This window comes from Rhinoderma darwinii, chromosome 3 (assembly GCF_050947455.1).
Source record: "Rhinoderma darwinii isolate aRhiDar2 chromosome 3, aRhiDar2.hap1, whole genome shotgun sequence".
Classification (NCBI taxonomy): domain Eukaryota; kingdom Metazoa; phylum Chordata; class Amphibia; order Anura; family Rhinodermatidae; genus Rhinoderma; species Rhinoderma darwinii.
The window spans coordinates 1,220,176-1,292,264 of record NC_134689.1 but is presented as its reverse complement, the minus strand read 5'-3'; the positions used below and the strand labels follow the sequence as shown (position 1 = coordinate 1,292,264).

The 72,089-nt window shown below is 45.1% G+C and overlaps 1 protein-coding gene across 2 annotated transcripts; it reads right to left on the bottom strand.

Annotated features, from left to right (window-relative positions):
* Nucleotides 1-27,213: 27,213 nt before the first annotated feature.
* ETNK1 (ethanolamine kinase 1) lies at nucleotides 27,214-64,748 on the bottom strand. 2 transcript variants are annotated; one of them, XM_075855643.1, is made up of 8 exons: nucleotides 64,660-64,748; nucleotides 50,323-50,582; nucleotides 36,448-36,588; nucleotides 35,338-35,480; nucleotides 31,483-31,566; nucleotides 31,253-31,413; nucleotides 30,913-30,986; nucleotides 27,214-29,255 (listed from the first exon to the last, which is right to left on the bottom strand). In XM_075855643.1, the coding sequence occupies exons 2-8, from the start codon at nucleotides 50,526-50,528 to the stop codon at nucleotides 29,183-29,185; spliced, it is 882 nt and encodes a 293-aa protein (XP_075711758.1). In that variant the 5' UTR covers nucleotides 50,529-50,582; nucleotides 64,660-64,748; the 3' UTR covers nucleotides 27,214-29,182. The 2 variants fall into 2 exon arrangements, with proteins under 2 accessions (XP_075711758.1, XP_075711757.1); XM_075855642.1 differs by lacking the exon at nucleotides 64,660-64,748 and adding an exon at nucleotides 56,743-57,141.
* Between the last annotated feature and the right edge of the window lie 7,341 nt (nucleotides 64,749-72,089).

The following is a 72,089-nucleotide window of genomic DNA, read 5'->3' as shown; positions in this document are numbered from 1 at the left end:
ATTCTTGTATATAGGAGCAGTATTATAGTAGTTATATTCTTGTATATAGTGGGCAGTATTATAGTAGTTATATTCTTGTATATAGTGGGCAGTATTATAGTAGTTATATTCTTGTATATAGGGAGCAGTATTATAGCAGTTATATTCTTGTATATAGTGACAGTATTATAGTAGTTATATTCTTGTATATAGGAGCAGTATTATAGTAGTTATATTCTTATATATAGGGCAGTATTATAGTAGTTATATTCTTGTATATAGAGGGCAGTATTATAGTAGTTATATTCTTGTATATAGGGGCAGTATTATAGTAGTTATATTCTTGTATATAGGAGCAGTATTATAGTAGTTATATTCTTGTATATAGGAGCAGTATTATAGTAGATATATTCTTGTATATAGGAGGCAGTATTATAGTAGTTATATTCTTGTATATAGGGAGCAGCATTATAGTAGTTATATTCTTGTATATAGGGAGCAGTATTATAGTAGTTATATTCTTGTATATAGGGGGCAGTATTATAGTAGTTCTATTCTTGTATATAGGGGCAGTATTATAGTAGTTATATTCTTGTATATAGAGGGTAGTATTATAGTAGTTATATTCTTGTATATAGGGGGCAGTATTATAGTAGTTCTATTCTTGTATATAGGGGCAGTATTATAGTAGTTATATTCTTGTATATAGAGGGTAGTATTATAGTAGTTATATTCTTGTATATAGTGGTAGTATTATAGTAGTTATATTCTTGTATATAGGAGGCAGTATTATAGTAGTTATATTCTTGTATATAGGGAGCAGTATTATAGTAGTTATATTCTTGTATATAGGGGGCAGTATTATAGTAGTTATATTCTTGTATATAGGAGCAGTATTAGGGCATGACCACACGTGGCGGATTTCCTCCGCAACTGTCCGCATCAATGCCGCACAGAATCTGCATTGCAGATTCTGCTGCGGATCTGCACAAAATGTGCAGTACATTGATGCGGACTGGCCGCTGCGGACTGCAGGAAAAGTGCTTCCCTTCTCCCTATTCAGTGCAGGATAGAGAGAAGGGACAGCACTTTCCCTAGTGAAAGTAAACGATTTTCATACTTACCGGCCGTTGTCTTGGTGACGCGTCCCTCTTTCGGCATCCAGCCCGACCTCCCTGGATGACGCGCCAGTCCATGTGACCGCTGCAGCCTGTGCTTGGCCTGTGATTGGCTGCAGCCATCACTTACACTGAAACGTCATCCTGGGAGGCCGGACTGGAGACAGACGCAGGGAGTTCTCGGTAAGTATGAACTTATATTTTTTTTTACAGATACATGTATATTGAGATTGGTAGTCACTGTCCAGGGTGCAGAAACAGTTACTGCCGATCGCGTAACTCTTTCAGCACCCTGGACAGTGACTATTTACAGACGTCTCCTAGCAACGCTCCCGTCATTACGGGAGCCCCATTGACTTCCTCAGTCTGGCTGTAGACCTAGAAATACATAGGTCCAGCCAGAATGAAGAAATGTCATGGTAGTAAAACCAATACGCTCCGCAGCACACATAAGATCTGCGGACTTCATTGCGGAATTTTGACTCTCCATTGAAGTCAATGGAGAAATTCCGCCATGAGTCCGCCACTGCTCCGCAACAGACAGAGCATGCTGCGGACACCAAATTCCGCTCCGCAGCCTATGCTCCGCAGCGGAATTTTACGCCTCGTCTAAACGAACACTGCTAAATTAAAGTGTAAGTCAATGGACAAACGGCACCGCTGCGGATTAACGCTGCGGAGTGTCCGCCACGTGTGAACCCAGCCTTATAGTAGTTATATTCTTGTATATAGGGGCAGTATTATAGTAGTTATATTCTTGTATATATGGAGCAGTATTATAGTAGTTATATTCTTGTATATAGGGAGCAGTATTATAGTAGTTATATTCTTGTATATAGGGGCAGTATTATAGTAGTTATATTCTTGTATATAGGGGGCAGTATTATAGTAGTTATATTCTTGTATATAGGGGCCAGTATTATAGTAGTTATATTCTTGTATATAGGGGCAGTATTATAGTAGTTATATTCTTGTATATAGGGTCAGTATTATAGTAGTTATATTCTTGTATATAGGGGGCAGTATTATAGTAGTTATAGTCTTGTATATAGGAGCAGTATTATAGTAGTTATATTCTTGTATATAGGAGCAGTATTATAGTAGTTATATTCTTGTATATAGGGGCAGTATTATAGTAGTTATATTCTTGTATATAGGGGCAGTATTATAGTAGTTATATTCTTGTATATAGGGGCAGTATTATAGTAGTTATATTCTTGTATATAGATGGCAGTATTATAGTAGTTATATTCTTGTATATAGGAGCAGTATTATAGTAGTTATATTCTTGTATATAGGAGGCAGTATTATAGTAGTTATATTCTTGTATATAGGAGGCAGTATTATAGTAGTTATATTCTTGTATATAGGAGGCAGTATTATAGTAGTTATATTCTTGTATATAGGGCAGCATTATAGTAGTTCTATTCTTGTATATAGGGGCAGTATTATAGTAGTTATATTCCTGTATATAGGGGTAGTATTATAGTAGTTATATTCTTGTATATAGGGAGCAGTATTATAGTAGTTATATTCTTGTATATAGGGGCAGTATTATAGTAGTTATATTCTTGTATATAGGGGCAGTATTATAGTAGTTATATTCTTGTAAATAGAGGCAGTATTATAGTAGTTATATTATTGTATATAGGAGCAGTATTATAGTAGTTATATTCTTGTGTATAGGGGGCAGTATTATAGTAGTTATATTCTTGTATATAGAGACAGTATTATAGTAGTTATATTCTTGTATATAGGGGGCAGTATTATAGTAGTTATATTCTTGTATATAGAGACAGTATTATAGTAGTTATATTCTTGTATATAGGAGCAGTATTATAGTAGTTATATTCTTGTATATAGGTGCAGTATTATAGTAGTTATATTCTTGTATATAGGAGCAGTATTATAGTAGTTATATTCTTGTATATAGGGGGCAGTATTATAGTAGTTATATTCTTGTATATAGGGAGCAGTATTATAGTAGTTATATTCTTGTATATAGGGGCAGTATTATAGTAGTTATATTCTTGTATATAGGAGCAGTATTATAGTAGTTATATTCTTGTATATGGGGGCAGTATTATAGTACTTATATTCTTGTATATAGAGGCCAGTATTATAGTAGTTAGATTCTTGTATATAGGGGGCAGTATTATAGTAGTTATATTCTTGTGTATAGGAGCAGTATTATAGTAGTTATATTCTTGTGTATAGGAGCAGTATTATAGTAGTTATATTCTTGTATATAGGAGCAGTATTATAGTAGTTATATTCTTGTATATAGGGAGCAGTATTATAGTAGTTATATTCTTGTATATAGAGGCAGTATTATAGTAGTTATATTCTTGTATATAGGGGCAGTATTATAGTAGTTATATTCTTGTATATAGGGGCAGTATTATAGTAGTTATATTCTTGTATATAGGGGGCAGTATTATAGTAGTTATATTCTTGTATACAGGGGGCAGTATTATAGTAGTTATATTCTTGTATATAGGAGCAGTATTATAGTAGTTATATTCTTGTATATAGGAGCAGTATTATAGTAGATATATTCTTGTATATAGAGGGTAGTATTATAGTAGTTATATTCTTGTATATAGGGGCAGTATTATAGTAGTTATATTCTTGTATATAGGGGGCAGTATTATAGTAGTTATATTCTTGTATATAGGAGCAGTATTATAGTAGTTATATTCTTGCATATAGGGGGCAGTATTATAGTAGTTATATTCTTGTATATAGGGGGCAGTATTATAGTAGTTATATTATTGTATATAGGAGCAGTATTATAGTAGTTATATTCTTGTATATAGGGGCAGTATTATAGTAGTTATATTCTTGTGTATAGGGGGCAGTATTATAGTAGTTATATTCTTGTATATAGGAGTAGTATTATAGTAATTATATTCTTGTATATAGGAGGAGTATTATAGTAGTTATATTCTTGTATATAGGAGGTATTATTATAGTAGTTATATTCTTGTATATAGGGGCAGTATTATAGTAGTGATATTCTTGTATATAGGAGGCAGTATTATGGTAGTTATATTCTTGTATATAGGGGGCAGTATTATAGTAGTGATATTCTTGTATATAGGAGGCAGTATTATAGTAGTTATATTCTTGTATATAGGGGGCAGTATTATAGTAGTTATATTCTTGTATATAGGAGGCAGTATTATAGTAGATATATTCTTGTATATAGGAGCTGTATTATAGTAGTTATATTCTTGTATATAGGGGGCAGTATTATAGTAGTTATATTCTTGTATATAGGAGTAGTATTATAGTAGTTATATTCTTGTATATAGGAGGCAGTATTATAGTAGTTTTATTCTTGTATATAGGGGCAGTATTATAGTAGTTATATTCTTGTATATAGGGGCAGTATTATAGTAGTTATATTCTTGTATATAGGAGGCAGTATTATAGTAGATATATTCTTATATATAGGGGCAGTATTATAGTAGTTATATTCTTGTATATAGGGGACAGTAATATAGTAGTTATATTCTTGTATATAGGAGCAGTATTATAGTAGTTATATTCTTGTATATAGGAGCAGTATTATAGTAGTTATATTCTTGTATGTAGGAGCAGTATTATAGTAGTTTTATTCTTGTATATAGGGGCAGTATTATAGTAGTTATATTCTTGTATATAGGAGCAGTATTATAGTAGTTATATTCTTGTATATAGGAGCAGTATTATAGTAGTTATATTCTTGTATATAGGAGCAGTATTATAGTAGTTATATTCTTGTATATAGGGGGCAGTATTATAGTAGTTATATTCTTGTATATAGGTGCAGTATTATAGTAGTTATATTCTTGTATATAGGAGCAGTATTATAGTAGATATATTCTTGTATATAGGAGGCAGTATTATAGTAGTTATATTCTTGTATATAGGGAGCAGTATTATAGTAGTTATATTCTTGTATATAGGGAGCAGTATTATAGTAGTTATATTCTTGTATGTAGGGGGCAGTATTATAGTAGTTCTATTCTTGTATATAGGGGCAGTATTATAGTAGTTATATTCTTGTATATAGAGGGTAGTATTATAGTAGTTATATTCTTGTATATAGGGGGCAGTATTATAGTAGTTATATTCTTGTATATAGGGAGCAGTATTATAGTAGTTATATTCTTGTATATAGGAGCAGTATTATAGTAGTTATATTCTTGTATATAGGGAGCAGTATTATAGTAGTTATATTCTTGTATATAGGAGCAGTATTATAGTAGTTATATTCTTGTATATAGGGAGCAGTATTATAGTAGTTATATTCTTGTATATAGGGGGCAGTATTATAGTAGTTATATTCTTGTATATAGGGAGCAGTATTATAGTAGTTATATTCTTGTATATAGGAGCAGTATTATAGTAGTTATATTCTTGTATATAGGGAGCAGTATTATAGTAGTTATATTCTTGTATATAGGGGCAGTATTATAGTAGTTATATTCTTGTATATAGGGAGCAGTATTATAGTAGTTATATTCTTGTATATAGGAGCAGTATTATAGTAGTTATATTCTTGTATATAGGGAGCAGTATTATAGTAGTTATATTCTTGTATATAGGGGGCAGTATTATAGTAGTTATATTCTTGTATATAGGAGCAGTATTAGGGCATGACCACACGTGGCGGATTTCCTCCGCAACTGTCCGCATCAATGCCGCACAGAATCTGCGTTGCAGATTCTGCTGCGGATCTGCACAAAATGTGCAGTACATTGATGCGGACTAGCTGCTGCGGACTGCGGGAAAAGTACTTCCCTTCTCCCTATCAGTGCAGGATAGAGAGAAGGGACAGCACTTTCCCTAGTGAAAGTAAACGATTTTCATACTTACCGGCCGTTGTCTTGGTGACGCGTCCCTCTTTCGGCATCCAGCCCGACCTCCCTGGATGACGCGCCAGTCCATGTGACCGCTGCAGCCTGTGCTTGGCCTGTGATTGGCTGCAGCCGTCACTTAGACTGAAACGTCATCCTGGGAGGCCGGACTGGAGACAGACGCAGGGAGTTCTCGGTAAGTATGAACTTATATATTTTTTTACAGATACATGTATATTGAGATCGGTAGTCACTGTCCCGGGTGCAGAAACAGTTACTGCCGATCGCTTAACTCTTTCAGCACCCTGGACAGTGACTATTTACAGACGTCTCCTAGCAACGCTCCCGTCATTACGGGAGCCCCATTGACTTCCTCAGTCTGGCTGTAGACCTAGAAATACATAGGTCCAGCCAGAATGAAGAAATGTCATGGTAGTAAAACCAATACGCTCCGCAGCACACATAAGATCTGCGGACTTCATTGCGGAATTTTGACTCTCCATTGAAGTCAATGGAGAAATTCCGCCATGAGTCCGCCACTGCTCCGCAACAGACAGAGCATGCTGCGGACACCAAATTCCGCTCCGCAGCCTATGCTCCGCAGCGGAATTTTACGCCTCGTCTAAACGAACACTGCTAAATTAAAGTGTAAGTCAATGGACAAACGGCTCCGCTGCGGATTAACGCTGCGGAGTGTCCGCCACGTGTGAACCCAGCCTTATAGTAGTTATATTCTTGTATATAGGGGGCAGTATTATAGTAGTTATATTCTTGTATATAGGAGGCAGTATTATAGTAGTTATATTCTTGTATATAGGAGCAGTATTATAGTACATATATTCTTGTATATAGGAGCAGTATTATAGTAGTTATATTCTTGTATATAGGGGCAGTATTATAGTAGTTATATTCTTGTATATAGGGGCAGTATTATAGTAGTTATATTCTTGTATATAGAGGCAGTATTATAGTAGTTATATTCTTGTATATAGGGCAGTATTATAGTAGTTATATTCTTGTATATAGGGGCAGTATTATAGTAGTTATATTCTTGTATATAGGAGCAGTATTATAGTAGTTATATTCTTGTATATAGGGGGCAGTATTATAGTAGTTATATTCTTGTATATAGGAGCAGTATTATAGTAGTTATATTCTTGTTTATAGGGGCAGTATTATAGTAGTTATATTCTTGTATATAGGGGCAGTATTATAGTAGTTATATTCTTGTATATAGGGAGCAGTATTATAGTAGTTATATTCTTGTATATAGGAGGCAGTATTATAGTAGTTATATTCTTGTCTATAGGGGCAGTATTATAGTGGTTATATTCTTGTATATAGGAGCAGTATTATAGTAGTTATATTCTTGTTTATAGGGGCAGTATTATAGTAGTTATATTCTTGTATATAGGGGCAGTATTATAGTAGTTATATTCTTGTATATAGGGAGCAGTATTATAGTAGTTATATTCTTGTATATAGGAGGCAGTATTATAGTAGTTATATTCTTGTCTATAGGGGCAGTATTATAGTGGTTATATTCTTGTATATAGGTGCAGTATTATAGTAGTTATACTCTTGTATATAGGGGCAGTATTATAATAGTTATATTCTTGTATATAGGGGGCAGTATTATAGTAGTTATATTCTTGTATATGGGGGCAGTATTATAGTAGTTATATTCTTGTATATAGGGAGCAGTATTATAGTAGTTATATTCTTGTATATAGGGGCAGTATTATAGTAGTTATATTCTTGTATATAGGAGGCAGTATTATAGTAGCTATATTCTTGTATATAGGAGCAGTATTATAGTAGTTATATTCTTGTATATAGGAGCAGTATTATAGTAGTTATATTCTTGTATATAGGGGCGGTATTATAGTAGTTATATTCTTGTATATAGGAGGCAGTATTATAGTAGTTATATTCTTGTATATAGGAGCAGTATTATAGTAGTTATATTCTTGTATATAGGGGCGGTATTATAGTAGTTATATTCTTGTATATAGGAGCAGTATTATAGTAGTTATATTCTTGTATATAGGAGCAGTATTATAGTAGTTATATTCTTGTATATAGGGGACAGTATTATAGTAGTTATATTCTTGTATATAGGGGCGGTATTATAGTAGTTATATTCTTGTATATAGGAGCAGTATTATAGTAGTTATATTCTTGTATATAGGAGGCAGTATTATAGTAGTTATATTCTTGTATATAGGAGTAGTATTATAGTAGTTATATTCTTGTATATAGGAGCAGTATTATAGTAGTTATATTATTGTATATAGGGGGCAGTATTATAGTAGTTATATTCTTGTATATAGGGGCAGTATTATAGTAGTTATATTCTTGTATATAGGAGCAGTATTAGGGCATGACCACACGTGGCGGATTTCCTCCGCAACTGTCCGCATCAATGCCGCACAGAATCTGCGTTGCAGATTCTGCTGCGGATCTGCACAAAATGTGCAGTACATTGATGCGGACTAGCTGCTGCGGACTGCGGGAAAAGTGCTTCCCTTCTCCCTATTCAGTGCAGGATAGAGAGAAGGGACAGCACTTTCCCTAGTGAAAGTAAACGATTTTCATACTTACCGGCCGTTGTCTTGGTGACGCGTCCCTCTTTCGGCATCCAGCCCGACCTCCCTGGATGACGCGCCAGTCCATGTGACCGCTGCAGCCTGTGCTTGGCCTGTGATTGGCTGCAGCCGTCACTTAGACTGAAACGTCATCCTGGGAGGCCGGACTGGACACAGAAGCAGGGAGTTCTCGGTAAGTATGAACTTATATTTTTTTGACAGGTTGCTGTATATTGTGATCGGTAGTCACTGTCCCGGGTGCAGAAACAGTTACTGCCGATCGCTTAACTCTTTCAGCACCCTGGACAGTGACTATTTACAGACGTCTCCTAGCAACGCTCCCGTCATTACGGGAGCCCCATTGACTTCCTCAGTCTGGCTGTAGACCTAGAAATACATAGGTCCAGCCAGAATGAAGAAATGTCAAGTTAAAAAAGCAAGACGCATCCGCAGCACACATGACATGTGCATGACAGCTGCGGACTTCATTGCGGAAATTAGAATCTCCATTGAAGTCAATGGAGAAATTCCGCCATGAGTCCGCCACTGCTCCGCAACAGACAGAGCATGCTGCGGACACCAAATTCCGCTCCGCAGCCTATGCTCCGCAGCGGAATTTTACGCATCGTCTAAACGAACACTGCTAAATTAAAGTGAAAGTCAATGGAGAAACGGCTCCGCTGCGGATTAACGCTGCGGAGTGTCCGCAGCGGAATTTAAGTGAAATTCCGCCATGTGTGAACCCAGCCTAATAGTAGTTATATTCTTGTATATAGTGGCAGTATTATAGTAGTTATATTCTTGTATATAGGGGGCAGTATTATAGTAGTTATATTCTTGTATATAGAGGCAGTATTATAGTAGTTATATTCTTGTATATAGGGAGCAGTATTATAGTAGTTATATTCTTGTATATAGGGAGCAGTATTATAGTAGTTATATTCTTGTATATAGGAGCAGTATTATAGTAGTTATATTCTTGTATATAGGAGCAGTATTATAGTAGTTATATTCTTGTATATAGGGGCAGTATTATAGTAGTTATATTCTTGTATATAGGGGCAGTATTATAGTAGTTATATTCTTGTATATAGGAGCAGTATTATAGTAGTTATATTCTTGTATATAGAGGCAGTATTATAGTAGTTATATTCTTGTATATAGGGGCAGTATTATAGTAGTTATATTCTTGTATATAGGGGGCAGTATTATAGTAGTTATATTCTTGTATATAGGGGGCAGTATTATAGTAGTTATATTCTTGTATATAGGAGCAGTATTATAGTAGTTATATTCTTGTATATAGGAGCAGTATTATAGTAGTTATATTCTTGTATATAGGGAGCAGTATTATAGTAGTTATATTCTTGTATATAGGGAGCAGTATTATAGTAGTTATATTCTTGTATATAGGGGGCAGTATTATAGTGGTTATATTCTTGTATATAGGGAGCAGTATTATAGTAGTTATATTCTTGTATATAGGGAGCAGTATTATAGTAGTTATATTCTTGTATATAGGGGGCAGTATTATAGTAGTTATATTCTTGTATATAGGAGCAGTATTATAGTAGTTATATTCTTGTATATAGAGGAGCAGTATTATAGTAGTTATATTCTTGTATATAGGGGACAGTATTATAGTAGTTATATTCTTGTATATAGGGGACAGTATTATAGTAGTTATATTCTTGTATATAGGAACAGTATTATAGTAGTTATATTCTTGTATATAGGAGCAGTATTATAGTAGTTATATTCTTGTATATAGGGGGCAGTATTATAGTAGTTATATTCTTGTATATAGGAGCAGTATTATAGTAGTTCTATTCTTGTATATAGGGGGCAGTATTATAGTAGTTATATTCTTGTATATAGGGGCAGTATTATAGTAGTTATATTCTTGTATATAGGGGGCAGTATTATAGTAGTTATATTCTTGTATATAGGAGCAGTATTATAGTAGTTATATTCTTGTATATAGGGGACAGTATTATAGTAGTTATATTCTTGTATATAGGAGCAGTATTATAGTAGTTATATTCTTGTATATAGGAGGCAATAATATAGTAGTTATATTCTTGTATATAGGGGGCAGTATTATAGTAGTTATATTCTTGTATATAGGGGGCAGTATTATAGTAGTTATATTCTTGTATATAGGGGGCAGTATTATAGTAGTTATATTCTTGTATATAGGGGGCAGTATTATAGTAGTTATATTCTTGTATATAGGGGCAGTATTATAGTAGTTATATTCTTGTATATAGGGGGCAGTATTATAGTAGTTATATTCTTGTATATAGGGGCAGTATTATAGTAGTTATATTCTTGTATATAGGAGCAGTATTATAGTAGTTATATTCTTGTATATAGGAGCAGTATTATAGTAGTTATATTCTTGTATATAGGGAGCAGTATTATAGTAGTTATATTCTTGTATATAGGGGGCAGTATTATAGTAGTTATATTCTTGTATATAGGGGCAGTATTATAGTAGTTATATTCTTGTATATAGGGAGCAGTATTATAGTAGTTATATTCTTGTATATAGGGAGCAGTATTATAGTAGTTATATTCTTGTATATAGGGGGCAGTATTATAGTAGTTATATTCTTGTATATAGGGGCAGTATTATAGTAGTTATATTCTTGTATATAGGAGCAGTATTATAGTAGTTATATTCTTGTATATAGGGGGCAGTATTATAGTAGTTATATTCTTGTATATAGGAGCAGTATTATAGTAGTTATATTCTTGTATATAGGGGCAGTATTATAGTAGTTAGATTCTTCTATATAGGGGCAGTATTATAGTAGTTATATTCTTGTATATAGGAGCAGTATTATAGTAGTTATATTCTTGTATATAGGGGCAGTATTATAGTAGTTATATTCCTGTGTATAGGAGCAGTATTATAGTAGTTATATTCTTGTATATAGGGGCAGTATTATAGTAGTTATATTCTTGTACATAGGGGCAGTATTATAGTAGTTATATTCCTGTATATAGGGGGCAGTATTATAGTAGTTATATTCTTGTCCATAGGACAGGATAGACGTGTGCTTGTGAGCTCCCTGTTAGGACTATGCATGGCTTCTGACCCAGGTGGAGGGGAGGGGTCCTGGGCTGATGATCCTGGGAAAGCCCAGAGTCTGGAGTTTGACCTGCAGCATGGAGATGGTGGAGGTGATGATCTGGAAATGGTGGCTGGTGAGTCAACTGAATCTCATGATGTTGGTGAATTGTGCACAAAAATGACAAAGAAAAATATCTTTAAAATGGAAATGCAAGTTCGCAAATTGAGAACTGAAATTAACCAAGAGACTGATCCAAAGGCAAAGCTGATGAAATGTGAGTGTCTGGATGTTTGCACACGTGAGCTGGTGATATTGAAGGAGAGATTGCAGAAAGAATCATGCACAGTACCCAAAATAAAGAACCGGGCAATTGAGAACAAAAGGGAGACCAGAGCCCAAACTGTGAAGAGAAAAAATATCATTGCAAAAAAAGACACTGACTATAAGACTGTGTATAATATTGTGGAGCAGGGAAACCCTGGAAGATATGAGTGTGCGGTGGCTGGAGGATCACATCTCTCATCATGTCTGGGGTCTGTGCAATCAGCCAACAAAAATGCTGCTAAAGCTGCAGAGAAATGTGTGCCAGCCGACGAGGGGTTAACTGCAGTAGACTCTATGTGCAGTACAGATGAAGGGAATGCGAGTGGCACTCCTGGGAGTGAGCAAGAAAGTGCCGCATATACTGACATTGTAAGTGAGACCTCGCTCAGCGCGGTGATTGACAGTCTGATATCTGATGAACCAGCGGCACAGGTTGAGGTGGACATTGCAGACCCTGTTCTGGAGGTTCAGCCGTCCGCAGTGTCAGTGAATGGAGTGCAGGTTACACAGCGATCAGGAGCAGACACAGGAGGATCTGCAGTACAATCAGCTGAGGAGAGGTCCAGTCCTGACCCACCTGCTGACAGACCTCAGTACAGGAGACTGTTCTCCAGCGTCACAAGACCGACTAACCCCACACCTCAGAGGAGGAACGCGGTCAGAATCAGGTACTCAGGACCAGAGGAAAACATCCCTTCCAGACTCCACATTGGGAAAGTTTTGTTGAAGGAGTTTATGAAGTTTAAAGCTTCTGAGGTGTTCGCTCTGATCCACGTTCCCTCCAGCAGGAATTATGACATCAGTTTCAAGCTGCAATATAGTCTAGATTTATTCTGGAGTATTTATAATGATACAAAGGAGCACGCGATGTGGGAGCATCTACATGTCATCCAGCTGACTAAACCCCAGGTAGTCACCGCCACCGTCCTGTTCCAGTCTGAGGTGGTGGCTCTGGCAGATTTGCAGCACTGGTTGAGCAGATATTGTGAGGTGAAGAGACTGCCAACAAAGATCTATGATGAGGAGGAGATCTGGAATGGAGGATATTCTGTCAAGATCCAGCTGGTTCAGGAGAATGGAGTGACCAGACATCTGCCGCACTCCTTCTACCTGGGCTCGGAGAGAGGCGTATGTTACTACCCTCGTCAACCGCGACTGTGCCATAGATGTGGGGGCAGACACCTGGCATTCAACTGTTCCCGTATTAAGTGCTCACTATGTGGTCAGTTTGGCCATGTGAAGGACGATTGTACAGGACCTGTCATCTGTAACCTGTGCTTAGGACCTGGACATACATTCCGGGAGTGTCCGCATGCAGAATATAATAAAGAGGAGACCTTTAAAGAAGCCATGGAGGAAGACCAGGAGGATGTCTCCATATGTGTAGATATGACCCCAGAACCTGGAAGCCCCAGCGAGGATGTGAGCCGAAGTACCAGAGACCCTGCTCCAGAGACGAATGTACCACCTGTGGATGCTGCACAAGTGTCACCAGCCACTGAAAATAGAGGTCATGCTAAAAGTAAAATATCCAGTCACTCTGTCACCAAACATCTGCCCGACACCAGTAAGGAACCAGCTGATCCAGCCGCAGCGACCAGTAAAAAACCAGCTGGGCCAGCCGCAGCGACCAGTAAAAAACCAGCTGATCCAGCCGCAGCGACCAGTAAGGAACCAGCTGATCCAGCCGCAGCGACCAGTAAAAAAACAGCTGATCCAGCCGCAGCGACCAGTATCGATGAGGAGGGATTTCAGTCTGTTAAAAGGAGAAGTAAAACAGATAATTCTTCTAGGAAAAAAATCACTGCTGCAAAGAAATCACCGGAGTCTCCAGTGCTGGCGATAACTGGGGGACGTTACTGTGCGCTGGGGGAAGATGAACAGGAAAAAGAAGCAGAGATGGAGCAAGTCTCCTCACGCAACCCAGACGACGAACCTCAGGATGAAGATGCTGACCCCCCAATGTCCACCAAAAGATGGGGTGTTACAGGACATAGCAGTGGAAGAAGGAAAAAAAGTAGGAAAGACAAGTAACCAGGATGAGGCTGAAAATCACCTCCTATTAATGTGGACAGTGTGAAGAATAGGAGCAGGCGGCAGGCGATATTCCAGCGTCTGTCTGACAACAAAACCAATGTCATCTTTATACAAGAGACTTATCTACAGAGTAATGTCCCTGCAGTGTCCCTGCAGTCACCACATCTAGTGGGACAGTGAAACTCTCAGCTGCTGTATAGAGACTTCCAGCCCGAACTCCATTTATATCATAGAGGTTCACTATATGTCATAAATGTGGTGACCGTGTACCCTCTGTGGTGTGCGCGATGCTGCCCGGGCACCAATAAAGAAGAACTCTCCTGTAATACTGTCTAGAAGAATATCATGAAAAATAGTTGAAACAATCTATACTGGCGCAATATTCATATATTATGGTTTATTTAATGATTGTGATGTTATTAAGAGACAAATGTTTATTTTCTTTATCTGTTATGAGTGTATTGCAAAGGTATTGTAATATTTTGTTGCAAGTTTTCAAATAAAAAAGATAATTATAGTAGTTATATTCTTGTCCATAGGAGCAGTATTATAGTAGTTATATTCTTGTCCATAGGAGAGGATAGACGTGTGCTTGTGAGCTCCCTGTTAGGACTATGCATGGCTTCTGACCCAGGTGGAGGGGAGGGGTCCTGGGCTGATGATCCTGGGAAAGCCCAGAGTCTGGAGTTTGGCCTGCAGCATGGAGATGGTGGAGGTGATGATCTGGAAATGGTGGCTGGTGAGTCAACTGAATCTCATGATGTTGGTGAATTGTGCACAAAAATGACAAAGAAAAATATCTTTAAAATGGAAATGCAAGTTCGCAAATTGAGAACTGAAATTAACCAAGAGACTGATCCAAAGGCAAAGCTGATGAAATGTGAGTGTCTGGATGTTTGCACACGTGAGCTGGTGATATTGAAGGAGAGATTGCAGAAAGAATCTTGCACAGTACCCAAAATAAAGAACCGGGCAATTGAGAACAGAAGGGAGACCAGAGCCCAAACTGTGAAGAGAAAAAATATCATTGCAAAAAAAGACACTGACTATAAGACTGTGTATAATATTGTGGAGCAGGGAAATCCTGGAAGATATGAGTGTGCGGTGGCTGGAGGATCACATCTCTCATCATGTGTGGGGTCTGTGCAATCAGCCAAAACAAATGCTGCTAAAGCTGCAGAGAAATGTGTGCCAGCCGACGAGGGGTTAACTGCAGTAGACTCTATGTGCAGTACAGATGAAGTGAATGCGAGTGGCACTCCTGGGAGTGAGCAAGAAAGTGCCGCATATACTGACATTGTAAGTGAGACCTCGCTCAGCGCGGTGATTGACAGTCTGATATCTGATGAACCAGCGGCACAGGCTGAGGCGGACATTGCAGACCCTGTTCTGGAGGTTCAGCCGTCCGCAGTGTCAGTGAATGGAGTGCAGGTTACACAGCGATCAGGAGCAGACACAGGAGGATCTGCAGTACAATCAGCTGAGGAGAGGTCCAGTCCTGACCCACATGCTGACAGACCTCAGTACAGGAGACTGTTCTCCAGCGTCACAAGACCGACTAACCCCACACCACAGAGGAGGAACGCGGTCAGAATCAGGTACTCGGGACCAAAGGAAAACCTCCCCTCCAGACTCCACATTGGGAAAGTTTTGTTGAAGGAGTTTATGAAGTTTAAAGCTTCTGAGGTGTTCGCTCTGATCCACGTTCCCTCCAGCAGGAATTATGACATCAGTTTCAAGCTGCAATATAGTCTAGACTTGTTCTGGAGTATTTATAACGATACAAAGGAGCACGCGATGTGGGAGCATCTACATGTCATCCAGCTGACTAAACCCCAGGTAGTCTCCGCCACCGTCCTGTTCCAGTCTGAGGTGGTGGCTCTGGCAGATTTGCAGCACTGGTTGAGCAGATATTGTGAGGTGAAGAGACTGCCAACAAAGATTTATGATGAGGAGGAGATCTGGAATGGAGGATATTCTGTCAAGATCCAGCTGGTTCAGGAGAATGGAGTGACCAGACATCTGCCGCACTCCTTCTACCTGGGCTCGGAGAGAGGCGTATGTTACTACCCTGGTCAACCGCGACTGTGCCATAGATGTGGGGGCAGACACCTGGCATTCAACTGTTCCCGTATTAAGTGCTCACTATGTGGTCAGTTTGGGCATGTGAAGGACGATTGTACAGGACCTGTCATCTGTAACCTGTGCTTAGGACCTGGACATACATTCCGGGAGTGTCCACATGCAGAGCATAATAAGGAGGAGACCTTTAAAGAATCCATGGAGGAAGAGCAGGATGATGTCTCCATATGTGTAGATACAACCCCAGAATCTGGAAGTCCCAGCGATGATGTGAGCCGAAGTACCAGAGACCCTGCTCCAGAGACGAATGTCCCATCTGTGGATGCTGCAGAAGTGTCACCAGCCACTGAAAATAGAGGTCATGCTAAAAGCAAAATATCCAGTCACTCTGTCACCAAAACATCTAAACATCTGCCCGACACCAGTAAGGAACCAGCTGATCCAGCCGCAGCGACCAGTAAGGAACCAGCTGAGCCAGTCGCAGCGACCAGTAAGGAACCAGCTGATCTGGCCGCAGCGGCCAGTAAGGAACCAGCTGATCCAGCCGCAGCGACCAGTAAGGAACCAGCTGATCCAGCCGCAGCAACCAGTAAGGAACCAGCTGATCCAGCCGCAGTGACCAGTAAAAAACCAGCTGGGCCAGCCGCAGCGACCAGTAAAAAACCAGCTGATCCAGCCGCAGCGACCAGTAAGGAACCAGCTGATCCAGCCGTAGCGACCAGTATGGATGAGGAGGGATTTCAGACGGTTAAAAGGAGAAGTAAAACAGATGATTCTTCTAGGAAAAAAATCACTGCTGCAAAGAAATCACCGGAGTCTCCAGTGCAGGCGATAACTGGGGGACGTTACTGTGCGCTGGGAGAAGATGACCAGGAAGAAGAAGCAGAGATGGAGCAAGTCTCCTCACGCAACCCAGACGACGAACCTCAGGATGAAGACGCTGACCCCCCAATGTCCACCAAAAGATGGGGTGTAACGGGACATAGCAGTGGAAGAAGGAAAAAAAAGTAGGAAAGATCTGTAACCAGTATGAGGCTGAAAATCACCTCCATCAATGTGAACAGTGTGAAGAATAGGAGCAGGCGGCAGGCGATATTCCAGCGTCTGTCTGACAACAAAACCAATGTCATCTTTATACAAGAGACTTATCTACAGAGTAATGTCCATGCTGTGTCCCTGCAGTCACCACATCTAGTGGGACAGTGAAACTCGCAGCTGCTGTATGGAGACTTCTAGCCCGAACTCCGTTTATATCAGAGGTTCACTATATGTCATAAATGTGGTGACCGTATACCCTCTGTGGTGTGCGCGATGCTGCCCGGGCACCAATAAAGAAGAACTCTCCTGTAATACTGTCTAGAAGAATATCATGAAAAATAGTTGAAACAATCTATACTGGAGCAATATTCATATATTATGGTTTGTTTAATGATTGTGATGTTATTAAGAGACAAATGTTTATTTTCTTTATCTGTTATGAGTGTATTGCAAAGGTATTGTTATAATTTGTTGCAAGTTTTCAAATAAAAAAGATAATTATAGTAGTTATATTCTTGTATGTAGGGGGCAGTATTATAGTAGTTATATTCTTGTATATAGGGGCAGTAGTATAGTAGTTATATTCTTGTATATAGGGAGCAGTATTATAGTAGTTATATTCTTGTATATAGAGGCAGTATTATAGTAGTTATATTCTTGTATATAGGAACAGTATTATAGTAGTTATATTCTTGTGTACAGGAGCAGTATTATAGTAGTTATATTCTTGTATATAGGGGCAGTATTATAGTAGTTATATTCTTGTATATAGGGAGCAGTATTATAGTAGTTATATTCTTGTATATAGGAGCAGTATTATAGTAGTTATATTCTTGTATATAGGAGCAGTATTATAGTAGTTATATTCTTGTATATAGGGCAGTATTATAGTAGTTATATTCTTGTGTACAGGAGCAGTATTATAGTAGTTATATTCTTGTATATAGGGGCAGTATTATAGTAGTTATATTCTTGTATATAGGAGCAGTATTATAGTAGTTATATTCTTGTATATAGGAGTAGTATTATAGTTGTTATATTCTTGTATATAGGGGCAGTATTATAGTAGTTATATTCTTGTATATAGGGAGCAGTATTATAGTAGTTATATTCTTGTATATAGGGGCAGTATTATAGTAGTTATATTCCTGTATATAGGAGCAGTATTATAGTAGTTATATTCTTGTATATAGGAGTAGTATTATAGTAGTTATATTCTTGTATGTAGGAGCAGTATTATAGTAGTTATATTCATGTATATAGGAGCAGTATTATAGTAATTATATTCTTGTATATAGGAACAGTATTATAGTAGTTATATTCTTGTATATAGGAGCAGTATTATAATAATTATATTCTTGTATATAGGAGCAGTATTATAGTAGTTATATTCTTGTATATAGGGGGCTGTATTATAGTAGTTATATTCTTGTATATAGGAGGCAGTATTATAGTAGTTCTATTCTTGTATATAGGAGCAGTATTATAGTAGTTATATTCTTGTATGTAGGGGCAGTATTATAGTAGTTATATTCTTGTATATAGGAGCAGTATTGTAGTAGTTATATTCTTGTATATAGGAGCAGTATTATAGTAGTTATATTCTTGTATATAGGGGCAGTATTATAGTAGTTATATTCTTGTATATAGGGGGAAGTATCATAGTAGTTATATTCTTGTATATAGTAGGCAGTATTATAGTAGTTATATTCTTGTATATAGGGGGCTGTATTATAGTAGTTATATTCTTGTATATAGTAGGCAGTATTATAGTAGTTATATTCTTGTATATAGGGGGCTGTATTATAGTAGTTATATTCTTGTATATAGGGGCAGTATTATAGTAGTTATATTCTTGTATATAGTGGGCAGTATTATAGTAGTTATATTCTTGTATATAGGGGCCAGTATTATAGTAGTTATATTCTTGTATATAGGGAGCAGTATTATAGTAGTTATATTCTTGTATATAGGAGCAGTATTATATTAGTTATATCCTTGTATATAGGGGGCAGTATTATAGTAGTTCTATTCCTGTATATAGGGGGCAGTATTATAGTAGTTCTATTCCTGTATATAGGGGGCAGTATTATAGTAGTTATATTCCTGTATATAGGGGCAGTATTATAGTAGTTATATTCTTGTATATAGGGGGCAGTATTATAGTAGTTATATTCTTGTATATAGGAGCAGTATTATAGTAGTTATATTCTTGTATATAGGAGCAGTATTATAGTAGTTATATTCTTGTATATAGGGGGCAGTATTATAGTAGTTCTATTCCTGTATATAGGGGGCAGTATTATAGTAGTTATATTCTTGTATATAGGGGGCTGTATTATAGTAGTTATATTCTTGTATATAGGAGGCAGTATTATAGTAGTTCTATTCTTGTATATAGGAGCAGTATTATAGTAGTTATATTCTTGTATGTAGGGGCAGTATTATAGTAGTTATATTCTTGTACATAGGGGGCAGTATTATAGTAGTTATATTCTTGTATATAGGAGCAGTATTATAGTAGTTATATTCTTGTATATAGGGGCAGTATTATAGTAGTTATATTCTTGTATATAGGAGGCAGTATTATAGTAGTTATATTCTTGTATATAGGGGCAGTATTATAGTAGTTATATTCTTGTATATAGGAGCAGTATTATAGTAGTTATATTCTTGTATATAGGGGCAGTATTATAGTAGTTATATTCTTGTATATAGGAGCAGTATTATAGTAGTTATATTGTACTATTTATATATCATGTGTTATTCACAGTTTTCTGGGCGATTCCTTTATTGTTTGTTGTGTTTTCTCTTCTCTTTATATCTTTTCTTTTACGGTCTTCTTTTCTGATGTAACAAATTCTGAGTCTTTACCTGTTGAGGGTTTTCCTCCGGTTTTCTCTCTGTTGTTCATCAGACACATTGGGAGTTTTCCTGTATAATTTGCTCATTTCAGGTCCGTTGGTTTGTGAGGTTCTGAGTGTTAATAATTGAACACTGACATTGATATCACTGATCAGATGATTCGCTGCTCGTCCTCTGCAGTTTACACGTTATATGGGAATTATTCCTCAACCATAGTGAATTATGTTTACATGTTCAGGATTTCGCGCCCAAACCCTCACCAAATCCGCTAACATTCTGCATCCACCACCCCAGTTATGTGACTGGATCTTTCATGTGTTTTGGGGAACTGGGGCATCATATTCGGTCACTGGATAAAGCTGCTGAGCTGTGTCCCCTGCGGTGGTCACCAGAGGGCGCTCTGATACCACAATCATCCGATACATTATGTAATTTCCTTTGTTTTAAATAGATTTTGTGAACCTTTTTATCTTTCTTCTGGTGACTTATTCATTCGCTGCGTTATTGATGCTTTAAATGAACCGATATCGACTGAAGACGTCACATTTATTGTTATTACTGTTTGTGAGCGGAAAAGCTCAACCATGATAAAGATTCATGTATATACATCGCCTTACTACCTAATATACGGCAAAATAACTTAATACTGGTCAAGTCCTAATTTAGGGTATAATGTAATGGTCAGCCATCTGCCCCCAGTGTTGAGGGGGTTTATTCCCATTCTGCCGTCTGATCAGCAGGCCCTCGGCCAAAGTATTTAGAGGTAACCGACTGTTTCCTGGTAAGGGTATGTGAACACGATAACTGCATTTACGTCTCAAGAAGCGTCCCGCGTGTAATGTATAGAAACGTCCCGCGCGTAACGTATAGAAGCGTCCCGCGCGTAACGTATAGAAGCGTCCCGCGCGTAACGTATAGAAGCGTCCCGCGCGTAACGTATAGAAGCGTCCCGCGCGTAACGTATAGAAGCGTCCCGCGCGTAACGTATAGAAGCGTCCCGCGCGTAACGTATAGAAGCGTCCCGCGCGTAACGTATATAAGTGTCCCGCATGTAATGTATATAAGTGTCCCGCATATAATGTATATAAGTGTCCCGCGTGTAATGTATAGAAGTGTCCCGCGTATAATGTATATGAGTGTCCCGTATATAATGTATATGAGTGTCCCGCATATAATGTATATAAGTGTCCCGCATATAATGTATATAAGTGTCCCGCATATAATGTATAGAAGTGTCCCGCATATAATGTATAGAAGTGTCCCGCATATAATGTATAGAAGTGTCCCGCATATAATGTATAGAAGTGTCCCGCATATAATGTATAGAAGTGTCCCGCATATAATGTATAGAAGTGTCCCGCATATAATGTATAGAAGTGTCCCGCATATAATGTATAGAAGTGTCCCGCATATAATGTATAGAAGTGTCCCGCATATAATGTATATAAGTGTCCCGCATATAATGTATATAAGTGTCCCGCATATAATGTATATAAGTGTCCCGCATATAATGTATAGAAGTGTCCCGCATATAATGTATATAAGTGTCCCGCATATAATGTATATAAGTGTCCCGCATATAATGTATATAAGTGTCCCGCATGTAATGTATAGAAGTGTCCCGCATGTAATGTATAGAAGTGTCCCGCATACAATGTATATAAGTGTCTGCATGTAATGTATATAAGTGTCCCGCATGTAATGTATATAAGGGTCCCGCATATAATGTATATAAGTGTCCCGCATATAATGTATATAAGTGTCCCGCATATAATGTATATAAGTGCCCCGCATATAATGTATAGAAGTGCCCCGCATATAATGTATAGAAGTGTCCCGCATATAATGTATATAAGTGTCCCGCATATAATGTATATAAGTGTCCCGCATATAATGTATATAAGTGTCCCGCATATAATGTATAGAAGTGTCCCGCATATAACGTATAGAAGTGTCCCGCATATAACGTATATAAGTGTCCCGCATATAACGTATAGAAGTGTCCCGCATATAATGTATATAAGTGTCCCGCATATAATGTATAGAAGTGTCCCGCATATAATGTATATAAGTGTCTGCATGTAATGTATATAAGTGTCCCGCATGTAATGTATATAAGGGTCCCGCATATAATGTATATAAGTGTCCCGCATATAATGTATATAAGTGTCCCGCATATAATGTATATAAGTGCCCCGCATATAATGTATAGAAGTGCCCCGCATATAATGTATAGAAGTGTCCCGCATATAATGTATATAAGTGTCCCGCATATAATGTATATAAGTGTCCCGCATATAATGTATATAAGTGTCCCGCATATAACGTATAGAAGTGTCCCGCATATAACGTATAGAAGTGTCCCGCATATAACGTATATAAGTGTCCCGCATATAACGTATAGAAGTGTCCCGCATATAATGTATATAAGTGTCCCGCATATAATGTATATAAGTGTCCCGCATATAATGTATATAAGTGTCCCGCATATAATGTATATAAGTGTCCTGCATATAACGTATAGAAGTGTCCCGCATATAACGTATATAAGTGTCCCGCATATAATGTATATAAGTGTCCAGCATATAATGTATATAAGTGTCCCGCATATAATGTATATAAGTGTCCCGCATATTATGTATAAGTGTCCCGCATGTAATGTATATAAGTGTCCCGCATATAATGTATATAAGCGTCCCGCATATAATGTATATAAGCGTCCCGCATGTAATGTATATAAGTGTCCCGCATATAATGTATATAAGTGTCCTGCATATAATGTATATAAGTGTCCCGCATATAATGTATATAAGTGTCCTGCATATAATGTATATAAGTGTCCTGCATATAATGTATATAAGTGTCCCGCATGTAATGTATATAAGTGTCCCGCATATAATGTATATAAGTGTCCCGCATATAATGTATATATGTGTCCCGCATATAATGTATATAAGTGTCCTGCATATAATGTATATAAGTGTCCTGCATATAATGTATATAAGTGTCCCGCATATAATGTATATAAGTGTCCCGCATACAATGTATATAAGTGTCCCGCATATAATGTATATAAGTGTCCCGCATATAATGTATATAAGTGTCCTGCATATAATGTATATAAGTGTCCTGCATATAATGTATATAAGTGTCCTGCATATAATGTATATAAGTGTCCCGCATATAATGTATATAAGTGTCCTGCATATAATGTATATAAGTGTCCGGCATATAATGTATATAAGTGTCCCGCATATAATGTATATAAGTGTCCCGCATATTATGTATATAAGTGTCCCGCATGTAATGTATATAAGTGTCCCGCATGTAATGTATAGAAGTGTCCCGCACTTTTTTTGATGAGCCGTCTTTTTTAAGCATCGTCTTTTGACAGTGACGCGTAAATGACAGGTCGTCGGCACACCTATTCAAATGAATGGGCAGATGTTTGCCGACGTATTGGAGCCCTATTTTCAGACGTAAATAGAGGCGTAAAACGCCTCGTTTACATCTGAAAATAGATCGTGTGAACCCAGACTTAGGGTATGTTTACACACCCTATTTACCGACGTAATTCGGGCGTTTTAGCCCCGAATTACATCCGAAAATACGGCTCCACTGCGCCGGCAAACATCTGCCCATTCATTTGAATGGGCTTTACGATGTTCTGTGCCGACGGTCATTTTTTTTACGCGCTGCTGTCAAAAGTTGGCGCGTAAAAAAGACGCCCGCATCAAAGTAGTGCCTGTCACTTCTTGAGACGTAAATGGAGCCGTTTTCCATGGACTCCATAGAAAAACAGCTCCAATTATGTCCGTAATAGACACAGCGAGAAACGCCTGCACATGCCATGACGGCTGAAATTGCGGAGCTGTTATCTCCTGAAAACAGCTCCGTGATTTCAGCCGTTACGGACGTGTATGTGTGAACATACCCTCACTCTCTTACCCGGGACTGCTGCCTGGCGGACCTTTTGATCCTGGGTGAGAGGACGTTTTGCTGCAGGATCTGAACCCTATTTCGTCTGATCACTGACTGCGTTCATCTTCCTACAGACCCTGTGAGATTAAAGAGGGGCCCACCGAGCACCCAGATCTCAATCCAACCGATCATTTGTGGGATGTGCTGGAGAAATAAGTCTGATTCCTGGGGTCGCACCTCACATCTTACAGGATCTGCTGCCAACATCTCGTGGCAGGGACCACAGGAACCTCCAGACGTCTTGAGGAGTCCATGACGGGTCAGAGGTGTAGCGGGGGGGGGGGCACAGTATTAGGTCGGTGGTTGTAATATTATGGATCTCCTGCGACTAAGATAACCTGATGGATGTTATGCCCCTAATATCCTCACAAGATAGATCAGACTAAGTGGATTTGGAGGTCAGAGTGTTGCTAGAGATATACATCCAGGTAGAGCCAGGAATTCACTCCATACAGATTATTATCATTGAGCTCTACAGGAGCTGTATATATCTGTATGTAGTGAGCTCCCCCTAGTGGAGACTGCAGGCAGCAGAATGTTATCATGTAACTCTATGGGAGCTGTATATATCTGTATGTAGTGAGCTCCCCCTAGTGGAGACTGCAGGCAGCAGAATGTTATCATGTAACTCTATGGGAGCTGTATATTTCTGTATGTAGTGAGCTCCCCCTAGTGGTGACGGCAGGCAGCAGAATGTTATCATGTAACTCTATGGGAGCTGTATATATCTGTATGTAGTGAGCTCCCCCTAGTGGTGGCTGCAGGCAGCAGAATGTTATCATGTAACTATGGGAGCTGTATATATCTGTATGTAGTGAGCTCCCCCTAGTGGAGACTGCAGGCAGCAGAATGTTATCATGTAACTATGGGAGCTGTATATTTCTGTATGTAGTGAGCTCCCCCTAGTGGTGACGGCAGGCAGCAGAATGTTATCATGTAACTATGGGAGCTGTATATATCTGTATGTAGTGAGCTCCCCCTAGTGGAGACTGCAGGCAGCAGAATGTTATCATGTAACTATGGGAGCTGTATATTTCTGTATGTAGTGAGCTCCCCCTAGTGGTGACGGCAGGCAGCAGAATGTTATCATGTAACTCTATGGGCGCTGTATATATCTGTATGTAGTGAGCTCCCCCTAGTGGTGGCTGCAGGCAGCAGAATGTTATCATGTAACTATGGGAGCTGTATATATCTGTATGTAGTGAGCTCCCTCTAGTGGTGGCTGTTGGCAGCAGAATGTTATCATGTAACTCTATGGGAGCTGTATATATCTGTATGTAGTGAGCTCCCTCTAGTGGTAGCTGCAGGCAGCAGAATGTTATCATGTAACTCTATGGGAGCTGTATGTATCTGTATGTAGTGAGCTCACCCTAGTGGTGACTGCAGGTAGCAGAATGTTATCATGTAACTCTATGGAACCTGTATATATATCTGTATGTAGTGTGCTCCCTCTAGTGGTGACTGCAGGCAGCAGAATGTTATTATGTAACTCTATGGGAGCTGTATATATCTGTATGCAGTGAGCTCCCCCTAGTGGTGGCTGCAGGCAGCAGAATGTTATCATGTAACTCTATGGAAGCTGTATATATCTGTATATAGTGAGCTCCCTCTAGTGGTGGCTGCAGGAAGCAGAATGTTATCATGTAACTATGGGAGCTGTATATATCTGTATGTAGTGAGCTCCCCCTAGTGGTGACTGCAGGTAGCAGAATGTTATCATGTAACTCTATGGAACCTGTATATATATCTGTATGTAGTGTGCTCCCTCTAGTGGTGACTGCAGGCAGCAGAATGTTATCATGTAACTATGGGAGCTGTATATATCTGTATGTAGTGAGCTCCCCCTAGTGGTGGCTGCAGGAAGCTGTAATCTTATCCTATATCTCTATAGCCTTATATATTACTGAATAAACCAGCGCAGAACTGTTCCTGCCTCAAGATTATAATACCAAAACAGATACTTTAAATGTAAATTTAAAAACTGCAGCGGAAAGTATAACCCATGTAGAGCAGGGGCAGGGGGACCTCTTTTTTTCTGCCAAAGGCCGTTTGGATACATAGAACATCATTCGCCGGCCCTACAAAATTATTAACTTAAAATTGAGCCACAATATTCAGTCAAACATTGAATTAACAGGATGACGACGACACGTCGGTCGGTCTGGAGCGGTCGACTCTTTGGTACGTTTTGAAAGGAACTCGCAGCAGAAAGTTGTTCTGACTCCACAAGACGTGTCATAAATGTCAGATAGATGCAGGGCCCAGAGATGGGACCCCCATCCATCCCTAGTACAGGGACCCCCATCCATCCCTAGTACAGGGACCCCCATCCATCTCTAGTACAGGGACCCCCATCCATCCCTAGTACAGGGACCCCCGAAGCCCATTCTACCTCTCTGTGCTCGGACTGACTTGTGAGATTTCCGACCATGAAGCCATCAGCGTCCCCCACATCGTGATGGCAGTTACGGCAGCAGCGCAGCAGGCGAGTTACACGGTTTACGTAATTACTGTTCACCTCCAGGGGACTTACGGAAACAGCGACTCAGCGGGCCACGCGGCTTTCTTCATCATGGTCGGAAATCACACGAGTCAGTCTGAGCAGAGAGAACAGGGTTTACAGGACCCCACGCTAGAGAGGTGCAGGTCCCAGAGGAGGGACCCACGTCTATCGGACATTAATGACATGTCCTGGGGATACATCATAAATGTCCTTGATGAAAAAATAACCCTTTAGTCACCTGACGTCCTGCGTTTAGGACCGGTCCTGTCTACACTACATCTAGGCCTCAGCTAAGTTTCTACATTTTAGGTCAGGAGCAGGACAGATGGAGCCGAGCACGGTCATCACTACTAGTGAATGAGGTCAGTGCGGGCTTCACATCAGGTGACTGGACGGGTCCGCTCCTTAGGCAGGCACCGGCCTCACTCAGCCCACCACCCTCCTCCTAAATGTCAGCGATTAGGGCTGACAGAGCGAAGGAGAGAATGACACGGCGGCAGTGACAGTCAGTGAGGTCGGGGCACGCTGTGACGGGAGTGGACCGGTCCAGTCACCCAATCGGAAGGGTCCACACTGGCTGGAACGCACCGACCTCACTCAGACCACCGCCACCGCCATACTCGAGCCAAGCAGTGAATGACGCGGCAGCAGCTCGGGCTGAGTGAGGTTGGGCCGGGTCTTCTACGGCCCACGAGCCCTGGTGTATCGGATACAATGAGCGACTCCCCCCCAGACAGGACATTTCCGGACCCCAGTGACGACAGACCAGGCTTAGAGTTAACAGGGTTGCTCTTTATTTCGGACCAGTCAGAGGTTGTACAGATTTCACAGTTCTGTTTGCGACCGCCCCGACCATTACCGGCACGACCACCGTTCTCAGGCAGGACCGGCAATGTAGGAATGGCGCGGCTGTCACTTATTGCCGTGTACAATAAGTAAAGTGCTTACATTTATGAAAAATACATTTTCAAAAAGATCCAATTGATGTCAAGTAGCTTTTGGTTAAGACGCGGTTTCTGTAGTAAGTGCTGACAATTACAGAGGGGGAAACTGACGGAGGGGGAAGAGCTTTACAAAAGGGCAGGAGATACAAAGCAGCGGTGACAAATCATCCATCTACTATTTACAAGTGTCATTTACACTGGCTCTGTATGTACAGTATGCTACATACGGCGGCTCCGTCATCGCACCGGCCGCCGCACAGGACGCCCGTCTCCTCCATATTGTTGTATTTACACCTTCATCGAGAGTCAGCGACAGAAAAGGCAACACCCCGACTCCAGTAAAGCGCCTGAGGGAGGATGTAGCAGTCGGAGGCAGAGACGCTGCTCCGCACCTTCCTCACCGTAGAGGCTGCGCGTCCCATCATAATCAAACACGTCTCCCACCTTCATCTAGAAATGTCAATTTACAGTAATTTGTCCCAGTGCAAAAGCGTCCGCAGCGCGAGTTCCACCGTCTCCCCTGCAGCAATAGGTCTGGGCTACGCGGACACCAGACCCAACACCAAAAGCTTCTATGGAGAACGACCGTCGTGCGTCAAGGTTCAAAACTTTAACCAATCCGGCACCGCCCACAGAGGAGCCCCCACCTGTGAAGAGGAGACTTCTGGGAAAGTTGGCTGATAACAGAGATTACTTTGCTAGACTCCTCCTCAGACCGAGACGCTCAATTCTTCTCTACAAGAGGAGCCGGCTTGCGCCGCCACATGACAGATATACCCGTGTTGCGCAGGCGATATACAGCTCTGTGTATAGTATCACGTCAGTACAAACATGGCACACAATGAATGGGGCGCAGGTCATTTGGTTTGGCCTGGGCATCAAACACTCGCTCCCCCAGTGTCCACCGAGCTCCAATCAGCAGAATTGTGACGTGATCAGCACCGCTACATAGACGGCGGCTCATACGTTCCATGACGACAACATCCAGCGACAACAATCAACATCACCAGCGTCTTACTACAATCCCGCGACTATATTACATATATACATTTCAAGGCATATTCGTCACCCTCCCCCCGCCCGGTGCCATCTGCAGTCATCCTATAGGCTGCAGTGAGACGAGCGGCTGCACATCACGCGAGACCAGACTGACTCTTACGGTTCTACGCAGACACTCGGATCATGTCAAGACGAACTGTAATCCAGCGGCCGAGTCACGCCACGTTTTGATGCCGCGGCACAGTAGAGGCCGCTGACCCACAGAAATAATGAGGTACTGAATACTTCCAGTTACTGGGATGGGATGTACCATCATTTCAACAGACATTCACATTATACATCATGTACAGAGCAAACCAGGGGCCCGGGGCCCCATATGCAGTATCCAGTGAAATGCAAGAGAAGAGACCACAAGTGACGCACCACGGACAACGGTTCTACCACAGCTGGCGGGTGTAATTACACCGACAGGATGAGATCAGGAATATGGAGTGCGAGTCTCAGTCCTGCGCCGGCGACAGCTTCAAAAACAAAAATCAACGCTATAAATAACAGACTTAAAATATTAAATTAAAAAAAACTAAGGAAAAAAAAACCAAAAAAAACACTTGTCCCCGGTCGTCTCGTTACGAGTTAGTTGTAGATTAAAGGCTTTATCTTAAAAAAAAAAATAATAAAAAAAAAAAGGCATTAAAAAGAAACACCGCTGTCCAGAGCGTCAGGCGGTGGCGTGGTCCCGGGAGGCTCCGGTGAAGGGATGAGAAGATCCATGAAGAACCGTCCGCCATCTTCTCTGGTTATTCAGGAAGAGTCAGACCCATCACCACCGGCTTCATTTTAAAGTATTGGTTCAGCCGAACGATGGCATACCTGAGGAGGAAAGACCGAGATCAGAGGAGACCGGGCCGGGGGACGGAAGCAACCACAGCTTCTGATAGAAGTAAAGCTCCAACTTATAACACTGTGTTATTAGCCAACATCCTGCGCGGATACATCGCAGAACAAGTCTCTACAGCAGGCGGTTCAGTTTTTTTGTGACACAGAACTATAAATCCCCTGTATATAAATCTGGGGGAGCTCACTACATACAGATATATACAGCTCCCATAGAGTTACATGATGAGAGCTGTATATATCTGTATGCAGTGAGCTCCCCCTAGTGGTGGCTGCAGGTAGGAGACTGTTATCATGTAACTCTATGGGAGCTGTATATATCTGTATGTAGTGAGCTCCCTCTAGTGGTGACTGCAGGTAGCAGAATGTTATCATGTAACTCTATGGGAGCTGTATATATCTCTATGTAGTGAGCTCCCCCTAGTGGTAACTGCAGGCAGCAGAATGTTATCATGTTACTCTATGGGAGCTGTATATATCTGAATGTAGTGAGCTCCCTCTAGTGGTGGCTGCAGGAAGTAGAATGTTATCATGTAACTCTATGGGAGCTGTATATATCTGTATGTAGTGAGCTCCCTCTAGTGGTGACTGCAGGTAGCAGAATGTTATCATGTAACTCTATGGGAGCTGTATATATCTCTATGTAGTGAGCTCCCCCTAGTGGTAACTGCAGGCAGCAGAATGTTATCATGTTACTCTATGGGAGCTGTATATATCTGTATGTAGTGAGCTCCCTCTAGTGGTGGCTGCAGGAAGTAGAATGTTATCATGTAACTCTATGGGAGCTGTATATATCTGTATGTAGTGAGCTCCCTCTAGTGGTGACTGCAGGTAGCAGAATGTTATCATGTAACTCTATGGGAGCTGTATATATCTCTATGTAGTGAGCTCCCCCTAGTGGTAACTGCAGGCAGCAGAATGTTATCATGTTACTCTATGGGAGCTGTATATATCTGTATGTAGTGAGCTCCCTCTAGTGGTGGCTGCAGGAAGTAGAATGTTATCATGTAACTCTATGGGAGCTGTATATATCTGTATGTAGTGAGCTCGCCCTAGTGGTGATTGCAGGCAGCAGAATGTTATCATGTAACTCTATGGGAGCTGTATATATCTGTATGTAGTGAGCTCGCCCTAGTGGTGGCTGCAGGCAGCAGAATGTTATCATGTAACTCTATGGGAGCTGTATATATCTGTATGTAGTGAGCTCCCCCTAGTGGTGACTGCAGGCAGCAGAATGTTATCATGTAACTCTATGGGAGCTGTATATATCTGTATGTAGTGAGCTCGCCCTAGTGGTGATTGCAGGCAGCAGAATGTTATTATGTAATTGGTTGTGTGCAGGGAAACAGGGGATTTGGAGCTCTGTATCAGAAAAATGTAGCTATATTATGAATGTGCTGTGCATACAGTTTGTTGTTCCCTGTTATCAGCCATTTTAGGCAGGGAAGTGACACTACAAGACAGGTGAATACAGTCTATCGCAGGTTAGAGATTAATATTGGACTTCTATAAGATCTTCTGAGACGTATCATGAGGTCTAATAAACAGTTTTCGTCCGGCTTTTCACACAACCAGCAGCCCCCCCCCCCCCCCCCCGCCCGCCAGGAGTCAGCGAACACCAGACAATACTCACCCTAAGAAGTCAAAGTCAATTTTGGAATATTTCACTTGAATCAACGCCCAGAACCCCCAGAAGAAGTGCGACGCCTGCAGAGGAGAGAGACCACATGAGAAGGTGCGCGGCTCCACAATGACCCCCTGTTATCTGTGCCATTGACCAATCCCATTCAGGCTGATAACAGCAGACAACACAGGCACCCAGCACTTTCCAAGACCCTTTGAGACGATGCATCAAATCTATTTATATTTTTTCCATTGAAAGACATGTAGACCCCCCCCCCTAAGTATGGAGACCCCCAAACCCCCCCCCCCACGGCTCTGCACATTTTATATTGACCCCCCCCCCCACCTACCAGAGAGAACTGATTGACTTGCACATAGAGAAGCTCCACCTCGGTCTCCGACACGTCGGGTTTGATGCCTTTGAATTCCTTGTGGGCCTCCAGATAGGCTCGTAACCACTGGAGCTGCAGCGCCCTCTCTGGATAGAGGCTGTAATCCACCTCGTTCACCCCTAGTGAGGACGACACGTTAGCGGCCGCACGAACAAGCACGACGCGCGGGGAAACGAAGAGTCTCCTACCTGCAAACTCATTGAAGTGGTTCCCGATGTCGTAGGCCTGGTAGTTGTACCCGGAATATTCGTAGTCAATGAACCGCACATCATCTAGAGGGAAGAAGAGGGGGGTCATTAGTCTGTGGGGAGGGGGTGCAGCCGCAGAACACAGACCCCGTGTCACCATTGGTGGGGCTGGAGCTGTGAATATTACGGGCCTGAGGCTCCGAGACTGGAGGAGAACGGCCTCCGACTATCTATTAATGCAAAACTGGGGATGTGGAGGAGGGGGGTCCTTGTATGGAGCAGAGCTGGGGCCGCGCACTACATCACCGGCAGATTCTGGCTCACCTGTCCACAAGGAGGTGGGGGAGGGGTTTACACGGCGATGCTGCGCCAGACACCCATACCCTTCCCTTGTTTAGGCCACGATCACACACACGCTGTTTTGATGCAGTTTCTGGCATTTTTTTTTGCCAAAAACAGAAGTGGGTCCAAAGGGAAAAACGTATAAAGAAAAGACGGCGGCATCTCATTTATTTTGCATCCACTCCTCCGCCTGGTTAAAAAGAAGCTGCCAAAAACGGCATCAAATCCGTGTGTGATCAGGGCCTTAAGGCAGTTTTCTTAGGTCACTACTCATTTTTGTACCATTTTGAAAGTGTAACTAAACCTTCAACAAACTGCAGACGTGACAGAGGTTCTGATCGGTGGGGGGTGGGGGGGGTCCAGGGCACGGAGACCACCGATCGCTAGAACGAAGCGGCAGAAGCGCTCCGGTGAGGGCTGAGCCGCTTGGTTTCAGATCGTCTTTTCTCGGACGGCCGATGTGGCGGAGTACGGACTCAATACAAAGACTATGAGGCCACGAACCGCTACATCGGCACTCCGGGAAAAAAAGCCAATCAGAAACAAAGCTGCTCAGCGCTCACACGAGAGATTCTGCCACTTCGTTTTAGCAATCGATGGGGGTCTCAGTGCTCGGACCCCCACTCATCAAAACTTACGACATGTCAAAAGTTTGTCGGAGGTTTAGTTCCACTAACGCTTCTCTTCATTATGTTGCCAATATTAAATACCTGCAGTTTTCATGTTGACCACTAGATGTCAGCACAGGCTACACTGCAGACTATGAAGAAAACCAGTCTCATTTTACTACCTGCTGCGAACCTGACAAGTGAGGAGGAAGAAGGACAGAATATCAGGTCTATTTTACTGCAGCAGCCTAGATCAGCAGGTCTCACAATGACAGTGGAAAACGGAAGAGGGTACAGATGGCATACGTGACGGGACGCCTGTGGTGGGAGAAACATCCCCAGAGTCCCATGAGGTGGAAAATAATCTAAAGGTTTTACAACATTAATAATGGGCTGCGCCGGAGCCGTAAACCACATGTACGCCCGACGGCCGCACAGCGGATACAGACCCTGATCAACACGAACGTGTCAGTAAAATTCACAGCCCGGCCTCCGATCACCAATGTGAGCGTTTCCCGTATATCCGACATAGCGGAGGGCGACTCTACAGGACGTGATTTATAGCTCCGCCCTCACATTAATCTCCTTTATAAATTACAGATTAAAAACTGAAGTTACGAACAATTACAAACAAAAAAGTTCTAGAAAGAGACTGATGAGGCCGTTACCAGGATGCGTTCACTCCTATGTGGGAGGCGCAAGTGAACATGTGATCGACAAACCGCCAGTCAGTGCGTTTAAGAAGCATGGAGCGCGCCGCCACAGGGCAGCAGCAATGGCAAACCTAATCTGCGGCAGATGAAGAAAATTTGGCACTCACATTTTACAACACACAAAACTTTATTGGTTAAAAAAAAAAAAAAAAATGTCTCCTCTACAACAGTTTTAAAGTGGAATTCAGCGATGACGTCGGCAACCAATCATTTCACATCAACACAGGAGCCGGACGACTAACCGGGAAAATTATGGAGTACATCAGGCCATTACTCCAGTCACATCCAGAGCAGCGTTCAATAATTATATAAGACATGATAAAGAATTCATGCTGGTCTGGACGTAATATAGAATTAATAAATGCTGCTCTTGATGTGACTGGAGTCTAAGACATAATATAGAATTAATGAATGCTGCTTTGGATGTGATTGATGCATAAAACATTATAGAATTGCTGAATGCTGCTCTGGATGTGACTGGAGTATATCCACTACAGTGGCTTATAATTGAATATGATACTATAAGCCCCTTGGATCTCAGTCTCACACGGACGCCGCCACGTTGCAGTGTTTTTGCAGGGACTGTAAACATTTCTAAGCGGTCGGACTCCGGCGCGGACGAGAGCCTAATCCCTGAAAATTTCTGTTCTGTATAAATTTTCCACTTCAAATCAAAGAATGAGATTCCACTTTAAAACTGAGGCGATCAGCGCCCTGCCCCCGGGAGTGACTGCCCCAAACAAGTTATAAACACACATTATCCAATCAGCATCATCGGCTTGTATCGCATCACTCCCCTCCCCCCTCCATACGGATATTAATAAACTAACAGGAGAGACGTATCAATGGCGTCCTCCACCGCTGCCGGCTCTTGTCGTGCGGCTGAAGTAAACGCCAGTAATAGTGTAGAGAGCAGCGGCGCCTCCGCGTCACTGCTCTATACCCACCCAATCAGCCGCAGTCCAGAGGAGGCAGGAGCAATGAGCCCCTAAACCAGCAAGGCTCTGACAGGTGGGATACAGCCACACACTGGGTCAGGTCCAGTGTGGGGGAAGGGGCTTCTGATCATTTAAAAGGGAACACGCACATTTTTAGAATTGTTGAAAGGAACATGTCCGGGACCTGCGCCCCCCTCCCCAATATCTCATAGTTTATTGGCTGTGCCCCTTCTGCTCCTATTGGATTCACTCTTTACAGTCCTGACCCCATCAGCTTCATTCACAAGGAGTTTAAAGGGGCGGTCCATGATTTGCTTGCAAAAACAGCGCCACACCTATCCACAGGTCGTGTGTGGTATTGCTGCTCAGCTCCATTCACTCCAATAGGGATGAGCCATAACACCAGACACCACCATGGGCAGACGTGGCGCTGTGTATTGGAAGCAGGTAGCCATGTTTATCTTATCATGGACAACCCCTTTAAGTGGCCCGGTTCCGTGTAGCATGCCGCAGCCCCTTCATCCTTGGGATTGGTGGAGTCCTGGAACCCCTCAGTCACTCCTCCGGGCAAAAGACAGAATAACGCGCAGGGTCCCTGTCAGGGCCTTGTCTGGTATCGGGGTGACTTCATTACTGCTGGCCAGCGAGCGGTACAGTGACCCTATATCCTACACACGGAGGCTGCCATCATAATCAACTAGCCATACAGGGAGGCACGAGGCCGTGGGCACCTCATACCCGGATCATTCCATTGAATAAAGCCGGGTATCTATTCCCATATAGATGGTTTCCTCCTTTGTGTGTAGGAGACGGGACCACTGAACGTGTCTTAAAAAGGATCGTCCATAAAGAAAGTTTAATCATTGTACAAGGAAAAGTTCTGCAATGACAGGTAAAGATAAAAAATAAATTAAAAAAAATCCTACCCAGACAGCAAGCAGAGATATTGAAAATGAAAAGGAATTGAAACCGTGTCTGAGAAAGTTGCAGAACTTTTGCTTATAAGATGATTACATTTCATTTTCGTTGGACCGGCCCTTTAATTGGGAGGAGTTAGTGAAAGTCTGGACGGTTAAGCGAAAGAGAAAACGGAAGCAGTCCAATAACCGAAACCGAGCGACGTTCTATTACAGCAAACGGCTTCCACAAGGAAAGATTTCCCTACTTACCAAAGGAAATGTACAGGGAGAATAAATCCCCCAAGCAGTAAAGACTGATAAGCGGCGCCAGGTACTTACTGCCGGGGACACCTACCTCTCTTCTCATTGTAGATGATGTTCTTACAGAGCAGGTCGTTGTGACACAAAACGACCGGAGAGCCCAGACCGGACAGCACCTCCTCCATCCACGCCATCTCCTGCTCCAAGACCTGCCGGCTCGGGACCTCGCGAACAAACCTGCGGGAAAAACGGAGAACATGAGACGTCACCGGATAACAAAGACAGAAGTCGCCATAATGGCCGAATACCGATATAGATGGATGAAAAGGAGGGCGGACATGTTGGATCTTCTGTTGCCATAACTGCAGGATCAGACGACACAGGGTTTACAGTCTGTAACCATGGAGATATATTATTCTGCATCAGGGCTGCAGACGCAAAACGGGATCAAATTTTCACTCAAGACGGTTTGTAAATTTTCTTAAAACTTTGGTATTTAAAGAGCAGAATGAAAAACGCAACTTCCCAATAGACGGAGCTTCAAACCCTCAGCGCTCAAGATCTGTGCTGGTTGTCAGTGAACGGGGATATCATGGTTTACACCCAGAGGCTGAGAATATGTACAGGCGGAGGCCCCGCGCACAGTCAGACGAGGGCACGGCCGACCGCCAACAGTCCCCCGCATGTGCAGGTCGCGCTCCCATTATAGAGTACGGGAGCCCGGTCCGTAAAATAACGAAAACTGGGACATGTCCTATTTTTTACGGCGCCTTTCTACGGCCCGGACACCTTCCCGTAAATACGAGGGAACGTGTCCGGCAGCCATAGAAATGAATGGGTCCGTAATTACGGATAAAATCTACGGTCGCGTGCGCGGGGCCTTAGGCCACGTTTACATCAGCGTCGGGTTCCGTTCATGGGTTCCCCCGATAAAAAGGTCTAACGGATACCAACGCTGATGGGAACGAGGCCTTAGACTTGCTCACAGCTGAGGGTTTGTTACAATGCATCAGTGTAGACCATCCTCAGTGAGCTAAACACTCCAGTCTGATACATGGTGTACATTGGGAATGTTCCCATTTACAGCCAATCACTGACAGCAAGCAGAGATCTGGAAAATGGTGAGGAACTGAAACACATTCTTTTAGAAAGCATTGGCTCTTTTTGTAGTAGAACGATGACAGGATCCTGAGAGATTCCTCACCGGTCGTGGATCAGCTGGTCCGGGAACTCGGAGGGCACGAGGGAGAAGTACGCTCTCATCTTCAGCCACAGGTTGGACTTCGGGATCCAGCCATTGTGCGCGTGGATGGCGTGAATCTTGGCGAGCTGGCGAGCGATGAGCCTGCGGGGACGGAAGGGGAGAAACAATGTCACATGTTCCAGCCATAGAGCTGCGTACACAATGAGGGGGAGGGGTCCAGGCCCCACGTACAGCAGGAGACCACCGGGAACCCAACACGTAGTGCGGGAGATGTGGGGGGTTGTAGTCGTCACTCCCAGCAGAACAGGCCGATCCACACATTCAACACTCAGGCTCTGTTCACACGCAGCAGCAAAACACCTGAAATTACGGAAAGGTTTTCGCCTGACAACCGCTCCTGATTTATTGTAACTAGTCGCGTTTTTCGCGGTGTATTTTACGGACATTATTGGAGCGGTTTATCAATGAAGTCAATGAAAAACGGCTCCAAAAACCTCCCAAGAACTGTCCTGCACTTCATTTCCGGGGGCATCTTTTTATGCGGCGTCTTGTGACAGCGAGGCGTAACGTTACACCTCGTGGGAACAGAACAGCGTAATTCCCATTGCAGGCAGCGAGCAGATGTTTGGAGGAGTAACGGAGCCGTCTTTTATGGCGTAATCTGAATTATGTCCGAAAATAGGCCGTGTGAACATCCCCCGAGATTTAATAGCGAAATATCCCCCCTCCCCCCACAGATTCCTGGTCAATCATCAAGTGCTGCTCCTGAAGTAAAGACGCCCCCCACCCCCCACCCCCCCCCGCAGATTAACCCGTTAGTGACCGGCCCATCGTGTTTCTACGTCGGTCACTAACGGGCCTTATTCCGATGCCATAGACTTTTTACGTCGCGGCATCGGAATAAGTTTACAGAGCAGGGAGCTGTCAGATCTCCCTGCTCCGGCTGCTAGAGGTGTCCGAGGGCTGGGGGCGTCCCTGCTCTGCAAGGTGAGATCGATATTAGTATCGATCTCACCCGTTTAACCCCTCAGATGCGGTGCACAATAGCGAGCACCGCATCTGAGTGGTTTTGGAGAGAGGGAGGAGCTCCTCTCATCTCACCGGCACCCGGCGATACGATCGCCGAGGGTCTGTGTCTGTAATGGCAGCCGGGGGTCTAATAAAGGCCCCCAGGCTGCCTGGAGTGAATGCCTGCTAGATCATGCCGCAGGCCTAGCAGATGCCTGTCCGTGTTAAACGGCCAGGCAGTAATACACTATATACAGAAGTATTGCAGTGTATTATAAATGCGATCGCAGAATCGCATATTATAGTCCCCTAATGGGACTAGTAAAAAAGTGAAAAAAAAGTTGAATAAAGTTAATTAAAAAAAAAATGTGAAAAAAAATGAAAAACTAAGCTTTTCCCCTTACAAACTGCTTTACTATTAAAAAAACTAAATAAAGTTAAAAAGTTACACATATTTGGCATCGCCGCGTCCGTAACGACCCCGACTATAAATCTATTACATTATTTAACCCGCACGGTGAACGCCGTAAAAAAAATAATAAAAAACTATGGGAAAATTGAACACTGACTTTAAAAAAATGTGATAAAAAGTGATCAAAAAGACACATCTACTCCAAAATGGTACCAATAAAAACTACAAGTCTTCCCGCAAAAAAAAAGCCCTCATACGACCGCATCGGCGAAAAAATAAAAAACGTTACGGCTCTTCAAATATGGAGACCCGAAAACAAATAATTTTGAAAAAAAAGCGTTTTCACTGTGTAGAAGTAGCAAAACATACAAAAACTATACAAATGTGGTATCGTAACAACCCGCTGAATAAAGTTATTGTGTTATTTATACCACACGGTAAACGGCGTAGATTTAGGACGCAAAAAAGAGTGGCGAAATTTCAGATTTTTTTCTATTCCCCCTCAAAAAAAAGTTAATAAAAGTTCATCAATAAATAATATGTACCTAAAAATGGTGCTATTAAAAATTGCAACTTGTCCCGCAAAAAACAAGCCCTTATACAGCGATGTCTGCGCAAAAATAAGAAGGTTATAGCTCTTGGAATGAGACGATTGAAAAACGTAAAAAATAGCTTGGTCATTAAGGTCCAAAATAGGCCGGTCATTAAGGAGTTAATGGGGCGGATCAGGGGCCCATTCCGTTAGTAAACTTCCACCTCAGTGACTGGCGCTGTGAAGTGACCACTTACCCCCCGAGGTGCCGCATTACAGTCACCACAAGCCTCTTAGCAGCGAATTATAAAGCGGAAGCGCCGGGTGAATTACGTGGAAGATTTAAAAGAGTCACCTTCAGGAGGAAACGGGGACGAACGGAGAGAGTGAGGGACGGCACAGGCCGTGATGGGGGAGGGGCGAGAGAAGCGGCAAACTCCCTCAGACATTGTGCCTGCAACTAACCCCGCAACAGCGCCTACAGTCGTGTCATATACAGTGCACAACAGTGACCCCCGCAGCAGCTCCTACAGTCCTGTCATATACAGCGCACACTAGTGACCCCCGCAGCAGCGCCTACAGTCCTGTCATATACAGCGCACACTAGTGACCCCGCAGCAGCTCCTACAGTCCTGTCATATACAGCGCACACTAGTGACCCCGCAGCAGCTCCTACACAGTCCTGTCATATACAGCGCACACTAGTGACCCCGCAGCAGCTCCTACACAGTCCTGTCATATACAGCGCACACTAGTGACCCCGCAGCAGCTCCTACAGTCCTGTCATATACAGCGCACACTAGTGACCCCGCAGCAGCTCCTACAGTCCTGTCATAAACAGCGCACACTAGTGACCCCGCAGCAGCTCCTACAGTCCTGTCATATACAGCGCACACTAGTGACCCCGCAGCAGCTCCTACACAGTCCTGTCATATACAGTGCACACTAGTGACCCCGCAGCAGCTCCTACAGTCCTGTCATATACAGCGCACACTAGTGACCCCGCAGCAGCTCCTACACAGTCCTGTCATATACAGTGCACACTAGTGACCCCGCAGCAGCTCCTACAGTCCTGTCATATACAGCGCACACTAGTGACCCCGCAGCAGCTCCTACACAGTCCTGTCATATACAGCGCACACTAGTGACCCCCGCAGCAGCTGCTACAGTCCTGTCATATACAGCGCACACTAGTGACCCCGCAGCAGCTCCTACAGTCCTGTCATATACAGCGCACACTAGTGACCCCGCAGCAGCTCCTACACAGTCCTGTCATATACAGCGCACACTAGTGACCCCGCAGCAGCTCCTACAGTCCTGTCATATACAGCGCACACTAGTGACCCCGCAGCAGCTCCTACAGTCCTGTCATATACAGCGCACACTAGTGACCCCGCAGCAGCTCCTACACAGTCCTGTCATATACAGTGCACACTAGTGACCCCGCAGCAGCTTCTACAGTCCTGTCATATACAGCGCACACTAGTGACCCAGCAGCAGCTCCTACACAGTCCTGTCATATACAGCGCACACTAGTGACCCCGCAGCAGCTGCTACAGTCCTGTCATATACAGCGCACACTAGTGACCCCGCAGCAGCTCCTACAGTCCTGTCATATACAGCGCACACTAGTGACCCCGCAGCAGCTCCTACAGTCCTGTCATATACAGCGCACACTAGTGACCCCGCAGCAGCTCCTACACAGTCCTGTCATATACAGTGCACAATAGTGACCCCGCAGCAGCTCCTACAGTCCTGTCATATACAGTGCACAATAGTGACCCCGCAGCAGCTCCTACAGTCCTGTCATATACAGTGCACAATAGTGACCCCGCAGCAGCTCCTACACAGTCCTGTCATATACAGCGCACACTAGTGACCCCGCAGCAGCTCCTACAGTCCTGTCATATACAGCGCACACTAGTGACCCCGCAGCAGCTCCTACAGTCCTGTCATATACAGCGCACACTAGTGACCCCGCAGCAGCTGCTACAGTCCTGTCATATACAGCGCACACTAGTGACCCAGCAGCAGCTCCTACACAGTCCTGTCATATACAGCGCACACTAGTGACCCCGCAGCAGCTGCTACAGTCCTGTCATATACAGCGCACACTAGTGACCCCGCAGCAGCTCCTACAGTCCTGTCATATACAGCGCACACTAGTGACCCCGCAGCAGCTCCTACAGTCCTGTCATATACAGCGCACACTAGTGACCCCGCAGCAGCTCCTACACAGTCCTGTCATATACAGTGCACAATAGTGACCCCGCAGCAGCTCCTACAGTCCTGTCATATACAGTGCACAATAGTGACCCCGCAGCAGCTCCTACAGTCCTGTCATATACAGTGCACAATAGTGACCCCGCAGCAGCTCCTACACAGTCCTGTCATATACAGCGCACACTAGTGACCCCGCAGCAGCTGCTACAGTCCTGTCATATACAGCGCACACTAGTGACCCCGCAGCAGCTCCTACAGTCCTGTCATATACAGCGCACACTAGTGACCCCGCAGCAGCTCCTACAGTCCTGTCATATACAGCGCACACTAGTGACCCCGCAGCAGCTCCTACACAGTCCTGTCATATACAGCGCACACTAGTGACCCCGCAGCAGCTCCTACAGTCCTGTCATATACAGCGCACACTAGTGACCCCGCAGCAGCTCCTACAGTCCTGTCATATACAGCGCACACTAGTGACCCCGCAGCAGCTCCTACACAGTCCTGTCATATACAGTGCACACTAGTGACCCCGCAGCAGCTTCTACAGTCCTGTCATATACAGCGCACACTAGTGACCCAGCAGCAGCTCCTACACAGTCCTGTCATATACAGCGCACACTAGTGACCCCGCAGCAGCTGCTACAGTCCTGTCATATACAGCGCACACTAGTGACCCCGCAGCAGCTCCTACAGTCCTGTCATATACAGCGCACACTAGTGACCCCGCAGCAGCTCCTACAGTCCTGTCATATACAGCGCACACTAGTGACCCCGCAGCAGCTCCTACACAGTCCTGTCATATACAGTGCACAATAGTGACCCCGCAGCAGCTCCTACAGTCCTGTCATATACAGTGCACAATAGTGACCCCGCAGCAGCTCCTACAGTCCTGTCATATACAGTGCACAATAGTGACCCCGCAGCAGCTCCTACACAGTCCTGTCATATACAGCGCACACTAGTGACCCCGCAGCAGCTCCTACAGTCCTGTCATATACAGCGCACACTAGTGACCCCGCAGCAGCTCCTACAGTCCTGTCATATACAGCGCACACTAGTGACCCCGCAGCAGCTCCTACAGTCCTGTCATATACAGCGCACACTAGTGACCCCGCAGCAGCTCCTACAGTCCTGTCATATACAGCGCACACTAGTGACCCCGCAGCAGCTCCTACAGTCCTGTCATATACAGCGCACACTAGTGACCCCGCAGCAGCTCCTACAGTCCTGTCATATACAGCGCACACTAGTGACCCCGCAGCAGCTCCTACAGTCCTGTCATATACAGCGCACACTAGTGACCCCGCAGCAGCTCCTACAGTCCTGTCATATACAGCGCACACTAGTGACCCCGCAGCAGCTCCTACAGTCCTGTCATATACAGCGCACACTAGTGACCCCGCAGCAGCTCCTACAGTCCTGTCATATACAGCGCACACTAGTGACCCCGCAGCAGCTCCTACAGTCCTGTCATATACAGCGCACACTAGTGACCCCCGCAGCAGCTCCTACAGTCCTGTCATATACAGCGCACACTAGTGACCCCCGCAGCAGCTCCTACAGTCCTGTCGTATACAGCGCACACTAGTGACCCCGCAGCAGCTCCTACAGTCCTGTCATATACAGCGCACACTAGTGACCCCGCAGCAGCTCCTACAGTCCTGTCATATACAGCGCACACTAGTGACCCCGCAGCAACTCCTACAGTCCTGTCATATACAGCGCACACTAGTGACCCCCGCAGCACCTCCTACAGTCCTGTCATATACAGCGCACACTAGTGACACCCGCAGCAGCTCCTACAGTCCTGTCATATACAGCGCACACTAGTGACCCCCGCAGCAGCTCCTACAGTCCTGTCATATACAGCGCACACTAGTGACCCCGCAGCAGCTCCTACACAGTCCTGTCATATACAGCGCACACTAGTGACCCCGCACCAGCTCCTACAGTCCTGTCATATACAGCGCACACTAGTGACCCCGCAGCAGCTCCTACACAGTCCTGTCATATACAGCGCACACTAGTGACCCCGCAGGAGCTGCTACAGTCCTGTCATACAGCGCACACTAGTGACCCCGCAGCAGCTCCTACAGTCCTGTCATATACAGCGCACACTAGTGACCCCGCAGGAGCTGCTACAGTCCTGTCATATACAGCGCACACTAGTGACCCCGCAGCAGCTCCTACACAGTCCTGTCATATACAGCGCACACTAGTGACCCCCGCAGCAGCTCCTACACAGTCCTGTCATATACAGCGCACACTAGTGACCCCGCAGCAGCTCCTACAGTCCTGTCATACAGCGCACACTAGTGACCCAGCAGCAGCTGCTACAGTCCTGTCATATACAGCGCACACTAGTGACCCCCGCAGCAGCTCCTACAGTCGTCATATACAGCGCACACTAGTGACCCCCGCAGCAGCTCCTACAGTCCTGTCATATACAGCGCACACTAGTGACCCCGCAGCAGCTCCTACACAGTCCTGTCATATACAGCGCACACTAGTGACCCCGCAGCAGCTGCTAGTCCTGTCATATACAGCGCACACTAGTGACCCCGCAGCAGCTGCTACAGTCCTGTCATATACAGCGCACACTAGTGACCCCGCAGCAGCTGCTAGTCCTGTCATATACAGCGCACACTAGTGACCCCGCAGCAGCTCCTACAGTCCTGTCATATACAGCGCACACTAGTGACCCCGCAGCAGCTCCTACAGTCCTGTCATATACAGCGCACACTAGTGACCCCCGCAGCAGCTCCTACAGTCCTGTCATACAGCGCACACTAGTGACCCCCGCAGCAGCAGCTCCTACAGTCCGGTCATATACAGCGCAAACTAGTGACCCCGCAGCAGCTCCTACAGTCCTGTCATATACAGCGCACACTAGTGACCCCGCAGCAGCTCCTACAAAGTCCTGTCATATACAGCGCACACTAGTGACCCCGCAGCAGCTGCTACAGTCCTGTCATATACAGCGCACACTAGTGACCCCGCAGCAGCTCCTACACAGTCCTGTCATATACAGCGCACACTAGTGACCCCCGCAGCAGCTCCTACAGTCCTGTCATATACAGCGCACACTAGTGACCCCGCAGCAGCTCCTACAGTCCTGTCATATACAGCGCACACTAGTGACCCCGCAGCAGCTCCTACAGTCCTGTCATATACAGCGCACACTAGTGACCCCGCAGGAGCTGCTACAGTCCTGTCATATACAGCGCACACTAGTGACCCCGCAGCAGCTGCTACAGTCCTGTCATATACAGCACACACTAGTGACCCCGCAGCAGCTCCTACAGTCCTGTCATATACAGCGCACACTAGTGACCCCGCAGCAGCTCCTACAGTCCTGTCATATACAGCGCACACTAGTGACCCCGCAGCAGCTCCTACAGTCCTGTCATATACAGCGCACACTAGTGACCCCGCAGCACCTCCTACAGTCCTGTCATACAGCGCACACTAGTGACCCCGCAGCAGCTCCTACAGTCCTGTCATATACAGCGCACACTAGTGACCCCCGCAGCAGCTCCTACAGTCCTGTCATATACAGCGCACACTAGTGACCCCGCAGCAGCTGCTACAGTCCTGTCATATACAGCGCACACTAGTGACCCCGCAGAACCTCCTACAGTCCTGTCATATACAGCGCACACTAGTGACCCCCGCAGCAGCTCCTACAGTCCTGTCATATACAGCGCACACTAGTGACCCCACAGCAGCAGCTCCTACAGTCCTGTCATATACAGCGCACACTAGTGACCCCGCAGCAGCTCCTACAGACCTGTCATACAGCGCACACTAGTGACCCCGCAGCAGCTCCTACACAGTCCTGTCATATACAACGCACACTAGTGACCCCGCAGCAGCTCCTACAGTCCTGTCATATACAGCGCACACTAGTGACCCCCGCAGCAGCTCCTACACAGTCCTGTCATATACAGCGCACACTAGTGACCCCACAGCAGCTCCTACAGTCCTGTCATATACAGCGCACACTAGTGACCCCGCAGCAGCTCCTACAGTCCTGTCATATACAGCGCACACTAGTGACCCCCGCAGCAGCTCCTACAGTCCTGTCATATACAGCGCACACTAGTGACCCCGCACCAGCTCCTACAGTCCTGTCATATACAGCGCACACTAGTGACCCAGCACCAGCTCCTACAGTCCTGTCATATACAGCGCACACTAGTGACCCAGCACCAGCTCCTACAGTCCTGTCATATACAGCGCACACTAGTGACCCCGCAGCAGCTCCTACAGTCCTGTCATATACAGCGCACACTAGTGACCCCGCAGCAGCTGCTACAGTCCTGTCATATACAGCGCACACTAGTGACCCCGCAGCAGCTGCTACAGTCCTGTCATATACAGCGCACACTAGTGACCCCCGCAGCAGCTCCTACAGTCCTGTCATATACAGCGCACACTAGTGACCCCGCAGCAGCTCCTACAGTCCTGTCATATACAGCGCACACTAGTGACCCCGCACCAGCTCCTACAGTCCTGTCATATACAGCGCACACTAGTGACCCAGCACCAGCTCCTACAGTCCTGTCATATACAGCGCACACTAGTGACCCCGCACCAGCTCCTACAGTCCTGTCATATACAGCGCACACTAGTGACCCCGCAGCAGCTCCTACAGTCCTGTCATATACAGCGCACACTAGTGACCCCGCAGCAGCTCCTACACAGTCCTGTCATATACAGCGCACACTAGTGACCCCCGCAGCAGCTCCTACAGTCCTGTCATATACAGCGCACACTAGTGACTCCCGCAGCAGCTCCTACAGTCCTGTCATATACAGCGCACACTAGTGACCCCGCAGCAGCTCCTACACAGTCCTGTCATATACAGCGCACACTAGTGACCCCGCAGCAGCTGCTACAGTCCTGTCATATACAGCGCACACTAGTGACCCCGCAGCAGCTGCTAGTCCTGTCATATACAGCGCACACTAGTGACCCCCGCAGCAGCTCCTACAGTCCTGTCATATACAGCGCACACTAGTGACCCCGCAGCAGCAGCTCCTACACAGTCCTGTCATATACAGCGCACACTAGTGACCCCGCAGCAGCAGCTCCTACACAGTCCTGTCATATACAGCGCACACTAGTGACCCCGCAGCACCTCCTACAGTCCTGTCATATACAGCGCACACTAGTGACCCCGCAGCAGCTCCTACAGACCTGTCATACAGCGCACACTAGTGACCCCGCAGCAGCTCCTACAGTCCTGTCATATACAGCGCACACTAGTGACCCCGCAGCAGCTCCTACACAGTCCTGTCATATACAGCGCACACTAGTGACCCCCGCAGCAGCTCCTACAGTCCTGTCATATACAGCGCACACTAGTGACTCCCGCAGCAGCTCCTACAGTCCTGTCATATACAGCGCACACTAGTGACCCCGCAGCAGCTCCTACACAGTCCTGTCATATACAGCGCACACTAGTGACCCCGCAGCAGCTGCTACAGTCCTGTCATATACAGCGCACACTAGTGACCCCGCAGCAGCTGCTAGTCCTGTCATATACAGCGCACACTAGTGACCCCGCAGCAGCGCCTACAGTCCTGTCATATACAGCGCAAACTAGTGACCCCGCAGCAGCTCCTACAGTCCTGTCATATACAGCGCAAACTAGTGACCCCGCAGCAGCTCCTACAGTCCTGTCATATACAGCGCACACTAGTGACCCCGCAGCAGCTCCTACACAGTCCTGTCATATACAGCGCACACTAGTGACCCCGCAGCAGCTCCTACACAGTCCTGTCATATACAGCGCACACTAGTGACCCCGCAGCAGCTCCTACAGTCCTGTCATATACAGCGCACACTAGTGACCCCCGCAGCAGCTCCTACAGTCCTGTCATATACAGCGCACACTAGTGACCCCCGCAGCAGCTCCTACAGTCCTGTCATATACAGCGCACACTAGTGACCCCGCAGCAGCTGCTACAGTCCTGTCATATACAGCGCACACTAGTGACCCCGCAGCAGCTCCTACAGTCCTGTCATATACAGCGCACACTAGTGACCCCGCAGCAGCTCCTACAGTCCTGTCATATACAGCGCACACTAGTGACCCCGCAGCAGCTCCTACAGTCCTGTCATATACAGCGCACACTAGTGACCCCGCAGCAGCTCCTACAGTCCTGTCATATACAGCGCACACTAGTGACCCCGCAGCAGCTCCTACAGTCCTGTCATATACAGCGCACACTAGTGACCCCGCAGCAGCTCCTACAGTCCTGTCATATACAGCGCACACTAGTGACCCCCGCAGCAGCTGCTACAGTCCTGTCATATACAGCGCACACTAGTGACCCCCGCAGCAGCTCCTACAGTCCTGTCATATACAGCGCACACTAGTGACCCCGCAGCAGCTCCTACAGTCCTGTCATATACAGCGCACACTAGTGACCCCGCAGCAGCTCCTACAGTCCTGTCATATACAGCGCACACTAGTGACCCCCGCAGCAGCTCCTACAGTCCTGTCATATACAGCGCACACTAGTGACCCCGCAGCACCTCCTACAGTCCTGTCATACAGCGCACACTAGTGACCCCCGCAGCAGCTCCTACAGTCCTGTCATATACAGCGCACACTAGTGACCCCGCAGCAGCAGCTCCTACACAGTCCTGTCATATACAGCGCACACTAGTGACCCCGCAGCAGCAGCTCCTACACAGTCCTGTCATATACAGCGCACACTAGTGACCCCGCAGCACCTCCTACAGTCCTGTCATATACAGCGCACACTAGTGACCCCGCAGCAGCTCCTACAGACCTGTCATACAGCGCACACTAGTGACCCCGCAGCAGCTCCTACACAGTCCTGTCATATACAGCGCACACTAGTGACCCCGCAGCAGCTCCTACAGTCCTGTCATATACAGCGCACACTAGTGACCCCGCAGCAGCTCCTACACAGTCCTGTCATATACAGCGCACACTAGTGACCCCGCAGCAGCTCCTACAGTCCTGTCATATACAGCGCACACTAGTGCCCCCGCAGCAGCTCCTACAGTCCTGTCATATACAGCGCACACTAGTGACCCCCTCAGCAGCTCCTAGAGTCCTGTGATATACAGCGCACACTAGTGACCCCGCACCAGCTCCTACAGTCCTGTCATATACAGCGCACACTAGTGACCCAGCACCAGCTCCTACAGTCCTGTCATATACAGCGCACACTAGTGACCCCGCACCAGCTCCTACAGTCCTGTCATATACAGCGCACACTAGTGACCCCGCAGCAGCTGCTACAGTCCTGTCATATACAGCGCAAACTAGTGACCCCGCAGCAGCTCCTACAGTCCTGTCATATACAGCGCACACTAGTGACCCCCGCAGCAGCTCCTACAGTCCTGTCATATACAGCGCACACTAGTGACCCCCGCAGCAGCTCCTACAGTCCTGTCATATACAGCGCACACTAGTGACCCCGCAGCAGCTGCTACAGTCCTGTTATATACAGCGCACACTAGTGACCCCCGCAGCAGCTCCTACAGTCCTGTCATATACAGCGCACACTAGTGACCCCGCAGCAGCTCCTACACAGTCCTGTCATATACAGCGCACACTAGTGACCCCGCAGCAGCTCCTACACAGTCCTGTCATATACAGCGCACACTAGTGACCCCGCAGCAGCTCCTACAGTCCTGTCATATACAGTGCACACTAGTGACCCCCGCAGCAGCTCCTACAGTCCTGTCATATACAGCGCACACTAGTGACCCCGCACCAGCTCCTACAGTCCTGTCATATACAGCGCACACTAGTGACCCAGCACCAGCTCCTACAGTCCTGTCATATACAGCGCACACTAGTGACCCCGCAGCAGCTCCTACAGTCCTGTCATATACAGCGCACACTAGTGACACCGCAGCAGCAGCTCCTACAGTCCTGTCATATACATCGCACACTAGTGACCCCGCAGCAGCTCCTACAGTCCTGTCATATACAGTGCACACTAGTGACTCCGCAGCAGCGCCTACAGTCCTGTCATATACAGCGCACACTAGTGACCCCGCAGCAGCTCCTACAGTCCTGTCATATACAGCGCACACTAGTGACCCAGCACCAGCTCCTACAGTCCTGTCATATACAGCGCACACTAGTGACCCCGCAGCAGCTCCTACAGTCCTGTCATATACAGCGCACACTAGTGACACCGCAGCAGCAGCTCCTACAGTCCTGTCATATACAGCGCACACTAGTGACCCCGCAGCAGCTCCTACAGTCCTGTCATATACAGCGCACACTAGTGACCCCGCAGCAGCTCCTAGTCCTGTCATATACAGCACACACTAGTGACTCCGCAGCAGCGCCTACAGTCCTGTCATATACAGCGCACACTAGTGACCCCGCAGCAGCTCCTACAGTCCTGTCATATACAGCGCACACTAGTGACCCCGCACCAGCTCCTACAGTCCTGTCATATACAGCGCACACTAGTGACCCCGCACCAGCTCCTACAGTCCTGTCATATACAGCGCACACTAGTGACCCCCGCACCAGCTCCTACAGTCCTGTCATATACAGCGCACACTAGTGACCCCGCAGCAGCTGCTACAGTCCTGTCATATACAGCGCACACTAGTGACCCCGCAGCAGCTCCTACAGTCCTGTCATATACAGCGCACACTAGTGACCCCGCAGCAGCTCCTACAGTCCTGTCATATACAGCGCACACTAGTGACCCCGCAGCAGCTCCTACAGTCCTGTCATATACAGCGCACACTAGTGACCCCGCAGCAGCTCCTACAGTCCTGTCATATACAGTGCACACTAGTGACCCCGCAGCAGCTGCTACAGTCCTGTCATATACAGCGCACACTAGTGACCCCGCAGCAGCTGCTACAGTCCTGTCATATACAGCGCACACTAGTGACCCCGCAGCAGCTGCTACAGTCCTGTCATATACAGCGCACACTAGTGACCCCGCAGCAGCTCCTACAGTCCTGTCATATACAGCGCACACTAGTGACCCCGCAGCAGCTCCTACACAGTCCTGTCATATACAGCGCACACTAGTGACCCCGCAGCAGCTCCTACAGTCCTGTCATATACAGTGCACACTAGTGACCCCGCAGCAGCTCCTACAGTCCTGTCATATACAGCGCACACTAGTGAGCCCCGCAGCAGCTCCTACAGTCCTGTCATATACAGCGCACACTAGTGACCCCGCAGCAGCTCCTACACAGTCCTGTCATATACAGCGCACACTAGTGACCCCGCAGCAGCAGCTCCTACAGTCCTGTCATATACAGCGCACACTAGTGACCCCGCAGCAGCTCCTACAGTCCTGTCATATACAGCGCACACTAGTGACCCCGCAGCAGCTGCTACAGTCCTGTCATATACAGCGCACACTAGTGACCCCGCAGCAGCTCCTACAGTCCTGTCATATACAGCGCACACTAGTGACCCCGCAGCAGCTGCTACAGTCCTGTCATATACAGCGCACACTAGTGACCCCGCAGCAGCTCCTACAGTCCTGTCATATACAGCGCACACTAGTGACCCCGGAGCAGCTCCTACACAGTCCTGTCATATACAGCGCACACTAGTGACCCCGCAGCACCTCCTACAGTCCTGTCATATACAGCGCACGCCAGTGATCCAGTTCCCTGCTTGAATAACCACCCAGGGACAATATTTTGCGCTTGTTCGTACCGGCATATTTTAGGATTACAGACGTGCTCAGGATCCAGCGCCTCTCCCTGCATGAACTCATAGCACAGGCCGTTATTAAAGGTGCAGTACAGTTGGGGGGCGCAGCCATGCGACTGTAAAACACGGAAACTCTTCACTTCCTCGTCACGGTCCACGAGCAGCTCGGTCTTGTTCCCGTAGATTCTCACCAGGACAACGTCCTCCATAGTGTCTCCGACATAGCAGCCAATCAGTTTATTAGTTATACCGTCCGTAAATACCTGAAACAAACAATTACATAAAATGGGAACCTTGAAAAATAAAATTACGCTCAGACTTTCCCAACTTTAATACGGCTGATAACAGGGAACAGTAGTTTATACTTATAATTAAATGCACAGCAATTACAGAGACGCTAACGCTGAACTGTCCCTTTAAGTTTAAGGAATCAACAAGAAGACGACTTAATGAGACCTAATAAAGGTGTTGGGACCAGTTCACACGGAGTTTATAGACCATGATTGACGAGGAAGCCACGTCAGAATCAGCGCAAAGAAACGCCCCAAATCGCCATCTATTGATTTCAATTTAGAGGCAGAGGCGTCTTCTCCCCGGGCGGCTTTTGCTCTTCTCACGGTTTCTGCCTCAGACCTGCCGTTAGGATCAATGGTCGGCAGAAAAAAACTAAAATCATCAAGACGCTCTCGCAAGTCAAAATCTGCCTCAAAATTCCGGAAGGATTTTTGGAGCACGATTTTTTCTGCCCGTCACAAAACTCGTGAACTAGGAATTAAGTAACCGTGCGTAATAAAGCCGACCGCTCCAAGCCCATTCACAGATGGCGTCAACGCCAAGGAAACACCATTTGGCTGAACGGAAGAAGGTGCAGATTGCAGACGTGACGAGGGCGTTACAAGAGCGCCGGCCGCGTCCACATTACTGCGCAGCAGCGCGCCAATCCACTCCGCGTTCTACCTCCAGACCGGCACAGACATTACCTTTCCACTGGACGATCCCACGACAGTGGTGTGTATGGAGCACCCCCACCTAGTCCGGCAGTTTTTGTGGAGGTGTGGAAACCGCTATTGCTTCAGAGCTGCACTCACTATTCTACAGGCTTCAGAGCTAAAATCTCCCATCATTCCTTGCTTGTTCAGTGTCTTTTCAAAAGGCGCTGTTAATAAGGAAAAATGACCTGCCCCCATACATTACACACCTTTGCTAAGCGGTTGGTGGGAGCGTCCATCCACAAGCTTGCTGACTGTTACCAATAACAAACAGAATAGTGAATGCAGCTCTGGAGTATAATCCAGGCTGTAACATTGTATAATCTCTCGTGTACGGATCCGATGTGGTCGTCATCATCCCTTGCAGATGCTCAGGAGCCAGCACTGCAGCGCCATCCCCTCCTCGCATTTCTCTGCTGCCGACTCCACAATCCAGAAGCCCGAATAATCATTTCAGGAGAAGGGTTAAAATCCAATAGAATAATTCGGTGGAATCCTGCACGAGTCGAGGAATGCGGGGGCAAATAACGAAGGAAACACATGATCCTAGAAGACCCAGAGACCCCCTTCCATTATTATTGTGGGGTCTATTCATAATAATGGAGATTTGCCATTCAGGGTGTATGGAAAGCTGGGTGACATTATTTGGCACTGTCAAGCCTGTCATTTTATCTCAGGGGCATATTCTGATGTCAGGACATAAAACCACTGCTGCAGTGAATAAATACGGGGTCAGGTGGAGAGCAGCGGCGGCGCCAGGATCCTGCAGATGACACGACTCACATGACAAACAGCGAGGGAACAATAAGCTTCTTATGTAAGAGGAATCAACCCGAGCAGCCACGTTTAACACAGAGGATCCCGGGGTCATCTGTCCAGAGACCCCCCACATATGACATATGGACCTGTCCAGAGACCCCCAACATATGGACCTGTCCAGAGACCCCCACATATGACATATGGACCTGTCCAGAGAGCCCTGACATATGGACCCGTCCAGAGACCCCCAACATATGAACCTGTCCAGAGACCCCAACATATGAACCTGTCCAGAGACCCCAACATATGAACCTGTCCAGAGACCCCAACATATGAACCTGTCCAGAGACCCCAACATATGACACATGGACCTGTCCAGGCTCCTACACATAACGATTCATCATTATATAACGGTCAGCAACTTTATAATAAACGGTGTTTCAATTCACCATTTCAATATCTCTGCATGCGGTTAGTGAATCACATCTATTGTTTACATCCAGAGCCTGAGGGTTTGTTACAATTGCATCCAGTTTAGATAATCATCTCTGACCTAAAGACTTCAGCAGCACAAATCTCTCCTGTCATGGTAGAGGTTACAACGTATCAGTCTGGAGGATGAATGGTCTAGACTGATACACAGTAACAAGACCTCAGGTGTGAGAAGTAGAAGGTGTGTACAGGTGTCAGCCTCTAGATGTAAGCAATAAATTCACTGGCAGCAAGCAGAGTTATGGAAAATGGTGTACAGAGTATAGTCCCGCTTTAGGTTATGAACCTCTACAAGTGCAGAGTCCTGGAGCGATCACGACTCCCAGAACTCAGGGGAGTAACACAACGGTCAGAAAACAAGTGCCCCGCCACCGAACCCCCCGCTGCACAAACCTGCCCGCACCGCTCATCAACCAGTATATACCCGTCACGACAGCCGGGACACTCCAAAACATCATTATATACTGTACCGGGCACAGAAGGTAATACACAGGGACAAGAGTCCACAGCTCATCATAGCACTGGAGCGTCCACTGTGATCTGAAGGGGTCCGAGTGGAAAGACCCCCCCACCCCCATCATCCTGCACCTTCCACTGTGATCTGTGGGGGTCGGAGCACTGAGACCCCCCAATCCTGTACCTTCCACTGTCTTCTGTAGGGCTCAGAGTGCTGAGACCCCCCCCCCCCCACACACAATCCTGCACCTTCCACTGTGATCTGTGGGGGTCGGAGCGCTGAGACCCCCCCACCTTCTTGCACCTTCCACTGTGATCTGTGGGGGTCGGAGCGCTGAGACCCCCCCATCATCCTGCATCTTCCACTGTGATCTGTGGGGGTCCGAGCGCTGAGACCCTCCAATCCTGCACCTTCCACTGTGATCTGCAGGGGTCCGAGAGCTGAGACCCCCCCATCATCCTGCATCTTCCACTGTGATCTGTGGGGGTCGGAGCGCTGAGACCCCCCACCTTCTTGCACCTTCCACGGTGATTGGTGCCCCCCAATAGAACAACTATGTGTGTCTTCAGCCTAAGGGTCAGCAGTTCACACAGAGTTTGACACGTTTGACACGGAAACCGCGTCGGAAAACGCGCCAAACAACGTACGAAAATGTGATTTTTGCCGCGAGCGGATAAACAGTCTGGCGGGAGAAAGCAGCGCCATGCCTGATCTTCGCGCGGTTACATCTCTGACCTCCCGTATTTCGCTGTTTTTGCCCATCGGCGCTCAATTGCTTTGGGGCGAAAAACGTGGCAAACAGCGTGCAAAAAACTGTGTGAACAGAGCCTAAGGAGGAGCACCGGTAACAGTGGAAGGCGCAGTATTGGGAGGGGGGGGGGGTCTCTGTACCTGGACCCCCACAGATCACAACTTCTCACGTTTCTATGACCTATAAAAAGTTCTGCATAAGTTCAGATAAACCTTTAACCGAGAATAGAACCCCGAACTTCCTCCACCAGGAAACATGATAACCACGTCCTCCTAGACCCATCCACAGGGAGTAGCAGGGGCGCTGGGTCCCCAATATCCGCTAGAGAGGGTAATGGATAATCAGCACCCCCCTTCCTCCACGTACTAAGGGGGTACGTGGATATGGAGAGGTCCCGCCGTGCTGTAGGGACTGTACAACTTCTCCGATCCCTCCCACTTGATTGAAACCAATCACAGTCATGTGAGACGTAACCGCCGCACAACGTATCCTACAGTCAGTGTCACTGCCCAGCCCGACATGGCTGATAACAGGGAACAATAGACGATATTGAGCTGCAGATGGAGGGCCCGTGGGTGTGAGCTCAGAGCAGGGATTCCTCAATTACAGATTGTGAACAAGTATGTCAGGAATGCTCCATTGAGGGACGACAGATTCTGAACATCGGACTCATACGATGGGGTACCGGAAGACTCACCCGACCTCACAAACATTACAGGAAACTATAAGGCGCCCCCTCCTCACGTGGAACTTCAGGGGTGCACAAAATAACGCAATCACCCAAGACGTCACCCCCAGGACCCTGCAGCATGGAAGAATCGGGGAGATGAGCCGCCCAGGGGGGAGAAGTGAACGCCACGGCGAGAAACCGGCAACTTATGCCACGCAAGGGCTCAAACCGCACTCCATCACTAAATTACATGCTTAATATTTCAACATCTCTGCTTGCTGTGGCTAAAAGGGTAAATTGCTATTTACATCCAGAGGCTGAAAACTTAAATACCGAGCCCTGCAAACACAGCTGAGGATTTGTTACAATGTAGGTAATAATTGGAATATGACGGGGGCACTGACTACAAGGTGCAATGCCGCCGTGTAGCCCTGGCCTCAAATTATCCTACAGCAAACGCACACGACACGCCTGCAAACAAACCACAAGTCACAGAAATATGACACTAAACATGGCGTGAGCAGAAGCTTCCGGAGTACGAGGACAGGAGGGGGGGCGGACGGGGCGAGCAGGAAGCTGGAGGAGAACCCCAACCTGTGCCGCACTGGAGACCCCACAAACAGGGCTTAACACTCCCCACCCCATCACACGGCACCGGACACACAGCGCCGCCCGCTGGGCCCCCACAACGGCAGCCTCCTCCCCCGCAGCTCGTCCTGGTCCTCTGGGTGCAGACACTACACGGGCAGCGCGGCCGGCAGAGTCAGCCCTGGAGGAGCAGAACACGATGACCTCATCACTGCAACCAATAGCGATGGCTCAGGAAGGTCACATGACCAAGGAATGATTACCGGAGGCGACCCGGCGTCATCCGCCCCACCACAGAAGACGAGCGTTTCCACACGTGAAAGGCGGCGCAGTGCGGACTGTGAGGAAGGCGACATTCAGGACTCCAGGAAAGTAGGGTGACATCCCCTGCAGGAGCAGCAGAGTTACCAAGATTTTATTTTCTTGAGGGGAGACGCTGTATGAACCCGGAGGTCTGCGGAGCCGGGGGACGCGGCCGCTAAACCGCAGAGAAGAGGACGGTCATGTGACTGCTCAGCCAACGCACACTTCTCCCGGACGAGGAACCAAAAGCACACGAAACCGCGGCATCATTGTCTGTGTGGTAAAGCGCGACTCCACGGAAGCAGCGGCGAGACTAGAGTCAGGGTCTAACATTGGCGCAATCTTCAAAATACAAGAGGAGGATCCTTCACCTTCAGTGGAAAAAAAAACAGAATATGGCAGATAACTGCGAGCACAGGGCAGCAGCAGTGACTATGACAGCTACACTCCTAACCCCCCGCCCACCAACGCCATTTATGGTGGCGAGACCGGGGGCACGGACGCTGCGTGGTGGCGGGACCGGGGGCACGGACGCTGCGTGGTGGCGAGACCGGGGGCACGGGTGGCTAGACCTGGGGCACTGACGCTGCGGGGTGGCGAGACCGGGGGCACGGGCGGCGAGACCGGGGGCACTGACGCTGCGTGGTGGCGTCCTGTAAACACAGAGAAAGGGGCGCAAAACACCCACGAAGGGCCGTAACCTGCAGAGAATGACCCCCAGACACCCGCTGCAGACTCTGTATGGAATCGGAGGTTACGGGCCCCGGCAGAACGGCGGCTCTGTACGCCGGACCTCGCCACTAATATCTCCACCCCCAGAATAACGTTACTGCGATGATTCATCACGGCGACCGCAGCGCTCTCTGCATCCCTCACAATGTGAACACGTCTTTATCCAACGTCTCCGGAAAGCGGTCAACAATCTCAGCAAGTAAAGACCGGACCCCAATAATCAGAACCCCTCCCCCACCTCATAACTGTCCAAGTACCACTGACCCCCCCCCCCCCACACACACACCCTGCTCCCCAATACTGAGAAACCACCCAAAACCCACTGTACCCCTGAACTTGTCCACTCACAAACCCCCCCCACCATTCAACGCACACATTATGGGGGGACAATCAAAACTGGTGCACAGGAGAAGTGGAGCGGTCTCCCATAGCAACTAATCACGACGCTGCTTTCACTTTCAACAAAGCCTCTGAAAAATGAGAGCTGGAATCTGATTGGTTGCTATGGGAGACTGCTCCACTTCTCCTATGCACCATTTTTAATAAATCTTCCGCATTGTACAATCCCGCAGTCACCGCAAATCACCGGGATCCCGCATTATCTGCACCACACACACCGGGGACCCCGCATTACCTGCCCCCCACACACCGGGGACCCCGCAGCCCCCCCTCCCCTGGTTACCTGGGTGGTGACGTCCTCCGGCTTCCACTCCGGCCGCAGCTCATTCAGTAGCCGCAGAGCCCCCTCCCGGTAGGCGCCCTCCAGCACGGTGAGCTCCAGCCGCGGAACCTCCGGTGAGCCGGGTGGGACATGAATATAATTAGCCATAAACGGGAACCTGGAGCTGACACAGCCGCGGAGCAGAGAAAGCAGCGCCCGGCCCGACGTCCCGCACACCCCGCCCGTTCTCTTCACGACTATCGCGATATAGATCCCGACGACTCCTTAGTCACACACTGTCTGAATGACGATCCGTTCCCCGGTAACACGAAGCTGCGCTGCCCGGACCCGTCCACAATATATCCGAGCACACGGACGAATGGAAAATTCCACTACCAGAGACACGCCCCCTGCGCTGACAGCGGTGTGGCCTGACCCGTGACGTCACCAGACTATCACTCATTTACCGTATAACTCATAATACGAAGTCTTTACTTATCCGGCGAACGTCTCCACCCATTCACCTCATGATGCCAGAGCCAGTGACGTCACACCATAGACTGGCTCTGCGCCTACCGTAATCCGCATAATACAACGTACATACGACCAAACCTAATACACTACAAGAATGACAGCCTATATACAAGAATAACACTACTATAATACTGCCCCTATATACAAGAATATAACTACTATAATACTGCCCCTATATACAAGAATATAACTACTATAATACTGCCTCCTATATACAAGAATATAACTACTATAATACTGCCCCTATATACAAGAATATAACTACTATAATACTGCCTCCTATATACAAGAATATAACTACTATAATACTGCCCCTATATACAAGAATATAACTACTATAATACTGCCCCTATATACAAGAATATAACTACTATAATACTGCCCCCTATATACAAGAATATAACTACTATAATACTGCCCCTATATACAAGAATATAACTACTATAATACTGCCCCTATATACAAGAATATAACTACTATAATACTACTCCTATATACATGAATATAACTACTATAATACTGCCCCCTATATACAAGAATATAACTACTATAATACTACTCCTATATACAAGAATATAACTACTATAATACTGCCCCCTATATACAAGAATATAACTACTATAATACTGCCCCTATATACAAGAATATAACTACTATAATACTGCCCTCTATATACAAGAATATAACTACTATAATACTGCTCCTATATACAAGAATATAACTACTATAATACTGCCTCCTATATACAAGAATATAACTACTATAATACTGCTCCTATATACAAGAATATAACTACTATAATACTGCTCCTATATACAAGAATATAACTACTATAATACTGCCACTATATACAACAATATAACTACTATAATACTACTCCTATATACAAGAATATAACTACTATAATACTGCTCCTATATACAAGAATATAACTACTATAATACTGCCCCCTATATACAAGAATATAACTACTATAATACTGCCCCTATATACAAGAATATAACTACTATAATACTGCTCCTATATACAAGAATATAACTACTATAATACTGCCCCCTATATACAAGAATATAACTACTATAATACTGCCCCTATATACAAGAATATAACTACTATAATACTGCTCCTATATACAAGAATATAACTACTATAATACTGCCCCCTATATACAAGAATATAACTACTATAATACTGCCCCTATATACAAGAATATAACTACTATAATACTGCCACTATATACAACAATATAACTACTATAATACTACTCCTATATACAAGAATAGAACTACTATAATACTGCTCCTATATACAAGAATATAACTACTATAATACTGCCTCCTATATACAAGAATATAACTACTATAATACTGCTCCCTATATACAAGAATATAACTACTATAATACTGCTCCCTATATACAAGAATATAACTACTATAATACTGCTCCTATATACAAGAATATAACTACTATAATACTGCCCCCTATATACAAGAATATAACTACTATAATACTGCCTCCTATATACAAGAATATAACTACTATAATACTGCTCCCTATATACAAGAATATAACTACTATAATACTGCCTCCTATATACAAGAATATAACTACTATAATACTGCCCCCTATATACAAGAATATAACTACTATAATACTGCCCCCTATATACAAGAATATAACTACTATAATACTGCTCCTATATACAAGAATATAACTACTATAATACTGCCCCTATATACAAGAATATAACTACTATAATACTGCCCCCTATATACAAGAATATAACTACTATAATACTGCCCCCATATACAAGAATATATCTACTATAATACTGCTCTTATATACAAGAATATATCTACTATAATACTGCCCCTATATACAAGAATATAACTACTATAATACTGCCCCCTATATACAAGAATATAACTATTATAATACTGCCCCCTATATACAAGAATATTACTACTATAATACTGCCCCTATATACAACAATATAACTACTATAATACTGCTCCTATATACAAGAATATAACTACTATAATACTGCCACTATATACAACAATATAACTACTATAATACTGCCCCCTATATACAACAATATAACTATTATAATACTGCCTCCTATATACAAGAATATAACTACTATAATACTGCCCCCTATATACAAGAATATAACTACTATAATACTGCCTCCTATATACAAGAATATAACTACTATAATACTGCCTCCTATATACAACAATATAACTACTATAATACTGCCCCCTATATACAAGAATATAACTACTATAATACTGCCTCCTATATACAAGAATATAACTACTATAATACTGCCCCCTATATACAAGAATATAACTACTATAATACTGCCCCCTATATACAAGAATAGAACTACTATAATACTGCCTCCTATATACAAGAATATAACTACTATAATACTGCCTCCTATATACAAGACTATAACTACTATAATACTACTCCCTATATACAAGAATATAACTACTATAATACTGCCCCTATATACAAGAATATTACTATAATACTGCCCCTATATACAAGAATATAACTACTATAATACTGCCCCTATATACAAGAATATAACTACTATAATACTGCCACTATATACAACAATATAACTACTATAATACTGCCCCCTATATACAAGAATATAACTACTATAATACTGCCCCTATATACAAGAATATTACTATAATACTGCCCCTATATACAAGAATATAACTACTATAATACTGCTCCTATATACAAGAATATAACTACTATAATACTGCTCCTATATACAAGAATATAACTACTATAATACTGCTCCCTATATACAAGAATATAACTACTATAATACTGCCCCTATATACAAGAATATAACTACTATAATACTGCTCCTATATATACAAGAATATAACTACTATAATACTGCCCCCTATATACAAGAATATAACTACTGTAATACTGCCCCTATATACAAGAATATAACTACTATAATACTGCTCCTATATACAAGAATATAACTACTATAATACCTCCCCCTATATACAAGAATATAACTACTATAATGCTGCCCCTATATACAAGACTATAACTACTATAATACTGCCCCTATATACAAGAATATAACTGCTATAATACTGCTCCTATATACAAGAATATAACTACTATAATACTGCTCCTATATACAAGATTATAACTACTATAATACTGCCCCCTATATACAAGAATATAACTACTATAATACTGCTCCTATATACAAGAATATAACTACTATAATACTGCCCCCTATATACAAGAATATAACTACTATAATACTGCTCCTATATACAAGAATATAACTACTATAATACTGCCCCTATATACAAGAATATAACTACTATAATACTGCCACTATATACAACAATATAACTACTATAATACTGCCCCCTATATACAACAATATAACTACTATAATACTGACCCCTATATACAAGAATATAACTACTATAATACTGCCCCCTATATACAAGAATATAACTACTATAATACTGCCTCCTATATACAAGAATATAACTACTATAATACTGCCCCCTATATACAAGAATATAACTACTATAATACTGTCCCTATATACAAGAATAGAACTACTATAATACTGCTCCTATATACAAGAATATAACTACTATAATACTGCCCCTATATACAAGAATATAACTGCTATAATACTGCTCCTATATACAAGAATATAACTACTATAATACTGCTCCTATATACAAGATTATAACTACTATAATACTGCTCCTATATACAATAATATAACTACTATAATACTGCCCCCTGTATACAAGAATATAACTACTGTAATACTACCCCCTATATACAAGAATATAACTACTATAATACTGCTCCTATATACAAGAATATAACTACTATAATACTGCCCCTATATACAAGAATATAACTACTATAATACTGCTCCTATATACAAGAATATAACTACTATAATACTGCCTCCTATATACAAGAATATAACTACTATAATACTGCTCCTATATATACAAGAATATAACTACTATAATACTGCCCCTATATACAAGAATATAACTACTATAATACTGCTCCTATATACAATAATATAACTACTATAATACTGCCCCCTGTATACAAGAATATAACTACTGTAATACTACCCCCTATATACAAGAATATAACTACTATAATACTGCTCCTATATACAAGAATATAACTACTATAATACTGCCCCTATATACAAGAATATAACTACTATAATACTGCTCCTATATACAAGAATATAACTACTATAATACTGCCCCCTATATACAAGAATATAACTACTATAATACTGCCCCCTAGATACAAGAATATAACTACTATAATACTGCCCCCTATATACAAGAATATAACTACTATAATACTGCTCCTATATACAAGAATATAACTACTATAATACTGCCCCCTATATACAAGAATATAACTACTATAATACTGCTCCTATATACAAGAATATAACTACTATAATACTGCCCCCTAGATACAAGAATATAACTACTATAATACTGCCCCCTATATACAAGAATATAACTACTATAATAATGCCCCTATATACAAGAATATAACTACTATAATACTGCTCCTATATACAAGAATATAACTACTATAATACCGCCCCTATATACAAGAATATAACTACTATAATACTGCCCCTATATACAAGAATATAACTACTATAATACTGCCACTATATACAGGAATATAACGACTATAATACTGCCCCTACATACAAGAATATAACTACTATAATACTGCTCCTACATACAAGAATATAACTACTATAATACTGCTCCTATATACAAGAATATAACTACTATAATACTGCCCCTATATGCAAGAATATAACTACTATAATACTGCTCCATATATACAAGAATATAACTACTATAATACTGCCCCCTATATACAAGAATATAACTACTATAATACTGCTCCTATATACAAGAATATAACTACTATAATACTGCTCCTATATACAATAATATAACTACTATAATACTGCCCCTATATACAAGAATATAACTACTATAATACTGCCCCCTATAGCCTGGATATGGAGTTGATCAGACCGGGGGTTATATGTGATGGAGATAATACGTGATCTATATAGGTTCATGTCTTTTTTTCCTGATTTCCTCTGATTTTACAGGTAGAACATGATTTCTCAATTTCCTTCTTGTCGTTGATGATTGTCAGATAATTATTTTGTACCCAAAACAAAAATGTGCGTTTTACCTTTTCGCTTATTTGATGTTTATCAACAGAAAATGTTGAGAGTTGCTCCACAGCATCGGATGACAAACTTCCGTTTTATTACTTACAGCACCTGCTGAGATACGGACAGTGGACTTGTCCTTTAAACATGCGAATATCATTTTTAGACCAGTATCAGCACAGACCCTGACTGTTGAATTTCGAGGATCTACAGTATGCCAGTGTTAGGCTTCGTTCACATCTGCGCTGGCGTCCTGTTCCGGCGTTCCGGCTGAGCTTTCCATCCGAACGAGACCTTGACTGACACAAACGGAAACCAAAGGTTTCCGTTTCCACCAGCATTGATTTCAATGGTGACTGATCCGGTGCCAATGGTTTCCGTTTCCACCAGCATTGATTTCATTGGTGACTGATCCGGTGCCAATGGTTTCCGTTTGTCTCAGTTGTGCAGGGGTTCCGTCATTTTGATAGAATCAATAGCGGTCGACTAGCGAAACATCGGAACGGGACCCTAGTGCCGATGTGAACGAAGCCTTAGAGGGGTATTCAGGTATGTACACCCCCTTTAGGCCAGGGCTCCGCAGCAATATTACACACCACCAATATTGCACATTATACTGATATGGTGGGCAAAGGCTTCCAGTAGACGACCCCTCTCTATCTTTTGGCTAGGGACCAGCAGTGTAAAGACCCTTTTACACTGGCCAATTATCGGGCAAACGAGCGTTCAGGGAGACGCGCTGCCGACATGATAGAAATGTATGTGGACGAGCGATCGGAGTAATGAGGGCTCGTCGCCATACCAGCTCCTTGTGACAGGAGCGCCGATCAACGAGCTCATTATACCGGCCAAACTTGACCAGCGTAAAAGTACATTAAGACCCCTTAGTCTTCACCATGTGGCCTCATGGAACAGCACAGGCCGGACACTAAGAAGTCCATATTGTGTCCTGTCCTCTCTGCACTCTCACCTCGGGCATCGTCACCTCCGAAACTCGCCTCTCATCGGCCAAGTACCAGCCTCCGAGCCCTGAAAACAAACTCTCTTATTAAACATTAAACACTTCACCTGCCGGCGCAAGAATTCCTGGAGTAAAGTTCACATTCCGCACAGGAGCTGGTTAAACATTGAACATTTTCGCTTTCACTGCGCGCCAATACGGTTATCAGCAGACACGCTCAGGACACACAATTGCTGCGTTATCTGCGATTTATCTGATGTCACAACAATGTATCACAGGAGAAGTGCTTACCGTGGGGGGGTGCAGGTACTGATCAGGCGTGGATACTATAGAGCCAGGTCACCCCACCTCTAGGGGCACAACAAGAGTGGGAGCGATCGCCCCTGATTCAGGATCAGGGCCCTGTTTTTATTACGGCGACTGCAATGATAATTGTCGGTACCATGGGGCTGAGATCGCAGAGGTGAATGAAAAGTTTGGAAGTTGTTCGGCTACGGGTCACATCGATCGCTGACCTGGAAAATGGCTGAAGAGGAGCCGCGCAATTTTCAGTAAACTTATTTACAATCTACATATTTACCCAATTCACTAAGTACTGGAGACGCACAACGACTTCTCTCTAGATTAGACTATTAATGAACCACAAATGACCATTGTACGTTTTCTCAAGAATTTTAATCCAGGAGCACTGGGAATCTATAGGCGCTGAATTATTAGATATTCTGGATTATTGGATGGTTATAGGAAAGTCTATTTATCCATATTAAAGTCTATAGCGGCGGCCGCTCTTACAGATCAGTTCTCAGTTCTGACTAATAGGGAGGGCCCCGGATGACGTCCATATGTCCTATTAGGGCATATGGACTCGGATAACCCTCATGAGACACCCCTTGTAATAGAACATATGGCAGATTTTCCGCTGAAACAACTGGCGTTTTATAAATGAGATCAGGCAGGTGGTTCATTGTTATTATGACAACACTCCCTGGAATACGACCTTTTCTTCATTTTCTGTATGTGCCCCCCAGGAAAGACATCAGTGAAGAAATAAACACTGGTATCCCGAGGTCGGATGTGGCTGCGGATACGTTACATGGCGAGCAGAAAATATCACAAAACTCAGAGGAACTCTGCTAAATCTCCGCCGGCCAGTCATAAGTAACGAGATCCTTACCTGGGATTGGGCGGATGCACAGAACAGTCTAATAAACCTCCTGTAATCATCTACGGACAGAAACTGATACAGTAACCATGGAAACTTCAATTACTGTATCCAAAAATAGCTGAGAAAAATACAAAGTAACAAGAGGATAAGAGACAGCTGAGACAGAGAGATGAGAGGGTGAGACAGCTGAGACAGAGAGATGAGAGGGTGAGACAGCTGAGACAGAGAGATGAGAGGGTGAGAGAGAGCTGAGACAGAGAGATGAGAGGGCGAGAGAGAGCTGAGACAGATGAGACAGAGAGATGAGAGGGCGAGAGAGAGCGGAGACAGAGAGATGAGACAGAGAGATGAGACGTCGAAAAGCTGAGACAGAGATGAGAGGGCGAGAGAGCTGAGAGAGAGAGATGAGCGAGTGAGACAGCTGAGACAGAGAGATGAGACAGAGAGATAAGAGGGTGAGACAGCTGAGACAGAGAGATGAGACAGAGATGAGAGGGCGAGAGAGAGCTGAGACAGAGAGATCAGACAGAGAGATGAGACATCGAAAGAGAGCTGAGACAGAGATGAGAGGGCGAGAGAGCTGAGAGAGAGAGATGAGCGGGTGAGACAGCTGAGACAGAGAGATGAGACAGAGAGATGAGAGAGCTGAGACAGAGATGAGAGGGCGAGAGAGCTGAGACAGAGAGATGAGAGGGAGAGACAGAGAGATAAGAGGGAGAGACAGCTGAGACAGAGATGAGAGGTAGAGAGCTGAGACAGAGAGATGAGAGGGCGAGAGAAAACTGAGACAGAGAGATGAGAGGGTGAGACAGAGATGAGACTGAGAGATGAGAGGGTGAGACAGAGAGATGAGACGGAGAGACAGCTGAGACAGAGAGATGAGAGGGAGAGACAGCTGAGACAGAGAGATGAGAGGGCAAGAGAGAGCTGAGACAGAGATGAGAGGGGGAGAGACAGCTGAGACAGAGAGATGAGAGGGAGAGAGACAGCTGAGAGATGAGAGGGGGAGAGACAGCTGAGACAGAGAGATGAGAGGGGGAGAGACAGCTGAGACAGAGAGAGGACAGGGAGAGACAGCTGAGACAGAGAGATGAGAGGGTGAGACAGAGATGAGACAGAGAGATGAGAGGGGTGAGACAGCTGAGACAGATAGATGAGAGGGGGAGAGAGAGCTGAGAGAGAGATGAGAGGGAGAGGCAGAGCTGAGACAGAGGGATGAGAGGGGGAGAGAGAGCTGAGACAAAGAGATGAGAGGGGGAAAGAGAGCTGAGACGGAGATGAGAGGGGGAGAGAGAGCTGAGACAGAGATAAGAGGGGGAGAGAGCTGAGATAGAGAGATGAGATGGGGAGAGACAGCTGAGACAGAGATAAGAGGGGGAGAGAGCTGAGATAGAGAGATGAGAGGGGGAGAGAACAGCTGAGACAGAGAGATGAGAGGGGGAGAGAGCTGAGACAGATAAGAGGGGGAGAGAGCTGAGATAGAGAGATGAGAGGGGGACAAAGAGCTGAGACAGAGAGATGAGAGGGGGAGAGAGCTGAGACAGAGAGATGGGAAGGGGAGAGAGCTGAGGCATAGAGATGAGAGGGGAGTGAGAGCTGAGACAGAGAGATGAGAGGGGAGAGAGAGCTGAGACAGAGATGAGAGGGGGAGAGAGCTGAGACAGATATGAGAGGGGGAGAGAGAGCTGAGACAAAGAGATGAGAGGTGGAGAGAGAGCTGAGACAAGGAGATGACAGGTGGAGAGAGTTTAGACAGAGAGATGAGAGGGGGAGAGCTGAGCTATACTCCAGAGCTGCACTCACTATTCTGCTGGTGGAGTCACTGTGTACATACATTACATTACTTATCCTGTACTGATCCTGAGTTATATCCAGTGTTATACTCCGGAGCTGCACTCACTATTCTGCTGGTGGAGTCACTGTGTACATACATTACTTATCCTGTACTGATCCTGAGTTACATCCTGTATTATACTCCAGAGCTGCACTCACTATTCTGCTGGTGGAGTCACTGTGTACATACATTACATTACTTATCCTGTACTGATCCTGAGTTATATCCTGTATTATACTCCAGAGCTGCACTCACTATTCTGCTGGTGGAGTCACTGTGTACATACATTACATTACTTATCCTGTACTGATCCTGAGTTACATCCTGTATTATACACCAGAGCTGCCCTCACTATTCTGCTGGTGGAGTCACTGTGTACATACATTACATTACTTATCCTGTACTGATCCTGAGTTATATCCTGTATTATACTCCAGAGCTGCACTCACTATTCTGCTGGTGGAGTCACTGTGTAAATACATTACATTACTTATCCTGTACTGATCCTGAGTTATATCCTGTATTATACTCCAGAGCTGCACTCACTATTCTGCTGGTGGAGTCACTGTGCACATACATTACATTACTTATCCTGTACTGATCCTGAGTTATATCCTGTATTATACTCCAGAGCTATACTCACTATTCTGCTGGTGGAGTCACTGTGTACATACATTACATTACTTATCCTGTACTGATCCTGAGTTATATCCTGTATTATACTCCAGAGCTGCACTCACTATTCTGCTGGTGGAGTCACTGTGTATATACATTACATTACTTATCCTGTACTGATCCTGAGTTATATCCTGTATTATACTCCAGAGCTGCATTCACTATTCTGCTGGTGGAGTCACTGTGTACATACATTACATTACTTATCCTGTACTGATCCCGAGTTACATCCTATATTATACTCCAGAGCTGCACTCACTATTCTGCTGGTGGAGTCACTGTGTACATACATTACATTACTTATCCTGTACTGATCCTGAGTTATATCCTGTATTATACTCCAGAGCTGCCCTCACTATTCTGCTGGTGGAGTCACTGTGTACATACATTACATTACTTATCCTGTACTGATCCTGAGTTACATCCTGTATTATACTCCAGAGCTGCACTCACTATTCTGCTAGTGGAGTTACTGTGTACATACATTACATTACTTATCCTGTACTGATCCTGAGTTATATCCTATATTATACTTCAGAGCTGCACTCACTATTCTGCTGGTGGGGTCACTGTGTACATACATTACATTACTTATCCTGTACTGATCCCGAGTTATATCCTGTATTATACTACAGAGCTGCACTCACTATTCTGCTGGGGGAGTCACTGTGTACATACATTACATTACTTATCCTGTACTGATCCTGAGTTATATCCTGTATTACACTCCAGAGCTGCACTGACTATTCTGCTGGTGGAGTCACTGTGTACATACATTACATTACTTATCCTGTACTGATCCTGAGTTACATCCTGTATTATACTCCAGAGCTGCACTCACTATTCTGCTGGTGGAGTCACTGTGTACATACATTACATTACTTATCCTGTACTGATCCTGAGGTATATCCTGTATTATACTCCGAGCTGCACTCACTATTCTGCTGGTGGAGTCACTGTGTACATACATTAAATTACTTATCCTGTAATGATCTAAAGTTACAGCCTGTAATATTATTATGGCCGCAACCTCGGCCGCCGCCACCGGCTCCGACCGCCATATACTCAAGTGTACCTTGGTCCCCCTGGTCCATGATGCTTCGGGTCTCACGCTGCTCTTTCAGCTTCTCTATTGGCCACTAGTGTATGCGCGCTGACAGTCCCTTTCTTAAAGGGCCAGCACATGCCAATTGTCTGAGGTTCCTTAGACCAGCTTTCCAGTACTGCTCCCAGGTTGTTATTTGGATTACCTGTTACCTGTCGGAATTTGACCTTGTCCTGTCTGCCGCCTTCCCTTTGCTTGATTACTGTGACATTGTCCTCTGCCTGCCCCGACCTCTGGCTCTTCTAACCATGAGTGACCGTCTGCCGTGACCTTCGTTAAGTACGGACTTTTCATCTTGTAATTATACGTCCATGTCAGCTGTTGTCAACAGAGACGACACTGGGGCTAGCGAGCTGGGGATTCTAGTGGCCAAGTCCACATCTCTGTAAAGAGGTTAAAGGGTGAAAACCTAGCAATCACTTTGATTCTGCTTCCCAGTTAACCCCAAGCCAAATCTGTTGGCAACACAGTGGGTCTACACCCTTCTTTGTTCGCCTTGGGACAGTCACCTAACGCTACGCGCCCCGAGACAGTTTGCTCCGGCCATGAACCCTGCTGACCTTCCCCTGCCTGAAGTTTATGACCTGGCCCAAGAACTTCCTAGACAACGTGTCCGCTAGAATCAATTGTTACAAAATGTGTCTTCTCGCCTTAATGTCTTGTCATCTCCTGTTGTACCTGCTGCTTCACCTGTGGTACAAACGCCACCACCTTAAGCTGCAGTCCACAGCCCTGGATTGCATTTACCGTCTTCCTGCCGCTATGATGATGACTCCAGAGGATTTTTGAGTCTGTGCACAATCCACTTTGAAGTGATGGCGCCTCAGTTTTCTTCTGATAGAGCCCAAGATATCTTGTCTCCACTGTCTGGAGAAGCTCTGGCCAGGGCATCGCCATTGTGGGAACGGAACGACCCAATTATGTTTGATATCCAAATGTTCTTTTCCACTTTTAAAAAGTTATTTAATAGAAGCTCGTCGAGCATAATCTGTGGCTTCTTCCCTAATTCATCTGCAGGACAATATATTATCCAGTTCCGTACACTGGCTATGGAGTTACAATAGAATAACGAGGCTCTTGTGGCAAGTTTTTTGGAAGATCTAGCAGGCCGCATCAAGGATATCCTGGCAGGTCGGGATCTACCCGTTTCATTGGACGATTTGATCTTTACAGCTGTCACGAAGCGGGGTGTGGACCCACTGGGACGTTCTGCATAGCGGGATGGCAGCTGGCCAAACAAGTACAGAGTTCAATAGTTCAGCGAGGATACCTGAGGCAACGTAGACAGTAGCGAGGCAGGCACGTCCTGGACCAGGCGGCGGAAAGACATCAGGTGAGGCATAGCAAATCAAGCGAGACTGAAACACAGCACGGCAACAGCACAGCACAGCACTAGAACTGGGTAACACGGAAACAGGATACGAGATACAGGAACAAGGTACACTGGGAAACTGGAAGACACTGGGAGACCATTAGCACGACAAACTATGGGTAACAAACAACACTCTGGCAAAGAGTAGGAGGGCAGAGCCCTTTCTATAGCCCAGGGCATCCTGGGCTAGATTGCAGACTTCCTGCAAAATGCGCGCACTGGCCCTTTAAGACCGTGCACGCGCGGGCACGCGCTCCCGCCGGAGATATTCTCGATGTCCGGAAGTTAGTGCTGGCACCTCAAAGGAGGACGATGCTGCATGAAGGTAAGATGTCCATGACCACGGTCGTCGAGGTTTAAGTCAGAACGACGGATTCTGGCCATAGACGTTACAGTATCCCCCCTCTTACGCCCCCTCTTCTTGGGACCAGAGCGGGAAACTTCCTCACGAGGCAGGGGCATCGATGTTCTCCTCTGGCTCCCAAGACCTCTCTTCTGGGCCGAACCCTCTCCAATCCACTAAATAAAATGTCCTTCCTCCCACCTTCTTGGTGGCCATAATCTCCTTTACTTCGAAAGTCCCCGATGAGCCGCCAGGGACCACTGCGGAACTAGGAGTCCTGGAGTAGCAGTTCAGGACCACAGGTTTCAGCAGGGAGACGTGGAAGGAGTTAGGAATCCTGAGGGTAGGAGGCAGTTGCAGTTTGTAGGATACCGGGTTGATCTGTAGCAGGATTTCGAAGGATCCGAGGAACCTGGGAGCAAATTTGCACGACGGCACCTTCAGCTGGATATTCCTAGAAGACAACCAGACTTTAGTCCCTGGAAGGAACTGCGGAGGCGCCCGTCTTCTTGTATCTGCCTTTCTCTTCATGCGGTCCACCGCCAACAGGATAGAAGATCGGGTCTGTTGCCAAATCTATAGAAAGTCCCAGAAGGTCGAGTCAGCTGCAGGAACCTGGGACATAGTAGAAACAGGAAGAGGTATACGAGGATGCTAACCGTAGACGATGAAGAATGGACTGGAAGTGGTCGACTCACTGGTGTGGTTGTTATAAGAGAACTCTGCCCACGGGAGCAACTGCACCCAATCATCATAGCGCCTGGACACAAAGTGACGTAGATAGTTCTCCATAATCTGGTTAACTCTCTTGACTTGCCCATTGGACTGGGGATGATAGGCCCACGAAAAGTCCAATTTTACACCGAGGAGGCCGAAGAGTGCTCTCCAAAACTTCGAGGTGAACTGGACCCCTCGGTCCGAGACAATATGCAGGGGCAAGCCGTGCAGATGGAAGATGTGTTGTGTCGCGTAGCGGGTTAGTGGACCCACTAGGCCGTACCGCCGTAGCGGGGAGGCAGCTGGCCAAACAACAGGAAACCCCAGCAATACAATGTCCCGCACAAGGGTACCTGGATAGTCCAGACAGTAGCCACAGCTCTGGCACTGATGGAGATGGGTGCAGCAGATAACGCCAAACGTGGAAGATGACACAGGTGCCGCAGGTTGCACCAGACATGGCGGATTCCTCCGGACGTGGCAGATGACACAGGACGTGGCGGATTCCTCTGGACATGGCAGATGACACAGGATGTGGCACGACTCGATACTAAGGGCACAGCACGGGAAACAGGAACAGGTAACAAGGCATGGGTAACAATTGGAACGGGAAACACTAAGGGACCATTTGCAAAACAGACTGGGAAAACTAACAACGCTCAGACAAGGATCAGACGGCCTGGGGCCTTCTTATAGATAAGGAAATAGTGGCAGTTGATGATGATGACGATCTCCTTTGTGTGCGCGCTGGCCCTTTAAGGTGGGCACGAGCATGCGCGAGCACCCTACGTGACACAGCAGACCGGAGCAGAAGTGAGTGCTGGCGTCTCCTAGGAAGGAGATGGGGACCAGCGCTCATGGATCCATGGCTGCGGGCGTCGGGAGGTGAGTAAACCCGACGGCCCGCGGCCATGGACGCTACAGTATCCCCCCTCTTACGCCACCTCCTCTTGGAGCCAGAGCGAGAGAGGAATTTCTTAATAAGCGCAAGGGCACTGAGGTTCTCTTCTAGCTCCCATGACCTCTCCTCAGGACCAAACCCTCTCCAGTCCACCAAATAGAAAGTCCTTCCTCCTTCCTCTTGCAGTCCAGGATCTCCCTCACCTCGAATATATCAGAAGAACCGCCGGGAGCAGCTGTCAAACTAGAAGTCTTGATGTAGCAGTTCAGGACCACTGGTGTCAGGAGGGACACATGAAAGGAGTTGGGGATTCTGAGGGTAGGAGGCAGCCGCAGCTTATAGGAGACAGGGTTAATTTGTTGCAGTATCTCGAAAGGACCAAGGAACCTGGGAGCAAAGTTGTATGAAGGCACCCTCAAGCGAATGTTCCGAGAGGACAGCCAGACTTTAGTGCCCGGAAGATACTGAGGCGGCTCTTTTCTCTTCTCCTAG

Bases quoted from the DNA above. Each gene is read 5' to 3' on its own strand.
- ETNK1 (XM_075855642.1), bottom strand. From the start codon at position 56,889: ATGGCTAATTATATTCATGTCCCACCCGGCTCACCGGAGGTTCCGCGG. The intron at 36,589-50,322 runs GTACGAACAAGC...CCGTCCCCGCAG, and splicing joins TGTAATCCTAAAATATGCCG to GCTCATCGCTCGCCAGCTCG. The intron at 31,414-31,482 runs GTAGGAGACTCT...CGTCCTCACTAG, and splicing joins CCACTTCAATGAGTTTGCAG to GGGTGAACGAGGTGGATTAC.